The following is a 72,089-nucleotide window of genomic DNA, read 5'->3' on the forward strand; positions in this document are numbered from 1 at the left end:
TAATTTTCTGTTGTCAGGGGTCCTGTACTTATACCCCTAAAGTCTTTGTTCTCTTGGTGCATGTGGGCCCTGAGCCTGGTCTGAACCAGTTCTGGGTGGATCCTGAGCACTTTGTTTTGCTGGCTGCATCTTTCCTTTCAGAGTGAGGGGCAGGGTCCTCAGCCGCCAAGCAGGGGGGTGGAGCCAGCATTGTGGAAGGCAGGCACAGCTCTATTCAGCCCAGGTGCTAACTCCTCCCACCACTCCAGTTGCAAATGCAGCCATTCAGCCTAGTGCTGACTCATCCAGGGGAATTCCCTCCTGGGGAATTCCCCAGCCCCTGTCACTCTCAAACCAGACAGTCAATACACAAACAGGCCTAGGCACACAGAAGGGTTAGACAAGAGAACAGCAACTTTCTAAAAGTGCTGTTGTCAAATACAGGATTTAAAAACAACCTTTCCCAAAAGATGTGTTATTAAATTCTGAGTTCAGGGATACTAGATACTTATGTCCTATCTTGTACCTATGGGAAGAAATGCTGTTAACCACTGTAGCCAGCATCCCCCATGTTAACCTATGGAGCAAGATAGCCTTACAGTAGTGAAAAACGAAAATGGCTGCCATTCACTACCAGAGCATGTCACCTGCACTAGTACATGCTCTACCTTTTACATACACTGCACCCTGCCCAGGGGGGTACCTTGGGCCTTCCATAGGGGTGACTGATGTACACAAAAAGGGAAGGGTTAGGCCTGGTCAGTGGGGACACTGACCAGGAGGACATGGCCGTTCTAAACTGCCCATAGGCACTGCAGTGGCAGGCCTGAGACAACATTTTAGAGCTACTCCTGTGGGTGGCACAATCAGTGCTGCAGGCCCACCAGTAGCATTTGTCATCACCAGCCCTGGCACACCCAGTGCACTTTACTAGGGACTTCATGGTGATACAAATATGCCAAACAGGTATATCCAATCAGAATAACAATTTACACAGAGAGCATATGCACTTTAGCACTGATCAGCAGTGGTAAAGTGCGCAGAGTCCTATTGCCAACAGCCACGGGTCAGGAAAAATAAGGGAGGAAGAAGCAAAAAGTTTGGGGATGACCCTTCAAGAAGGGCCAGTTCCAACAGGAACTACTACAAAGCCAAACCTACGGGTGAAGTTAAGATGATGGAGTATACACAGAATTGCAATACACCACAACATGGGGTTTGGGGCCAAGCACAATTGCACCTATCCCTAGTGATTCCTTTATCTCTAATTTAGGTGCAGCGGACCAGAGATTCAAAACCCCTAAATCTCCTTAGACACTCGTGTCTTATTTTCAGAAGCAACATACATTGGTGCCGCACTCTTGAATATAATTATAGCTCAAATAACAACAATCATTTCATGTATTAACACAACTTGTTCAATAGATATGATAGGGATTCAGGGGAGTTGTTTGTAGTATATTCTTTATTTATTCCATGAATTTTTCTTCCAATAAAAAACAGATCGTAGCCAGCGTGTTTCGTCCTTCACAGACTTCTTCAGGGCGAAATATATCCCAATACACTGTCCTTATTCTTCAATGCGTTTAGAAAGGTCTCTGCCGGCTCCGAGGCGTGGCGTCCATCGCGATGCACGCCACGCCTTGGAGCCGGCAGAGACCTTTCTAAACGCATTGAAGAATAAGGACAGTTTATTGGGACTGCTTTACCAGTGCACGAGTTTCCTTGTGATTGATACACAAGAAATACAGGGAAAAAAATTATAAGATAGCCTGGTGTCATATTGGAGCTAACTAGGAGGACCCTAAATAAATCCATGAAGAACACGGAAAATGATATAATTTGCCCTGAAGAAGTCCGTGAAGGATGAAACGCGTTGGCCACGGCTACGATCTGTTTTTTATTGGAAGAAATTCACATAGAAGAGGTTCTTAAGGCCATAGCGGGCCTCACTTCAGGGAAAGCACCAGGGGAGGTGGAATTCCCAACCAATTTTTATAAATCCTTTGCCCAGGATCTGGCCCCTGTACTGGTTCACTTATTTAATTCCTTTAGTGACACTGGCAGAGTGACTCCAACTATGACTATGGCTGAAGTTGTTGTTATTCCTAAACCTGGTAAAGCTCCAGCGAACTGTGCCTCTTACCGTCCCATCTTGTTATTAAATCTCAACCTCAAGATTTTCACGAGCATCCTGGCTACCCAGTTGGCACCTCATATGCAAGGGTTGATTGATCCCAATCAGTCAGGATTTATCCCAGAGTGCAACTGCAGTGACGGGACCTGTCGGATGTACCCTTTACTGGATAAAACCCAACGCACTCAGACACCCATGGTGCTTCTCTCGATCGATGCCGAGAAGGCATTCGACCGGGTTCATTGGCTGTACTTGCAACAGACATTATGCAAATTTGGAGCGGGAAATCGCTTTTTGAAGAGGGTGGACTGCATTTATACGGACCCACAGGCACAGATTATGGAAAATGGTGTAAAATCCTGAGCATTCAGCTTTCGGAGAGGTACGCACAAGGGGTGCCCACTGTTGCCCCCGCTTTTTGCGTTATATATGGAGCCATTTGCTGAGAGTGTTTGCCAACACCCGAGGATATTGGGGGTCAGAATGGGGGATAGGGAGCATAAGATTTCATAATACTTACATGTTTTGGTCCTATTTTTTACCCAGCCAGCAATCTCATTAACCCACTTAATGGAGGAACTGGAGCTATTCAGTCTAGCATCAGGCTTCAAAGTCAACATCCATAAAACTCAGGCTCTGAGCCTTACCCTCCCTCAAGCAGAACAACAGGCCCTAACGTCACAGTTTCCATTCAAGTGGGCATCGGAGGGCGTCCAGTGCTTGGGTTTGCAGATGTTCCCCACCCTAGTCAAAATGGCAAAAGTGAACTATTCTAGCCTTCTGGCCAGGGTTCGGAGTGAACTCTTGAACTGGAAGAGGTACACCTTGTCCTGACTGGGCAGATTAGCTGCCATTAAAATGACCACTCTTCCGTGGATACTGTACGTGATGCAGACACTGCCGCTTAGTCCGCCTCCCAGCATGATATCACAGATGTAACACCTCATTAGGAACTTTGTCTGGGGGGTTAAGAAAGCGAGAATGGCTCGACATTTGACATATTTGAAACAGTAAGACGGAGGGTTGGTGTCCCGTGTTTCGAACATTACTTTCAAGTGGCACAACTTAGATACATGCTTGAATGGTACAAACTCGAATCAGAGAAGCATTGGTGTTTTATAGACCGCTCGATAGTGGGCTTGCACATCTGGAAGGTCCCGTGGCTCCTCCGAAAGCATCGCCCCTGCGGAGTATATGTGCCACCGGTTTTGAGGGCCACCCTGAGTGTGTGGGACAGAGTACAGGTGTCATATGGCCTATCAACTCCATTGTCTCCTCTAACCTCATTTATAGGCAACCCGAATTTCCACTGACACACACAGGAAATAGCTGTCTCCATTGGCAAGAGGCCAACTGTAAACGTATTGGTGACCTCTTTGATGAGCATAAGGTAAGGAAGTTCACTAGCCTCACCAAAGGCTTCAGGATCCCCCAGAAGGTGTACTGGCAGTACCTGGCTCTTCGCCATTGGGTTACCCATTCACAGATATGCCCCCATGCGGGTCGCACAATAACAAAGTTCGAGAAATAGTACATTACTAGAGGGTCAGACAAATGGCTGCTGTCAGACATATACGCCTTTATAAACACTCCCAGGCAGTATAGTAAATCTCCCCTGCAGAGTAGGTGGGAATCTGAAATGGTGTACGAGTTCTCCTGCAAGAAATGGAGCTATATAATATATAGGGCCAGAGCATCTTCATGCAGTACAGTGGGCAAGGAGATGTTTTTAAAAATTGCACATTATTGGTATTACACGCCAGCAAGGATGCTCAAATGGACACTGGGAGGGAATGGGTAATGTTGGTGTCATTGTGGTCTGCCGGGCACGCTCACCCATATTCTTTAGTCATGTCCAAAGATACAGGAATTTTGGGAGGTAATTCTTCAAGACATAGACGACATATATTACACGGATTTACCCAAACTCCCCTCATACATACTCCTAGGGCTTCCCAACGCCCTGATGTATCCTCTCAGATACTGCCGAGGCAAAGCGATCGCTCTGGCGCTGGGAGCGGCTTAACAGGTACTATTGGCTAGATGGGGCACGGCGGAGATACCTTCCCGCTTAGACTGGCTATGTAAGCTATGGGAACTACTGGGAATGGGAAAGATTGCAGCAGGCCTTTCACACTCACTCCCACTGTTCCCTCTAGAGTGCGCACCGGGGCGGCCTCGCACATTGTCATTTATCGCTGCGCAGGGGGCCCTACAGAGCGCGCATTATAAAGGGCCCTATTACTGATCAGCAGGAGAGATCTTTATTGGCATCTGAAAACTAAGAAAGATACAGGCGCCCGCTATAAAAAGAACAACTCAGGCAGGGAAAACTGGCTGGCTTCAAATAAAGCACAGCAGAGTGGACCCTATTTAACCCCTTTGGAGGCCAATTACTGTGGGCTGCCTCCAAATGTTGTGGCTTTTTTCTGTTGTGCTACAAAAAAGACTAGAATTGAATAAAAGAAAACACGGTAAATCAAAGATATTAACATATTACAAAGAGTTACTTATTTCGGCAGAGACTATACTCAGTTTCTACCTTTCTGCATACAGTTTACAGACAGCTCTAACCCAGCGTTTCTTGAAACTTTATTTATGGTGATACGTCCAAGCTTTATATAAAGATGCCTTTGAATTCTGTGTTTATTTTATCAAGTTTGCAGCACGCATAAAACAGGTAGATCAAAAAGTCAGGTTATGTTGTTTGCTGCTTATGCTTTTTTTTACACAGAATCCGTGTTATTAAACTTCTCTCACTATGCAGTGAAGAGAAAGAATAGCAAAGTGAATTATGTGCCAATATTACTGGGGTATATGAAGTGTGAAAAATAGAAAGGCTGTAGGATGTCGTTTTTTGGTAGCACAAAACAAGCATTGAATACCGTAAATAAGCTGTATACATTCAGCAGCTATGAAAGCAAAAATAAAGCACATTTCTGCATAATTCTGAAGTGTGATTGAAACTGATTTTAATAGGATCAGAAGAAATCAAGGCTCTCAAATAATAAATATTTACTGAACCTCGATTTCCATACATTATCATGTATGTGCAAAACAGTTTAAAACTGTATGTCTGTGTAAATTTAGGGACCATTTCAATGGAAATGTGCTACCTGTAGATGAAAATGCGCTAACACACCATCCTTTAGTTACATTAAAAAATAGCTCACCTCATATTGATTAAAGCTAGGTGGGCTTCGAAAGTTTGTCGTACTAAAAAGTGGGCTGAGGTTCTTAAAGGTTTGGGAAGCGCTGCACTAAGCACAAGTGATGGCAGTTAATTTACTCCCAAAAAGTACTTTTACTAAATATCTTGATTCACATATATGAAGCACTGGTCACAAATTGCTGGTCACATTTTGCAACCCGTATTTTTTAACCATTGTGACATTTTGCCAGACGACCTATGTGTTAATAGGTTGGTTCGCAAAATGCCAAATTGCAGTGGGTCACAATTCTTCTTGCCTCATGAATACTAATAAGGTAGGTCAAAATTAGTCCAACTATGATTCACAGCCATCACAGGGAGAGTGGCCTGCTTGGCTCAGCAGATCACCATGACTGCATTGAAATAAAGCAATAACATATATTTATTTTAAATGCAGCCCCTTGTCCTAAAAGGAAAACGGTATGCATTTAGAAAAAATCTAATAAAAGAAAACTTCAAAGATTTTTTCTTTCAAGAGTAGGGAGGGGACAACCACATACTCTAAGAAATGTTTTGTTAACATTAACGAAGGGTTACCGTGACATTTGTGTAGTAAGTAAAATATGAATGTTTTGAACCTGATTTTGGCTGCAAAAATATTTCATCCAATTCAAAATTGGTATCTAAAAGGGACACCCTAAATATATCATTTACAAATAAAGATTTGGTATTTAGTGGCAAACCCAAATTTCAATTTGGTATGGTGTTACTGTATTGAAATTTGTATTTTCTACATACCAAAATGTATTTTTGAAGGTCCAAACAGTTCGATATTGCAAATCAGGCCTTTTGTGAACACGAAATGCCTTTGCATAACTGGCCCTTGTTCTTGTTTGCCCTTTTTTCAATGTCCACCATTTTCAATTCCATTAATATGCTGAACATTAGATTATTATTTAACAACCATGTGCAGTCTAGGAGGTGTGCTCTCAGTTTATATGGGCTGATCCATTTTAGCTAACACACCAGGAAACAATTTCCTTCCTACAATTTTATATTGTGCAACCCAGGTCCAAGAACCTTGGACAGCTTTATATGTGCACCAGAAAATGTTACCCTTTATTTAGGTTCTGCCTAGGACAGCGCATGAAAGTTCTCTTGTTTTATATACACTGGGCTTGGAGGCCACCTATTACTTACCATTAGTTGACTTCGTTGTCACTCAACTTTGCTTGCATCTTATTGGTTGGCTGCCATAAGTTTCCTTCCTCTTCGTTTGTTTGTCTTTCCCCTGGAGTACTGATGCAATACTTGCATCCTAACACTGCTCATTTTTTAGGTGCTATTTTTTTTTATAGGCTAAAGCACTCTACCAGAGTGGGCCATTTACATCTGGCTCCTTCCTGTACTTCTCCCATTCCTGCTGTCTGTCTAATTGCTTTCTCCACCCACTGTTATCCATTGTGTAGCTTGTCCCCTCCCACTTTCCTCCAGCTCTCTGTGTTGTTGCTTGCTACCTCCCACTCTGAGTGCTGTTACGTCCTTGTCCCCAAATGCTGTCCGTGTTCTTGCCAGTCCCTTACCACTCTCTGTATTCTTGCTTGCTCCCTCCCTCTCTCCTCTTGCTGTCCATGTTGTCCCTGTACCTGCCTTAACAACAAAAAAGACAGATAGGGTGCTGCCAATGTGGCTGCATCATAGCACTTATTTAAAAAGAAAACTTAAGGCCCTGCACCCCGCCTCACATTTTATTCAAAAATGGAAGAGAGGTGTTGCCTTTCACCTCTTTTAGAGGTAGCATGCTCAGTTGCGCACACAGCTCAGAAAAGTGTGCACATAGACACTCCATTGCCGCACAGCAAAAACAATAATTAGAGGGAACATTACTCCCTCCATAAATTGGACAAAACATGGGGCACCACCATAGAATGTTTGTCCAACGAATTCACGGATCTCACCTTCCCGAAGTATCTCAAAGTGCTCAGTCTCACTAGTACCCCCCCATAGGAATGAGAACAACACCATGCTTTACCCACCCAGATCACTTATCGGAAGCTTACCTGGCCCACCGCACACACATATAGGGAATAGACCTCCTTACCCTGACTTTTTCTCTCTTTTTTCTATGCTTTTATCTCTAGTTAATATGAATGATCCCCGCCGGCCGGTGGATGTAGGAGGCATCTATTGTATTGCTTGTGTTTTCAAAATACAATAAAAAAGATTTAAACCATAAAAAAGGTTTGTCTCATATGAGCACATAATAAAGCAAGGACATTGCGATCTCACATATGTGTTTTACGGAAACTAATAGTGCGGACTATAGACCAACAATGTCTACCAAAAATAATTGTGTGCGTGACACTGTCCTGTGTTACTGAAAAACATATTCAAACCACCATCTTAAAAAGATGCTTAGTTAGAAGGGAAAAGCTAAAATGAAGACTAATTTTAATTCCTATACCACCCTCCCTTTCAAGAAGAACTCAAAAAGTTATACATATGCCCTTTTCTGAAGAAAACAAACAGAGGCCTGAATAGCAAGATATAAAGAAAAAAGATAGTCATCAGCAGTCCATTCAGCAGATGCCAAAGGCAACAGTGTCAGGAGAGCAGCATCAGAAGAGAGTTCAGATACTAGGAAACCTGAAGACAAAGGAGCAGCTGGTATTGGTGAAGGCGGCTCTTAATAGGCAACTTGCAGGAAATGAAGCAGCATTATTTGACAACACAGCTGATTGGACTGCAAAGGACACACAAGCAGATTTATAGGTGGAGACTGCAACAATTGCACAGCAAGGCATAAATATAGTGCACACTTGAATGAGGACCATCGACAGTAAAACACAGGCTGTACTCTCTGAAAACATATGGGCTGGAAGGACAGAGACTTATAATAGTGACTTTCCAAAACACTGTATCATTCGTTCATGACACAAAATTATGTGTGGTAGTTCCATTTCCATTTGGCCCCGTTGTGGGACATCCATTTTGGAGCAGTAAAAGCAGAATCAATACAGCAAGAAGAATGAATAATGCTATCAGAATGCCTCCATAAACACTTGAGAATAAGAAATGCAAAGAGGACGGAACAACTTAAAGTACAATCTGAAATTTAGAATAAAGTCAGGACCCAATTACTTTAAAAAAGTGTACTACTACAGCTGTGTCAGAAGCATTATAAATACTGTGCAAAAGGTCACTGAAATGCTGTGGTAATTGAGTGGGTAAAAGTGATTACACCTCCAGCTAGGAACGTGCTATTTGGAGATCAACATTTTCTTGGGGAGATGTAAGAGTCACATCTCTTTGAAACAATAAGGCTTTCAGTTTGCTCAACTTATCAAAGATTATTTTATCTATGGTGACCTTGGGCCACACAGTTACTTCACTAGCAGTACGTGTGGTAGAATATAAAATATACATACAGCAAGTTACAGTCTTGGAAATAGTGACCACATAAGGGACACTTGGCTTTATACCACAACAACTTTGATCATTCAAAATAAATAGCTTCCTTTAAAAAGCAACTTCATTCAGTTTTAATCAATCATACAGGAATGGCTTTCAATTAACATACTAAATTGGTAATTCCCTCATTACAAACTCCATGAAGTGTAATTTCATCCAATCCATGGTGTGACCCAAACTAGTTACACATTCACTTAAACTAACAAAGGTTTCTTTTTTCTTCTGTATGCGTTTGTATTGAAATGGGTGAAACCAAGATTCATGTAAAAAATGTGCCCTAATATCTGCTTACTTGAAAATTCCTGAGACAAGATGCAAAATGAAACATGAAAGATGGGAGAGAAATAAAACCGTGAATAAGCCAAACAGCAGATGGTGTTACAGCCACTAAAAAAGGAACATCTTCTAAACGTCGATTTTAAGTATAGTACAGATGACTTATTTTTAATCCATTACTTTTGGTATGGTTATCAAATTATGAGGCAAAAACAATTCGGCTGCATTCAAATAATTCCATGGCACTCAATCCAATTTTAAAACTTGCTAAATCCAACTCATGACCTCATTTGGATGTCGGTCGGAAAGCCTTCGACCACTGGTCAGAGGCTTTCCGACCGATACCCATTGTTTAAAGTACGACTGCCTTGTTACAAAGAAAGCGGTCAGAGTTCAAACCAGCCAGTCAATCTGACTTGCTTCTGACGAGCCGTCGGCCCGTCGGAAACCGATCATAATTTCTAACCGTTAGAATTACAATGCCAGTTTCGAACAGGCTTTCTGTGTTGGGCTTTATGACATGGAGAACCTGTCGGAAAGTGACTTTGGGGGTCCCTAGTAGGGCCCCCCTCCTTCTGTGGCCAACAGTTGTGGGTGAGGATATCCCTGCACTGCGTGCCTGCCACAAGGTTCAGGGATTTACAGTAACTCCAATTTCTCTATGGGAGCTTGTGCTGCAGCCGGTTTCCGACCCCCGCATAAGCTCCATTAGGGGAAATGGAAGTGCCCAGTTGCATTGTAATTGTGGTTTCAGAACGACGACCCGAGGTTGGTTGTTTAAGAAACCACAGAGATGGCGGTCGGAGGTAACTCGGCTATCTAAACATCCGTAACATCACTAATCTATACGCAGATCGCAAGGCTGTTTTCTTTTATAAAAGATTGGCATACCGATATATTAGTAGAGGAGGCACTTCCGCTGATACCGAGGTACTTGCATGCTGAGAAATCACCACACAGCGGTTTGACATCTCGTGAGGGGTGTCCAGTTTATGACCAAGATGGGGTCCTTCACTCTTTCCCATCAGGTAATAGAGTTGGATCGTCCCTTGGGGGATTCTTGGCTTGACACCTACACACACTCTAGGTACACCTAGAGTAGTTGTTGCATCATAGAAGTATGCTTGTTTGCTGCCTTGTTTTATATGCCTGCATATATACACTGTTTTAGCACCATGGTAGGACTATATTTACTATTTACACTTTTTGTACTTGTAATCACATTTATCTGCTTCTGTCCACTAATCATTGCAGCACATGTATTTTATGCAAGAATAACGGTTCAATATATATTATTGAAAATGTCCCACTGTGTATTATTCTCTGTACATTTGTCTGAGAATAAGTGAGCACGAGTGACTGAGGGAAATGTACTGTACTGTTTCCATGATCCCTGAGGGGACAGGGTCGTCATGTTCAGTGGTAGCCAAATACCATTTGCTTCCTGGTAGGTTAGGGGAGCTTACGGTGGCACTGTGAGCTAACTGGTCTACAGGTCAACATATCCTGCAAAGGTGTCAGGAATCAGTCTTGACACAAAGCCCCTAGTTTATGTTGTTAAAACAATGAAAACTTGGTCTTCGTCAGGCAGAACGGCGCTGGCGCCGGGGGTACTCCCCCGAGACCAAAGAGATAATCTCCTCCCTGCTTAGAGAGTATAAATCAGCCATAGCCTTGGCTAAATCCCTCTATTTTTCCAACAGAATTTTGGACTCCTCAAACAAATCCAAGGATATATTTTCAATTGTTGAGGAACTGTCTAATCCGGTGAGAGTCACTATTGCGCCCCTCCCCTCCCAATCCCTATGTGATTCCCTGAACCAATTTTTTGTGGAAAAAATTGTTAAGATTAAAACCAGTATCTCTGTCCAAGCCCTGCCAGTCCCCTCTCCGCCTATTGTTTCCTGCCATCATCTCAATACCCATATTTTAACTCAGATTCCCCTCATCTCGAAAGTTAACTTTCTTTCACTTTTGCACAAAGTTTCTTCTGGTTCTCCTCGCGACTGTTGCCCCCCCTCGGCCCTTCGGGAAGCCTTTACTTCCTGCTCTGAACCCCCCTTGGCCCTTTTAAACAACTCTTTGGCCACTGGGAGGTTCCTTGCTCCTTTAAACAGGCCGAGGTGGTTGCCATCCTGAAAAAACCCTCGGCAGACCCCTCCATCATGAGCAACTATCGCCCTATATCCCTCCTCCCCTTCCTTAGTAAAGTCCTGGAGTCGCATGTAACCCATACCCTTAGCACTTTTGTTGAGGACTTGTGCGTCTTGGACCCCCAGCAGGCCGGGTTTAGACCTGCGCATTCCACAGAGGCAGTTATCCTCTCCGTGATGGAGGAATTGCGCAGAGGGGCCGACGCCAACATCTGTCAGGCCCTGGTCCTCTTGGATCTGTCGGCCGCCTTTGACACGGTCGACCACGGTATTTTGGTCGACCGTGTCAGAGAGGCTGGCATCCAGGGTACCGCCCTGGACTGGGTTCAGTCTTTCCTGACTAAACGCCAACAAGCCGCCAGGCTGTCCCAGTTCTCTGCTACTCAGGTCGAGCTGACCTGCGGTGTCCCGCAGGGCTCCTCTTTGTCCCCCCTCCTTTTCAACTTGTACCTGGCTCCTTTAATCCGTTCCCTTCGTGGGTTGAGTGTCACCGCGTTTAATTACGCGGATGACATTCAACTGGTCTTTACCATTGATTCCTCTGATGAATCAATCACTACTTTTCAAAACACGCTCTGCTTTATTAGCAATTGGATGAGCTCAAACCACCTGAAGCTCAACCCCGACAAGACCCAGCTGGTTCTTGTCCGGGGACTTTCCAATCCTTGGCAACCTTCTTTTTGGCCGGCAAGTCTGGGCAGCCCTCCTTGCCCAGTTAATTCAGCCAAAAGCCTGGGAGTCGTCATTAGTAACGATCTCTCTATGACGCCCCAGATCAGCGCAGTAGTGTCCTCCAGCCACTTCCAACTCAGGAAAATCCGCAAAATCTCTTGTCTACTCACTACCGAAGCTCTTACTTTGGCCTTGCTTGCGTTAGTCATTTCTAGGCTTGACTACGCAAACGCACTGTATGTAGGCATTCCTGACTACCAACTTAAGAGACTTCAGTTGATCCAAAATCAGGCTGCTCGCCTGATTTACCACCAACCTAGAGATCAACACGTTCGTCCTCTCCTAAAAAGTCTCCACTGGCTTCCGGTATCTGCTCGCTGTAAGTTTAAGTTAGGCTGCATTATTTCAAAATCTCTTGCAGGCCAAGGTCCCCTTTTTATTTCCTCCCTTCTCCACCCGTATGCTCCTCCTCGCAATCTCCGGTCATCCCAGATGGCCCTGCTATCAGTTCCCAGATTTAAGAGGAAAAAACACGGTGGTCTTAGGTTTTCATTTCTAGCTCCTTCTTTTTGGAATTCCCTTCCCCTTCCTCTTAGGCTGCCTGCTCCATACTCCAGGTTCAGATCCCTCCTTAAAACCTTCCTCTTCACTGAGTCCTATATTTAGTTTCTGCTCTCACGCTCTCTTCACTGCTCGCCCAGCATAAGCGCCAAGAAACCTAATGGTGTTAGCCGCGCTCAATATTTTTTTAACATAACATAACAATGCGCAGGTCCTACGGATTAGTAGAAACTACACGACAGAGTGTATTAACCGAATATACTGGGGGTCTGTTCTGTTTGCTTTAATCCGCGGAAAGAGTTAAGAAAAAGAGCATTACTGCCATTGGTATCAATTGGCCAAAATAACCATTCATCTGAACCAGAAATTGAAGAATAGTACGTCCCATTCTGCACCATTTTATTAAGCTATTCTATTGTGAATTTTACAGACTGTTGCCAGTTATCAAATCTTGCAAGATAGGGAATGCAAGGTGTACTTAAATTCTTTGCATTACCAAACCCTGGACATACCATCTGTTGTACTGTTTTCTTTAAAAAGATCATTGCCAGGGAATCAGACATGCCCTAAATAAAGTATTGTTGGCCTGGATCTTACAAACATGTGTTCCCCAAACATATTTTAGCTCTATAGTATTTTTCCAATACTCATAACTCTGTAGGGAAAGCAGTGCAATAAAAAAAAAGAATAAATCAATTTGGTTTGCGGCAGCATATTTGTGTTCGGTGGAAAAGATGTAAAGTTAGAAAAATCTGAAATCAGGTCTGCAGGAACATGACCAGAAAAATAAGGGAACTTTTAAAATATGTATTGAAGCTACCCAGAGATGGTGTCAAACAGTGTTCCCACTGCGTATAATTAAAAACAGTAAGTGGAGTACTAGCTCTATGAAAAAATGATGGGAGTAATGATGGTAACAAAACATTTCACCATAATATGCAGAATTCAAATACAAATCTTCATTTGCAAATACTGTGTATGATTCAAATTTAGATAGCATATTTGTAATCGTCACATCATCCCATTCATCAGAAACTGTACCCAGGGTCATGCTGTCATCCATTGCAACTTTAAATACATAAAGGGAATTTTCAAAATATCATAGGGAACCTTATACTACACAATACCATCATGGATAGAGAATGCAGTAATGTTCACAAGGGACAAGTCTATTCAGACCTTATGTGAAGTAGAACCTCATCTTCCAGTTCTGGAGCAATACAATTAGGGGGATAGCGTCCATTGAGTAGTGGAAAGAAGACTGTCACAAATCTAATCCAAAGGAGGAAAAAAAAGAATCGAAGAAAAATCCTACAATAGGTCCAAGGAGGAATCAGGTAAGCCGGTTTACAGGGTCCTAAGCATGAACTACCCCAAATAGCTGAATAAGAACCCAACCCAAATTTGTACTTATCATCCTTGACGCCCTGAAATCATTGCTGTTTCTTTACAATTAAGTCATTAGCCTGATGCCAGCTACTGATCTTTTCCTACAGAGAAAATTCAGATGTCGTTGGCAAATTACAAATACCAAGAATATTATGATCATCCCTTTATAAATGCTGTGAAGGTAGTTCTCAGGCTTGCAAAAACATATGCAAAAATATATGCAGAACCTGCAAGCCATGTATTTCATTCACAGCTGGACTGACTGAGACACTGACTTTTCTGATCGGATGACATGAATACTGAAGGGTTGGGCAATGATGTAACTTCAAAGAGAGTGGTGCCAGAGCAGGGTCATGCTGCCTTTCCACTTTGCTAATTTAAATGGCAACCACCCCTTAACTGTAGTTTGATTATTTAAATAAACTGTAATTTTGTTTGCAAAAACCAGATACGCCTTTTTGATACATTAACAGATTTATCTACATCTGACAGGTTGTCATTGTATGAAAATACAATGTTTTCAACAGCATGTTATACTGCCTCATTTTATGTTCGCTTGGAGCTTTACTGCCTATGTACTATTCTTCTGACTCCCATATTCTTCGTCATGACATACAAGTGGTCTTATAGGCCATACATCAGAGTAAAATACCCCTGTGTTATCATCTTATACCACGAAAAATGCCCTGTGGCCATGCTTAGACTCAATTGGGCTATTCCCAAAGGTAGCGTACACTTGTGAGTAACTTACACCTCTAATTTACTTTTCAGTAACTGTTCTGCTTTTGGCTATTCATAATATCTGAGTGTAAAGTTACTCAAAAGTGTAGATGTATTGTCTCCACCCCATGAAACAGGGTAGGGGGCCAAATTTACTAGTGTAAGTTATTGGTACCATTGTAAATGCAGTACCAAACATGTCCAACTACTGATACTGGAAAATCCACCCATAGAAAATAATGGAGAGAGCACCCAATACCCCAAATCATATTAAGTTAAAATAAATATATAAAATATGTTTATTCTTTAATTGAAAAAGTATGTTAAATTCTTGTTTGGGTTTATAAATAATGTAACATTAATGTTTGGTTAAATATAATTAACCTACTTTTTATTAATACTGTACCTCACTTTTAATAATTACTAGCTTACCCGTCACGCGTTGCTGCGATCTACGAAGAAAGGAAATTCAAGGAAAATCGTTATGATAACATTCAATTTACATTGTGTAATTTTTATTGAAATTTATTCATTTTAATATGGAAAACATTTTAAAGTGCCGTTTTAAATCTAATTATTTATTTGAGTGCTTGTGGATACACGATTTTTTGTTTTTCCGTCTGGTGCGTACATCAGTATTCAGAAGATTATGAGGGCCCTGGGGGGCCGATATTTAAGAAAAATGTATGCCAGAACCCTTTGCGGGAGTGTACTCAACAACTTCCCAAAGTTTCCTGGTGATCGTATGAATGCTGTTTTAATTCTATTTATTTATTCGAGTGCTTGTGTATACACAATTTTTTGTTTTTCCGTCTTGTGCGTACATCAGTATTCGAAATATTATGAGGGCCCTGGGGGGCCGATATTTAAAAATAATTTATGCCAGAAACCTTCGCGGGAGTGTACTCAACAAATTCCCAAAGTTTTCTGGCGATCGGATGAATGCTGTTTTAATTCTATTTATTTAGTCGAGTGCTTGTGGATACACGATTTGTTGTTTTTCTGTCTTGTGCGTACATCAATATTCGAAAGATTATGAGGGCCCGGGGGGCCGATATTTAAAAATAATTTATGCCTTAAACGTTCGAGGGAGTGTACTCAACAACTTCCTAAAGTTTCATAGCGATCGGATGAATGGTGTAGTAATGCATAAAGGACAAACAGACAGACATACATACATTCGTTTTTATATATATAGATTGCATTTAGTTGTACTTCATTAAGGAGTATATTTTTTAATTTAAACTTTTGAAAAATAATTTCTCACTAACTCCTATTGATTGACATTTTTAAGCCCACATAGTATACATAGTATACCTAAGGTATCCTTTAGCTTTCTTCAAGAGCTATGCATAAGCTTCACTGACTTATTTCTCATCTCAACCTAAGTGTAAGAAATAAAGAGGTAATTCACCACGCTTATGAGCAGGTTCTGACAAATTGAGTCAGTAGGCTGGAAAGGAAAGGGTAACATTACAATCCTTGCCTTTAATGTTGTAGCATGGTCACTGTTCCCCAAACACCAGCCCAAACTAAGCTGGATCATAGTCAAATGTGACATCACTCCACTGCACCCTTGGTTTTCTGTGTCCACTATTATCACCCAGCTACATCATCTACAAAGCTTTTGTGGTCCTGATGATATCATATCTGGACCCAGCCCGTGACATATGGTGCAGGTACTGTAAACATAATCATAACTAAGAAACATATATGCTTTAGCCAGCATACACTTTGCAACAGTGTACCAAATGGTGGTAAATGGAGAGCTTATTTTGAGCTGGTTGTTGCAGGTGGGGGGGCACAGCACTTATTTTGGGGTACCAGCACTTATTTATCAGCATCAGACATTTAGTGATAGCAAGAGAAGAAGAAACACAGAAAACAACAGATAGAGAAAGACAAAAACTGTTACAGAGGGAAAAAGCTGGAACATGCAAGAGTAAACTAAAGGGGGAGAGAGTGTCTGGTAGTGGATTAAAGAGACCAGAGGTGAACTGAAGGCTGCACAGCTTTGTTATTGTGGTGCTGACAGTTAATAGCACTGGCACATCCTTCTGAGCAGAGCTTTGGGCACCGACACTCTTGCAATGACAAAATAAGTTCTAGGTAAAGGTGTGTTAATGTCACATGGAGGGTATTGAGCTCTATCTGTGTCTTCTCAGAAGAAAGTCTGATGTTTATCCTATAAGAAATGCATTTTTAAATTGTTACTGCATTGTCAAGGACATGTTTTTAGTGGCAGCAAAGAAACACAGAGAATAGAGCTTTTATTAGCATCAGGTGGCGGTATGTCCTTCATTCATTTAATATTATCCCCCATACTGAGTCTGTCGTCATAGCAAAGCTGGGGTTTAACATTAGATCATGTCATACTCAGATTCTTCGCAAGTACTACAAGAGTACGCAATGCTCACAAATAATATGTGTGTTAATAAGATGATGTGAATGTGCAATTTGACATCAGGCCATTTTTAGATCTTGTCTAAGACAACGCATATCCTGTCGCTTGTGCAATCTTTCTTTTACTTTATAGTGGACTTAAAGTCCCCCCATTACTTGCATTGGTTGGCTAAGTGTCACTCGTATTTCCTTGCTTCTTATTGCTCAATGGCTCCAGGCTTCCTTTCTTTTCATGTGTTTGTCCCTCCCTTGGAGCATAGAGGCATTACTTGTGTCCTTCCATTGCTCGCTTTTTTAGGTGATACTTACTTTCTTCTTTGTGTTTGTATATTCTACCAGAGTGAGTCTTTCTTCAGCTGGCTCCCTTGTGTTCTTCTCCCCACTCTGTGTCGCCACCTCTCTGTGTTGGCTTGCTCACACCAGTCCTCCCTCCTCCTGTCATTCATGTTTAATTTGCCCCGCTCCTCCCACTGCCCATGCTGCGTTTGACCCCCTACCTCCTTCCTTTCGACTGTCCATGCTGCCTTTGCCTCCTCCCTCCCACTCTTTGTGCTGCCTTGGCCCCCTTCCTTCCTACCCCTGTCCATGCTCCCATTGCTTCCTGCCTCCATCTGTCCGTGTTGCTTTCTTCCTCCCTCCCAATGTGTGTGTTGCCACCCACCATAAAAATGTGCTATGACGCGAACATCACTGGCGACGTCATAATGCTCCCCCCTCCATGTTGCCTTTTGCCTCACTCCGTGTTGCCTCCACCTGCCCTCCCACCTGCAATAAAGAAAAAATGCAATTCGATAGAGACATCAATGAGCTATTGAAAAATCCACATCTGGTGTTCCAGAGACAATCTGATAGCCATTATGTATTTTGTTTACCTTAATAAACATCATATATATTGTAACAACAAATACCAATGTATACCTTATCAGTTAATTGGTGCTACATGTGCACCCCTTTTGCCCTCTCCCTTCTTCCTGCAGTCTGTGTTCCTCTCACCCCCATCCTTCCTACTGTCTGTGTTGCCTTTGATCTTCCTCCCCTCCCTCCTACCTTACGTGTTGCTTTGCCCCCTACCTCCATCCAGCTATCCATGTTTCCTTGCCCCATCCTTTCTCTCTCCCACACATTTGTATTGCTCCCCACCCGCCTTTAATAAGTGCTATGGCGTAGACGCTGCTGGCTTTTTCCCCATTTCTCGCAGTCCATGTTGCCTCCAGCCCCACCCTCCCTCATTAAGAAAAAAAATACACTATGACGTGGCCAGCGGTGCCTATGTCATAGCGCTTTTTATTTTTCTAGCCGTCAGCTATTCTTCACAGCAGCAGTGCTGTTGTACAACATGGGTGCAAAGAAAACATTGACAAAGCCAATACTTCACAATCTTTTTGAGACTGGAGTCAGATGACTGTGATCGCCAGGTGGTAGGATAAGACTCAGGGCCTGATTCACAAAGGGCCTACACACTCGTGGTGGAGCCCCCTCAACCTCCTTTTGGCACGGGCCCGCCCTTGTGACAGGACCTCCACAACCAGTAACTGCAGTGCAGCGGTCCGCCAGGAGTGGGTCCCCCTGCAGCGACTGGACTGCTAACAGCAAACAGCCCTGGCAGGTTGCTGCTTGACCGCACTTTGAGCAGGAAGAGGGATGGGGGTGGGGTGGTGATAGCAAGAAGGACTGCTCCTGCTTTTCTTACAGGGAGCCTATATTGCAGCCCTGAAAGAAAAGCGGCCCAGCAGCCACAGAACCAGCCCCACCCCACCAGCCCAACCGGGGAAATGCCCAGTGCCAGCTAAGGCCAGTCCGGCCCTGGGCCTCCTGCCACGAGTGCAGAGGCCCTTTGTGAACCGGGCCCTCAATTTACTCCTCACCTGCTTAAATTATTGCTGAGAACTTTGATCCCATGCTAAATGTTGAGTCAGGCAACTTTCACAGAAGTAGATGCCGGTTGTGGCCTCTGGCACAGGAGTCTTCCTCCCGGCTGCCATCAAGCAGGCGATTGGTCGCTGCTCGCCTGTTTGCCCCGTCAATCACAAGGCCTGTTCTCATGTAGGAAAAGGAGGACATGTTAATCCTTGGCCATAATTTATGGACTTGTCATAATATCCCACTGAATCAGCAGTTCGCAAACACTGGGACTGATAAGCCGAATCAATACCGCAACTTGACATGTACTGACAATATTTATGGCCATTTCGTCATTAAAGGTCGATTATAATCTAACTTTATTAAAAAAGTGCTAAGTTCTTTGTAAACGACTTTCCGAGACATTCTGTGTGCGTAGCAGCCGGTTCTCAGAGCAGTCCTTCCGTCGGCGTAGTGTTCGTCCCTGAATCTAAAATGACGGCCCCTGTAAGTATACCTTCATGTATTAATGTATCAATGTAATGTGAATTTAACCTGGGATTAAGTATCAGCAGTGAATACTGTTATACTTTAACGCCTCTAGCTCCATAGTTTGTGGTTTGCAGCAGTGTTTTTTGTTGCATTGAGGGTGCTGCATGGTTTGTTCACTGTCCCCGGGAGCGTCCGTCCTCACATTGCGTGTCAGTCTGAGCTCAGTGTTACCCCTAAACGCACCTCAATGGATGCGCAGACCTGGCTGACACCACAGGGGTGTTCTCTGTTTCTTTTCCATACTGTTGACTTGTTGTCCTCCTCCTGTCGTTATTGTATGCTATATTCTGTCATTGCATTTCCTCTAAAGTCATAAGGTTCCATTTCAGGATACTTAGGGCATCAGCAAAAATCCGATTAAGCTCTTGGGGTGGGGGAGCATTAACCTAGTGTCTTACCTACTGATCCTGTGTGTCATCCGATGCTCCAATAAATATCTTTATAAATATATTAAGTCTATCTGCCCAATTTCAGTCATCTTAACTGTGACAGGGGCCACTTTGTCACATTGTTGTTCTCAGCAGAATTAGAAGAGAGTAGGTGGTTTGCTGTTCCTAATTAATGGTGATGTTAGAACTGTCCACAGTCTCGTCACACACAGTGCTGGCCATGTGTGTGTTGCTAGATAAAGAGAAGTGCAAACTTGGATATGGAAGCACCAAAGTTAATATACCCTTCGTGGGTAGTGAGAGGGAGTGTTGAAGGATTCTGGTATTCTTGATAGAACATCAAGGTGACTGTTTTGGCCCTTCATTTTTAATTGATGTAATTATTTTTAACACCATCTAACCAAGAGATAACATGAATTTGTTTACGCTGGAAGAGGGGCTGGGCACCTTACATCAAGGGATTTACTTTCAAGTGACTCATTGAACATATTGGAAGAACAGATAGCAAAGGAAGAAGTAAGAGAAGAAAGAAGTATTTATGCATTGAACATTGATGCTTTCAAGACTTGCTTCGCTATATTTAGAACATAATTGGGTATTTTAGTTATGTGTAGTCACAATAAAAATATTCAGTTGGGGGTGTAGTTAGGTAACACAGTTGTTGACACAGTTGTTGAATTTATATAATGGAAACCCCAACTCTAATGTCCAATCCCGGCTTCCCATTACTCCACTTTATGTGATCCTGAGTAAATCTCTGAACCACCCATGCTTCAATTGTCTTGTCAGCCAAAATTATCAGCACTTACAAATGGTTGGAAATCTGTTGTTAGATAGTACATGAAAAAGAACTCCACTTTGAAGTAACTTTATACAACCTAAAGAATTAGGGAACACGTTGCCATACCGAATTAATTAGGTAGTGAAAATTCCTAAAACAATAAATTAATATAAAACTAGAGGCAAGTACGTTTGTTTTAAAAATTTGAATTAAGCAAGTAACATAGATCGTACTCATTTGCTACCACGTTCTGCTTAGTCACTTTCCTCTTTGCTAATCGGGACGTCAATAAGTCGGCAGATCACCTTGTGTCGCCATATGTAACAGTGTTTCATGTTATCGCTTTCCGCTTAGATGTTGGTTGCAGCCCTGCTGGGTATCTGCCTGACCCAAGCCTTCGCTGTTCAGGTAAGGGGTACTTTAATTCAACATTTATATATGGCATCATCCACATTCATTAAATTGCTTTCCTAAAGTTGGTGCTAAATAATCCAGCACTGGAGTACCTGACATAGCGAATAAGCTTTGGTAAATGAATTAGGTTTCGCCTATTTGATTGATAGTAAGCTGGTTTTTGTTGTACGTTGTAGCTTTCTGATTAGTTGTACAATATAAGTTACAGAACGTCTGCTAAAGTGTTATGTACAATAAGGCAATATATTGTGTTACTAGTGGTATAGTGCGGGTAAGTAATTGCAACATTAAAAAAAAATAGGATTTATTTATGTGATAGCAATATTATCAGCTTAAAGGAGTTCTAACAACTTTTGGGTCTGGTGCCAGTGCACCTGCTGGACCATTCCAATCATGTCCCTATTGCCTGTAAGGTAACTGCACTTGTTACTGCCTGCTTAGTAGTAAAATATTGCGATATTTTGTGTTTAGAGGGGTTCCCAGAGCTTTTGGCCCAGTGCCACTGCACCTACTGCACCTTTCAAATCATGCCTCTTTTAACTGCAAGACAACTACCTGTTTAGTAGTAAAATATTGCAGTATTTGGTATTTAGAGGAGTTCCAAGGGCTTTTGGCCCTGGTGTCATTGCACCTGCTCCACCATTGGATTCATGACCCTGGTACCTAAAAGGTAATTACACTTGAGACTGCATATTTAGTAGTTAAATATAGCAATATTTGTTGCTTAGAGGAGTTCTGACAACCTTTGACCCCGGTGTCACTGCACCTGCATCACCACTAAAATCATTGCTCTAGTGCCTGCCTGCTAGATAACCGCACTTGTGACTGTCTGTTTGGTAGTAAAGCTTAGGAATATTCTGCGTTTAGTGGGGTCCCTAGAGCTTTTGGCCCCGGTTCCACTGCACCTGCTGCACCATTTAAATCATGCCCCTGTTGTCTGCAAGGTAAATGCACTTGTGACTGTCTGTTTTGTAGTAAAATGTAGCAATATTAGCTGTTTCGTGGGGTGCCTAGAGCTTTTGGTCTTGGTGCACCATTTAAATAATGACCCTATTGCCTGCTAGATAAACGCACTTGTGAATGTCTTGTTTAGTAATAAAATATAGTAATAATCTGGGTTTAGTGGGGTACTGAGATTTTGTGGCCCCAGGGTCACTGCACCTGCTGCACCATTCAAATCGAGTCCCTTTTAACTGCAGGGTAACTGCCATTATGACTGCCTGTATAGTAGTAAAATATAGCAATATTATTTGTTTAGAGAAGTTCTGAAAACGTTTGGGCCCGGAGCTACTGCACCTGCTGCAACTGCTGCACCATTCAAATAATGACCCTGTTGACTGCAGCGTAGCTGCACTTGTGATTGCCTGTTTAGGAATAAAATATAACAATATTAGGTGTTTAGTGGAGGGCCTGGGGCTTTTGGTCCTCGTGCAACTGCACCTGCCGCACTATTAAATCATGACTCCAGTGCTCGCTAGATAACTGCACTTATGACTGCCTGTTTAGTAGTAAAATCTGGCAATATTAGGTGTACAGAGGAGTTCTGACAGCTTTGGGCCCTGGTCCCATCACACCTGCTGCACCATTTAAATCAAGCCCCTTTCAACAGCAAGGTATCTGCAATTGTGACAGCCTGTATTGTAGTAAAATATAGCAATATTAGGTGTTTAGAGTCAGCCTGGGTGGTGAACTCCGCTCCGCTCGTGGAGTTTACAGAGTTTTCTGCACTTCACGTCACGCAAAGATTGCTGAGTTCTGAAAAACTCTGCTTTGCATTATAGAGCAGAGTTTTTTTCCTCACTCGCTTTTGTCAATGCCAAGTAGGCAAGCGCGAGCGAGTAAAATCCCCTGCTGGCGAGATTGTTCCTCTTTCGCGATTGTCACCATCAAGTTGACGAGCGTGAGTGTGGAAAATCTGCCTCCCCACGAGATTTCTCAACGCTGGTGGTCAGATTTCTCATTATGAGTGGTTTGGTATTCTTGTGATTGCTTGCGTTGAGAAACCATCCATTCGCATTGAGAAAGCTGCCGCTCGAGTAAAAATCTACTCAAGTGGCAGAAAGGAAGCTGCGCCCGCTTGCGCTATGCATGGTGCTGTTCGCGATGATTGCACAGTGCGGACAGGGACAGAAAATCACAGTGAATGGTATTTATCTAATGCACTCCGCTGTTACCGGAGCTCCGCGTGGTGCTGCAGAGTTTTTTTTGCACTTCGGAACTCCGCCTAGGCTTAGTTTACAGGAGTTCTCAGAACTTTTTGGCCCAGTGCCACTATACTTCTGAACCATTCAAATCATTACCCTGTTGTCTGCAAGGTAACTGCATTTGTGACTGCCTGTTTAGTAGTAAAATATAGCAACATTAAGGGGCCGATTCCGATCTCGTTCGGAAGGGCTCTGAACTCGATCCGGCCGGAAAGGTACAAGCCGACCGGAGAGTGATCGACTGTATGAGTGAGCAAGTATGATGAGAGAAACGCAAAATCACCGACCGAATAGTTTTCGGGTCCAAACCGCTCCATACGTCTCGCCCGTAAGCAAACCGTGCTGTGCAATGGAGGCGATTTCCGACCGAGCCAGTATGATGCACGATTCGCACAGCCGGATCAAGTCGGAGCCTCCGACATGTAAACGCTCTGGGAAGCGGACTTCGGTGGTCCATACCGGACCCCCCTTTGTCCGTAGTTGTACGATTTGATCACTAGGGGGAGCCAAGGGTCCCCCCTACACATGCATGTATGGTGCGGGTGGCATAGATGCGTCCCCCCTTGTGCACAACACACCTTTTTCATCAATGGGAGCCTATGTACGCGTACAACAAGATCCCATTGACCTCAGTGAGGCTCCGAGCTACCCGTGTCCGTCAGCGATTGTTCAATCGTACTCAGGCGCTTAGAACCCTGGAGCACGAGTTGGTCGGAAAGCCCTCCAGATCCGAGTCAGACGGAGCCTTCTGTCAGCTAGATCGTAATCGGACCCTAAGTGTTTATTAGGGTGCCTGAAGCTTTTGGTCCCAGTGCTACTGCAACTGCTGCACTATTGAAATCATGACCCTGGTCCTTAGAAGAGTTCTAACAACTTTTTGACCCGGTGCCACTGCATTCGCTGCACTATTCAAATCATGACCCTGTTGTCTGCAAGGTAACTGCACTTGTGACTGCCTGTTTGGTAGTAAAATATAGCAATAATTTGGGTTTAGTGGGGTCCCTGGAGTTTTTTTCCCCAGTACCACTGCACCTGCTGCACCATTTAAATCAAGTCAGTTTACTGCAAGGTAACTGCAATTGTGACTGCCTGTTTAGTAGTCAAATATAGCAATATTATGTGTTTAGAGGAGTTCTGACAACTTTTGGGCAAGGTGCACTGCACCTGCTGCACCATTCACATCATGACCCTGCACTTGTGGCTGCCTGTTTAGTTGTAAAATATATCATAGTTCTTGTATATAACTTTATTTTTATCGTGCAATACTGTTTACAACATTTAGAATTTGATCACACTGACCAAATAGATTAAGTTGAAAAAAAGCAATCAGATAATGCCTACAAAGTTCAAAGAAGGGTACAGAGGCATGTATAGGACATGCCACAAACGTTCTAAGGCTAAAGCATTTGCTTTACACAACTAAGTAATAAAAAGCCAGCATACTCTTTGAAACTGTCTGCCTTTTCCATGGGAAGAGATCTTATCCTGACAGAAGAGATCTTATCATGACAGTGAATGGGGCTTAAACTGTGTGAATAGCTTTAGTAGAAGTATAGTAAATGTGCGCAGCCTGGGGAAGTTAAAAAAAAGTTCCACACAAAAGGGACCAAACACAGTCATTCTGAATTCATTAACTGATAAACACCCCCTTTTAGGATATATTAAATACAAGAGGTTTCACAAGCACATCACAAGCGCTGTGCAGGCTAAGCTAACAACTGAGATTGCCCCAGCAAATCCGGGACCCTTGGTCTCACTATCACAAGGGGGTCTATGAGCACTTGTACAGAGGGAGTTAACTTATGGATACATTCCTTGTCACTTCCTGCAGACTGCTTTAATGGAAAGGCTAATAAGACTGGGGCAAAGTCAGTCATAGGTCAAGCTAATGCCTGACCTGCGAGTGACTCTTCTCAGAATGCACGCTTTTCATGTCAGTGCCTAAGAAACATAACCAAGAAGCTGTAGAGAAGAGGCTGAGGTGTGCTTACACCTGGAATGTGCGGAAGCACCAGATTCACAGGTCCTAATGCAAGTTCTTTTCAGGTACTGTGAGGAGACCAGGGAAAACTCAACAGCAGGAGATGTCCAAAGTAGGTTGAGAAGCTGTGCATTCAAGGTGAATTGTGAGGTCAGCAGCTGGCTATTCTAAAGAGTTCACTTTAATTAATGTAATTGTTTGTAGATGCTTATTATGTGCACATTGTCACTCACCCTGCCCATGGGTCACACCTTTTCTGATATGTGTTGCTCCCCCCTACTCCACTCTACAATACTTTGATCCTAGTGTTTGACTGTTCAACTTGCTGTTTTAAGGTAGTGACTTTTTATGAAAGTCAATAGTCATATGTGTGTTCAGGCTACCTCTATCTCAGTTTCCTAGGTCTTCAGTATTCAAACAAATGGAAAAAAATCTATGGCCATTAAATTATAATTGCTGTGGTTCCATTCTAAATAATAAAAGAAGGACTACCATTTGGATGCATGGGCTGGGCATGGGGTGCATACTTATCCTACACAAATACAGGATAACGAGGTCAATGAGGTTGATGATTTCGGGATATGTCTTGAGAAACCTGATTTGCATTTCAACCCAAAAGTTAGCATGACCATTGAAAGGCACCATTTTTGCATTCCCTTTATTTCAAATTCAAAGTTTGGCAAAAGAGAAAGTTACTTCAGGGAGCAAACCACCTTGACCAGAGGTGGGAACTGGGCATTAGTTGAAAGGGACCATCAACGCATATAATTGTGCATTGCTTTTATAGAGGTAAATCATGAATGGTGGGTATTTTGGGACCCTTAGGGTCTCCTTACAAAGACCACTTTATTTTTCTCAGCATCTCCACTTCTTAGAGTACCCAGTAATAGAGGCACTGGTAACTTTCCTCGGGGGGGGGGGGTTGCTGGGCAGTACAAGAGGTACCCTGGTTGTTTCCTTAGAAAATATGAATGAATGCAAGAATCAGTAACATCACTTGTATTACTCCCGGTAATTAATCATGATTCACTGGTGTTTAAGCTGAAGACTCCCAGAAGAACACCACAGATCCGGTGAGCTGCTCATCCACCCTCTCCATTAAACCAGACTCAGTAGTCTTAAATTAGGATTTATCGTATGGCTAACTGTGATATCTGTTAAGGATGCTACCTGCTTAGGAAGTAAAGTTCTCACACTTTAAAGATGTCCATGTCATTTTTGTTTGGTACCAGGAGTTTTTGGCCTAAATATTGTATAATAAACACAATGGGAAAAATTTGCAAAGAACTCATGCAACTCAGCACAGCACATCAGCAAGAGTTGATCCATTGCATGTAAGAGAGAGAGCAGGACAGCACAAGCATATCTTGTGGGCATGGTGCTGTAATCCCCCTGCACTGGCACATTTTAGGCTTCCCTGCGCCACACACGTACCCATGCATCATAGTGAAAAGGTGTGAGCATGATGTCTAGAATATAGGTTTTGTACTGGATGGGGATCCTTCCATCACAAAATACTATGCTTATAAATAGTATTTACACGCAATTATTATTATATTATATCACATTTGTAATTATTTTTAATTAATTTTTAATTGGTATTAATATTTTTTTTAATTAATATATAAAGTATTTACTTTCCCTACTGTTGCACTCACTGGAGAGGGAAAAGTAATTTTAACCCCTACGCTATCCAACGCTTTCCCTACTTTTGCACTCACTGGAGTGGGAATAGTAATTTTTACCCCCCCACTATCCAACGCCTTCCCTACTGTTGCACTCTCTGGAGTGGGAATAGTCATTTTGACCCCTACGCTTTCCAACGCTTTCCCTACTGTTGCACTCACTGGAGTGGGAATAGTAATTTTTACCCTCCCACTATCTAACGCCTTCCCTACTGTTGCACTCTCTGGAGTGGGAATAGTAATTTTGACCCCTAGGCTTTCCAACGCTTTTTTACCCCTACGCTATCCAACGGTTTCCCTACTGATGCACTCTCTGGAGTGGGAATAGTAATTTTGTCCTCTACGCTATCCAACGCTTTCTCTACTGTTGTCCTCTCTGGAGTGGGAATAGTAATTTTTACCCCTACACTATCCAACGCTTTCTCTACTGTTGCACTCTCTGTAGTGGGAATAGTAATTTTTACCCCTACGCTATCCAACGTTTTACCTACTGTTGCACTCACTGGAGTGGGAATAGTAATTTTTTACCCTCCCGCTATCCAATGCTTTCCCTACTGTTGCACTCTCTGGAGTGGGAATACTAATTTTTACCCCTACGCTATCCAACGCTTTTCCTACTGTTGCACTCTCTGGAGTGGGAATGGTCATTTTTACCCCTACGCTATCCAACGCTTTCCCTACTGTTGCACTCTCTGGAGTGGGAATAGTGATTTTTACCCCTACGCTATCCAACGCTTTTCCTACTGTTGCACTCTCTGGAGTGGGAATAGTCATTTTTACCCCTACGCTATCCAACGCTTTCCCTACTGTTGCACTTTTTGGAGTGGGAATAGTGATTTTTACCCCTACGCTATCCAACGCTTTCCCTACTGTTGCACTCACTGGAGTGGGAATAGTAATTTTTACCCCTACGCTATCCAACGCTTTCCCTACTGTTGGACTCTCTGGAGTGGGAATAGTAATTTTTACCCCTATGCTAAACACGCTTTCCCTACTGTTGCACTCTCTGGAGTGGTAAAAGTAATTTTTACCCCTACGCTATCCAATGCTTTCCCTACTGTTTCACTCACTGGAGTGGGAATAGTAACTTTTTACCCTCCCTCTATTCAAAGTTTTCCCTACTGTTACACTCTCTGGAGTGGGAATAGTAATTTTTACCCCTACGCTATCCAACGTTTTCCCTACTGTTGCTCTCTTTGGAGTGGGAATAGTAATTTTTACCCTCCCGCTATCAAACGCTTTCCCTATTGTTGCATTCTCTGGAGTGGGAATAGTCATTTTGACCCCTACGCTATCCTACCCTTTCCCTACTGTTGCACTCTCTGGAGTGGGAATAGTCATTTTACCCCTACGCTATCCAACGCTTTCCCTACAGTTGCACTCACTGGAGTGGGAATAGTAATTTTTACCCCTACTTTATCCAACTCTTTCCCTACTGTTGCACACTCTGGAGTGGGAATCGTAATTTTTACCCCTACGCTATCCAACTCTTTCCCTACTGTTGCACTCTCTGGAGTGGGAATAGTAATTTTTACCCCTACGCTATCCAACGCTTTCCCTACTGTTGCCCTCAATGGAGTGGGAATAGTAACTTTTTACCCTCCCGCTATCCAACGTTTTCCCTACTGTTGCACTCTCTGGAGCGGGAATAGTAATTTTTACCCCTAAGCTATCCAACGCTTTCTCTACTGTTGCACTCTTTGGAGTGGGAATAGTAATTTTTACCCTCCCGCTAAGCAACGCTTTCCCTACTGTTGCACTCTCTGGAGTGGGAATAGTAATTTTTACCCCTACGCTATCCAACGCTTTCCCTACTGTTGCCCTCTCTGGAGTGGGAATAGTCATTTTTACCCCTACGCTATCCAACGCTTTCCCTACTGTTGCACTCTCTGGAGTGGGAATAGTGATTTTTACCCCTACGCTATCCAACGCTTTTCCTACTGTTGCACTCTCTGGAGTTGGAATAGTCATTTTTACCCCTACGCTATCCAACGCTTTCCCTACTGTTGCACTCTCTGGAGTGGGAATAGTGATTTTTACCCCTACGCTATCCAACGCTTTCCCTACTGTTGCACTCACTGGAGTGGGAATAGTAATTTTTACCCCTACGCTATCCAACGCTTTCCCTACTGTTGCACTCTCCGGAGTGGGAATAGTAATTTTTACCCCTATGCTAAACACGCTTTCCCTACTGTTGCACTCTCTGGAGTGGTAAAAGTATTTTTTACCCCTACGCTATCCAATGCTTTCCCTACTGTTTCACTCACTGGAGTGGGCAATAGTAACTTTTTACCCTCCCTCTATTCAAAGCTTTCCCTACTGTTACACTCTCTGGAGTGGGAATAGTAATTTTTACCCCTACGCTATCCAACGTTTTCCCTACTGTTGCTCTCTTTAGAGTGGGAATAGTAATTTTTACCCTCCCGCTATCAAACGCTTTCCCTATTGTTGCATTCTCTGGAGTGGGAATAGTCATTTTGACCCCTACGCTATCCTACCCTTTCCCTACTGTTGCACTCTCTGGAGTGGGAATAGTCATTTTACCCCTACGCTATCCAACGCTTTCCCTACAGTTGCACTCACTGGAGTGGGAATAGTAATTTTTACCCCTACTTTATCCAACTCTTTCCCTACTGTTGCACTCTCTGGAGTGGGAATCGTAATTTTTACCCCTACGCTATCCAACTCTTTCCCTACTGTTGCACTCTCTGGAGTGGGAATAGTAATTTTTACCCCTACGCTATCCAACGCTTTCCCTACTGTTGCCCTCAATGGAGTGGGAATAGTAACTTTTTACCCTCCCGCTATCCAACGTTTCCCTACTGTTGCACTCTCTGGAGCGGGAATAGTAATTTTTACCCCTAAGCTATCCAACGCTTTCTCTACTGTTGCACTCTTTGGAGTGGGAATAGTAATTTTTACCCTCCCGCTATGCAACGCTTTCCCTACTGTTGCATTCTCTGGAGTGGGAATAGTAATTTTGACCCCTACGCTATCCAACGCTTTCCCTACTGTTGCCCTCTCTGGAGTGGGAATAGTCATTTTTACCCATACGCTATCCAACGCTTTCTCTACTGTTGCACTCACTGGAGTGGTAATAGTAAATGTTACTCTTTCCGCTATCCTATGGTAAAAATATTTTATATTTTTGATTAATATTATGTTCATATATATATATGTATTAATAAATCAATTTGTATGTTTATTTTTTTTACTTACATTAATTATTTATTAATTTTAAGATCATTTAAGTATTTTAAGTATGTTTAAGTTAATTATATTTATTATTTCATTAATTTCTAATTATTTTAAAGCATTTAAAAAAATTAGATATTTTAACTATCAATATTTTTTACAATGATATTTTTGATTCAATATTTTTGTACTTACCTGTTTGGAGATAGGAAGTCGATATTTTTGTATTCTATAGTTTTTTACTCGATATTTAGGTAGTTCTGTATTTGTGTCATCGATATTGTTTCAGTGATCCATCACATACGTCTATCAAAATAAGGAATTTTACGGTTACATCTAAAGAACAGATGCATTTTCCATATGAATGTCAACAGATTATGTGTTCCTTGTCCTAGGACCATAGATTGTAAATCAGCTGCGGCTTTTCGAACTCCACTATTCAGTGAGGATGTATAATAGCTTTTGGGGCTTTAAGTGTGAGTTTGCTTCTTTGGTATTTAGGGGATCTTTCTTTAATGGTATGATTGGGGAGTTTTTGGCATTGAAGTGTAGTTTGTGGCCTAACACTCTTGTTTGGGAGTTGGAGCCCCAGTACTTTGCTTCCCAACTACTAGCTTTGATTTGGGCTATTTAGGTAATTCATAGGTGAGGAGGATGTATTGGATGGCTAAACAGAGGGAGCTGACATAGTCAAGATGGGTTTTGTTGAACATAGAGACGAATACTCGTTGTTCTGTTAAGGGAGGGAGAAGGTGTTGAAAGGAGGCATAAAATGCAGAGGGGATGTCGTTATGGGCTGTGGTGATTACTGATCCAATTTTGGCATTAGTGTACAGAGTGGAATCTCTTGACCTTTGCCTTACTTTCTTGAAGTGGATTTATGTTCTTGTTGGAGTAGTAGAGTTACCACCATGAGGAGGTTAATGGAGGAGATACAGTTGAGCTACATTTAATCTCTTTATAAAGGGTTCATAGCAGCATGTGCCCTTATGAATAGGTATGCTCTTAACAGTCATTGTCTCCAGCACTTTGTTTAACTTACGTTTCAGTTCTTCCTCTCTTGTCAAAACCAATTTTCTACATTGAATTGTCTTAATGCATGTGGCATTTCTGCAGACAGTGGACATTGATGCATTGCAGAAAGTAGCCTACTTGAGGACCGAAGATGGCCTGAACTCTAGGGTTACCGTTTTGGACTACAACTTGGTAAGCAGTTTTCTGTAAACTATTTGTGTGTGCAATTTTTATCTTTGGTTCTACTGTTTCCGTGGGCAAAAGTTGACTTCATACTGATTCTCAGGTGATTAGAATGACGGAATTTGATTAAAGACTAGAATTGCCAATATTTTGTACTCATTTTCATTGAATCAGATTAACTACATGTCTTTGAAGGATGTTTGGAACTTACAAAGTTAACATAGATAGGGTGCAGTTTTCCTTCTCCTCCCTAGCCCCAGCCCTAATTCTTTTAAAGACTCACTTCCATTTGTTTTAAACCCCACATCTCTGGACCATTCATTGTGACATTCTGTTTTTGTGTGTGTTAAATTGTAAACACATATGGTATTTACATTCCCAAGAAAAGCAAAACAATAATGTGATTCCAGTCAGATGCAAGCAACAGTCAAAAAGAACGAATCCCACAAAAATTACTATTTGAGAAAATACTACAATACACTAGAGATCTTTGGAGGGTATACTACTTGATTCTTATGAATTCTTGAATATTTCTAAACAAGATGTAGAAGATAACTGTATCAAAATATCCAACTTTACATTCTTTATAAAGCCTCCTTACATAAACACCAAATGCATGGTTCAGTGAGGTTGGCCTTTAAGTAGAAAGTGCATGGAAGACCAGAAATTTAGTCCATCTATGCTTGGCCATAAAGAAAATGAAGACAGCTCTGCACCTGCCTATCTCAGTTAGCCAACTGGAACTGAGGAGACACATGCATTTTAAGCAACCAAGGGTTTGAATGAACACTTTGTGCAACAGGACCATATATACATATTTTTTTTAAAATATGGAAATATTTTTTGCACTTCACAAGCAGATTTTCAGAATATCCCTCATTCACTAAATTTAATATACAGATATTTATGTCAATTGATGAAGGCATAACGCCGCACCACACTGATCGAATCAGTGCTTTACATGAGCCCATATTGACTAGCTTGTTCCTTTGTGGATTTATTGTATGCGCCTCCAGTAGCCTATTTGCCAAAACAATAGTGTGTCGTATGGTGGATATGCTACTGATTAAGGTCTACCAGCTCTGCCATTCAGTCTTTAAAAGTGAAGAAGTAATTTGATCAGGAACGGTGGCAGATCAACCGCACTATCTAGGGCAACTGATTCAGTCCCATGTCTGGCTAAGATTTGCCGCCGAGGAGGAAACCCCTCTTCATTGCTGAAGGGAAAATTCACCGTCAGATCTCTGAAACTGACCCTAAAATGTTGCTGATGGCTCAGCAAAGAGCTCAATGAGAAGCATTCCAACTGTTAAAGTTGCTCTCTTTTTTCTGTCTTGATGCAATTTTCGTAAATAATATTGGACAGCGGAATGGGGGAACAAGATACATACCTTCAACCATCCTAGTTCCAACTTCCAACTCGAGAAACCATGGTTTCTGTGACCATTTACTCAAGCTCGGAAAGATGGAAGTCTAGGTTACTTATCTAGGTGTTAAGATCTGGGATCTGGCAGTGATGGACAGATCTATGCAGCACGCTAAACCTCCGTGCTTAGTTACTGAGACTGACGCTAGTTACAGACAGGTTACAAGTGTATTTGTCCAGCAGGCACATTAATTCCTTTGAAGTCCTACAGTGCCAGGAACTAAACCTGTAATTTATATGTGTGAATTCTTCTGAAGCCTCTTTCTGAGGTAGACGTGATCTGGTTACAGAAAACATGTCCACAGTGGACACCGCCATCCCCTTAATTACCTTGCTGCCATTGAAAAGTGCTACCCGCAGTTAGTCCATCAACTTGCTCATCCATTTATCCATCCTTGCACTTACCAACTTATTCTTCTATATATGCCCCGTCCGCCAACTTCCCTTCATCCACTCACTTATCCATTCACTCATCTGTTCTTCCAGGCACTCAGGCAATCAGCCAATAACTATTCATGCACTCTTTAATTCATCCAGGTATCCAGGTACTGACACATTTTCTGTTTTATTTAACCTTCAACATAACCACACATATACACACACACACATTCGTCAATCAATGAAGAAACACTTGCACTTTGTCAGAGTTTGCTACATTCATTAAACGTATCTCTTTCCTACAGCTATTGTAGAATACAAATTGAAATCACGCTGTCAAATTAACGAACCAAAAGCAGATTGCAATTTCTCACGTGAACATTAAGCATTTAAGCATTTGTAAGTAGCTGCCAAAGCTAGTGTAGAGCTTTGGAATATGCGATTACATCATAGTGATGATTCAAAAATTCTTATTACAAGTGAAGTAGTGATATCCCACTTGGAAAAACATGGAAAATAAACACAAAGGTTACAGAGGGATTTCAGTCTTATATGTATTACACATTTTATGATAACACATTTTTGGTCCTACCTGTATGGCCCTGAATGTGCTTTGTAATTAAAGAGTTCAAATATGCAAGATCACTTTATATATAATTGTTTGAAATGTATAAAGTATCCGAGAATGTATCATCTGTTGATTTTGCAACACCAGAGCAATGCCATGTTGTGTAGGAAACTTTCCACTAACTTATTGAACCCAGTGCAGAAACACATTCACAATTCACAAACAAATGGTGGAAAATGTATATTCCAGACCTGCAAAGCAGGCAAGGGTGAAATCAGGGGAGAGGTGAAACTATCAAAGTATTTTTTTATATTTACATTTCTGGACGACGAGATCTTTCAATGCACAGAAAGTCAATCGGTGATCTGCATTTATTTGATTTCATAGGGAGTGGTTGCAACCCGGCTGCTGTCCAATCAGAACTGCGTTGTGATGATGATGAATAGGGAAGTAATTCCCACCTTGGAGCAGCTCACAGAGGAGACCCAGGTAAGGCCCTTGGGGGATCAGCTACTTTTCATTTGGATCAGGAGCTGACAAGGACCCAAAAGAAGCTCTTGCAAAAAAATATAAAATAGCCCCTACTGCAATGAGCAAGTGAACATGGCGGGCCAGTAAGACCCTCTCAATGGTGCCTTGGGTGGTTCTCCACCCTAAGAAATTAGTGGAAATATTAAGGCCACATGAAAATGAAAGACGTGTTCCCATGATTCTCTTCTAAACTCTATAAGGATGAGCATTATATAATGATGGAAGAATTGGAACCTATTGAACCTTTAGCTCATTTAAGGAATAAATAGAATAACGAGGAAGCAGCACGGGTCAGTCTTTTTAAACCAGTAACACTAGAAGGGCTAACTGAAGTCATGTGATCAAGCCTCCTCAAAAAACCTGAAGGAGATTATGCTAGTCCAACTAAGCTCTATTATGTGTTCTAGCATTTGTTAGATGTGGTTTACTATGAATTACCCTAAACGTATTTAAATATTCAGTTATTGCTGAATTTTAGTTTTGGACAAATATAGAGATAACAAAGGATAAGAACCATATGTCACTCATCTTACAGACATATTTCTCTTCTCAATAGCATTTAGCTAACATTATTACAATATTAGTATTAGATATGGTGTATGATGAGAAGCATGGCACTGTGGCAGGAAGATCTACTTTTGATCATACTAATCTAATGATGACTCCATTTGACGCAGCTGCTACATATGACTCCATTAAAGGCCATCTTCCTTGATGCTGAAAAGAAGTTAGATAGAAGAGCATATTTATAAGGGCATTTCGCCACAGGAACGGCACTTTTAACGAAAGCCTGGTGGCACAATGCCCTGCTCCATATTTACAAAGTGGCGTTTTTTGGCTTAATGCTTCTTTGTACATATGATACCCTTTTACGCAGGTATCTGCATGAACAGGGCGTGCAATGGAGGTTGCTGTGGGAGGTCCACCTCAACACTCATTGCTTTTTTGACCCTGCCCCATATTTACAGGATCTGTAAATACAAGGCAGTGGCAAGAATAATGCCATGCAAGAGCAGGCATTAGGATGGCGAAATGAGGAGAAATGCTTTTATTTCTCCTCATTTTTGCTTTTTCTACATGTGCTGCATTCTGCAGCACAAATAGAAAGAGCAAAACACCTTGAAATATTGCCTATGTGCAGGAAGGTGTCCCTTCCTGCACATAAACAATCATTAAATAATGGCGATTTGCTTCTTCTATATGAGCTGCAGTCTGCAGCACACATAGCAGTAATAAATTGCCATTACTCATTGTTTATGTGCAGAAAAGGACACCTTCCTGCACATAAACAATCATTACCTGCAACACAGGCACCCTTGCACTATAGTGCAAGGGTGCTTGCAGGTAATGATTGTTCATGTGCAGGAAGGTGTCCACTAGGCAACTAGCTTCAGTGCCAGCACTAGGTAAATCTCAGTGGTGCACCTAATTTTTGTAAATATGGCGTATCCCTGCGTTATGGAAATTTCGGAGGGCCTTGCTTCCAAATTTGGCGCAGCTCCATGCTCCGATATTTCATTATACATATGCCCCAGAGTCTTTTGACGTTTCGTGTAGCAAATCTTTAAAAAGTATGAATTTCTGACCAATTGTAAATGCACCAATAAATTGTTTCAATCCAGGTCAAATGCAGTGCTGTGCTTGAATTAGTCTCTATCCAAGGCTTGTATGTAGAATGGGGACAATACAGAAATGACCTTTATCTTCATCCCTCTTAACTCTACATATAGAACTTTTCTCTGTATTAAGATTCTAAGGCCCCTTTGTCTATTAGAAAGCAGCTGAAATGTGTGTTTATGAGGATAACATAGTGGTGGTCACAAGCACTCCATATTCTACAATCACTGCATTTGATGCACCCACAGAAGATCTTTGCGCTTCTTCAGACTATAAGGATAACTTCTACAAGAGTCAGATTATACTCTGATATGATTAAACTAGTATCCCGGCACTCAGTTTGTCTTGTTTGAAATTTGTCATTAATTCAGACAAATAAGAAATTAATTGCAGAATTCCAAATAATACTGGCCACAAAGATAGGTTGTTCAAAAACACAAAATGTATTTGTTTCCAAACAAACATGTACAAAAATTAAAAAATCTACTGTTCTACTAATTTTTTATTTGTACACAAAATAAGGTTAGATGAGGACAAATCCTATGGTGTATATCCAATCTTTATTTAAGTAATAAAGATTGGATATACACCATAGGATGGTCCTAGGAACATTACTAGTCTTGTTGGGACCCAGTGATCCGTACAAACTAAAACCACTATGGATTTCTCTGAACCATTTTAAACTTTATAAACATATCTCTCTCAGTGCGAGGAACTCTGGGACCAACATACTACTTTACGAACATCTGCAGAACTTGTATACGTGCAAACTACTTTTTTGATAAAAGCCTTGAGGAAGTCACTAGTCGTGATGAAACACGTGTCGGCTGTCGAGTGTGCGGGTCAAGACAATGAGGACACTACAATCAATCTAATGATCATGTTTATTCTGTAACCATGAACTATTTTGTCCTCATCTAACCTTATTTTGTGTACATATAAAAAATTGTAGAACAGTAGATTTTTGAATTTTTGTACATGTTTGTTTGGAAACAAATACATATTGTGTTTTTGAACAACCTATCTTTGTGGCCAGTATTATTTGGAATTCTGCAATTTATTTCTTATTTGTCTGGATTAATGACAAATTTCAAACAAGATAAACTGAGTGCCGGGATACTCGTTTAATCATATTGTTTCGCATGGTTAATGCATTGCAGAAACCTGAGTATTGCAACATCCAGGTGGTGGGGTGTTTTGTATTCCTAGTGGCACCATATCGATACAAGATGCAAACTGCTATGACAAAGTTAACAGTATAATGTGACCTGATCTAATTATAAATTTTGGTGATGTGCGCCCTGTCTATCGCATTACCACCAGAGATCCTTATACTCCGATAGTTCACTTAGGAATCATTCTGTCAAGTCAACTGTTCAGTATTTAGGGATTAAGATTTTTGCAGACCATGATCGCCTCGGTACTTCTAATTTGGAGACTCTACTAAAGACACTCGGTTGATTTCAAAGAAACATCAAAATCTACCTCTGCACCCAAAAAGTAGACTTAACGTAGTGCAAATGTCCATTTAGATTGGATTCCTATGTTCTTTTCGACCATAGACCAGTTTTGTCCTCTGGCGATTTTTCCGAAACTGAAGAGATGTATTACATTGAAAGGGCCCTATTTATGAGGCCTTGCGACAGTTTTGCGCTTCTGTTGCGTCACTTTTTGTGACGCATCAGCGGCGTAAAAAATGCCTTCTGTTGTGCCCTATTTACAAAGTGACACATCTAAGCAGACGTGTCACTTTGTAAACCCATGCGCTACATTATACCTGCGTCAGGTATAATGTATGCAGGGTGGGCGTTCCCACGTAAGTAAGCCTCGTAGAAGGGACGCAGTGAAATCTACAAGATTTTACTGCGCCACTTCTAGGGTGCAAATGCGTCAAAATCTTACGCCTGCCTCACAGCAGGCGTAAGACTGAAGCAGGCTCTTTCACATGGGGCTTGCCCCATGTGAAAGGACACATTGCTGGATTTGCATCACTTTTGTGACACACTCCAGCAATGCGTCACTTTTGCACCTACAGATACGTCAGAAATACTGACGTATCTGTAACTCCTTGCGACACGATGCGTCATACAGTAAATATAACCCATCCATCAAGTCGCAAGGAGGGCACACTGAGAAGTGATGCAACGCTGCTTTGACGCAGCGATGCGTCAATTCTCATAAATGAGGCCCAACGTTTTTAAAAACCTCAGACATCCCTGTCTTCTCTACTGAATGCTAAATAAACTTTCCATGAGGCCACCACAGTGCTTCTTGGACAATGAATACTTGAAAATCAGTTTTGGAGAGTAGAAAGGAGGCTGTGTTCCTACTCATTTCATGTTCAGAAATATCATGGAAGCTGCTGGGAAATTTTAAATACAAAATATTGAGGAATACAACAGTCACTCCTGCCTCACTCCTAATCATCGAGCATTAAATGAAACACCACCCCAACAGCCCATGATCTTCCTTTAGGATGGCGAGTGGACTAGCGGTGCTGGAACCGGCCACCAGGGGTGCGGCGGTCCCGCACCACAGATGAGGATGCCACCACCACTTTGGTGGTCGCATCCCGCATATTCCACATTGTGGCGGGCAGTGCTGTAAGCAGCACCCACCACAATGTTGAAAATGCATGTTGTGCATTGGCAGGCACAAAGTGACAGGCACCTCGTGGTGCCTGCCACCTTGTGGATGCCAATGTTGGCGGGTACCATAGGTACCCCCCAAGTGCAGTCCCCTACCCCCCTGGAGGGCCCACAACGAGCCCCTGAAGCAAAATCTGCATGCCTTTCCATGGCGGAGTCTCCACCATGGAAAGGCATTGAAAATGCCACATTTTAATATGGATGGCGGAGCCTGCAAGGCACCGCCACCATATTATGGGCCTTTTCTGCTCGGTAGGCAATCGTGACGATTGCCTACCGGCGAAAAAGCAGCTGACGGTCTTTCCATTCGCAGCGGTACACCCCGCCATGCTAATGTGGCTGGGGGGTAAATGACCGTCCGGCGGGGTGTTTTGGTGGGCGGATCGCCACCAATTGTCGGGCAGTGGCGATCCGCCCGCCATGCTAATGGGCCCCTTAGTATGTTAAGCCTATGACTTGATCTATCCCAGAGGAGAATACAGTACTTAATTTGTGCAGGTGTATGCCAGCACTCATTTATTAACACCAGCATTTAGTTATGACAGCCCACCATATGATGGGACAGCCTGGGTTTTTTGAAGACCACCAAAGTGCTTCACAGTTCCATACACTAAAAAACCATATTGAACTAGTGGGTCTAGTCCATCCTTAGTGCTAGAGAGGCGTGTATTAGTCTAAAATGTCATACATGTATCAGTGTGATGCTTAGTAGGTAGCGCCCTTATTAGCATTTGTCAAGCCTAGCAGCGGCAGTGGGTAGCATGAGCTCCAGTGGCCTCCTGACCAATAATCTAAGTCATGGTACTTCCTTCCTTTTTTGTTTTGTTTATAAGTTAACAGCTTGGATAGGGTATGGGCAGGAGAGTGGTATTGTAGATAAACAGACAAACACCAAGAAGAATATTCTTTATGGCTCGTGAGACAGTTATTTTAAGACAAGAGAATTTTGAGTTATTTTCTGAAAGTGAAAGATAATGGGATATGATAGGCAAGGCCCAACATGGGTCGCAGACCATCGCTGGTATCTGCATATTGTGAGGCAATTCTGCCGAGATCCCTTAGAAGGACTGATGAGTGGCCTGATCCGTTCAATCATTGCATTCAGTCTTTTGCAGGTCACATGGTGCCTAATGCATCCAACCATGATATGTTTTATCCAAATCTATTTACATTTCTGCACACTTTCATAACGTGATTGCTACCTAGGGCCTGTGGCTTCATAGCTCATAAATAGCTGGGGAAGTATTACCATTATCAGTGGGACTCATTTTGTCAACCTATTAGCTGATCTCTACTGCAGATGCATTTACTGACCAGACTTGATTGCAGTGCCCTCAAAATGATTAGAATGGCACTTGCCTGATTTAGTGAATGTGGAAAATTGGGGAGGGAGGTTCTTGCTTTATTAACATGGATTAAATGCTATAATTGTTCAAATGTCAAACAATGCTTTCATGATACAAGCTATCGAAATAAAGCTATTGATTGATTGATTGCTATAATTGTTCATTTATTTGCAGAATCCTCCCAGGCCACAGTTGTCCTACTCCCTTATGAATACACCAATAAAAAATGCTGCATTGTTTGGGAGACAAGTAGAGCAGTTATGTGCCGGTGTCCCTAGCTACTATGCAGAAGAAACAGAAAGTGAGTGGATTTAACTATTAAATGCTGTAGAAGGAAAGAAGCAGGCTCAATGTGCACACATTTAGCCCTTTGTCAGGGGTTTTTACTGATGATCACAGCAGAAGAATTAGTAAAGGAATGTACAATTGTTTATTGGGACCTTTGTGCTCAGCCCACATTTGATTAGAAATTCTTATTTGAAATTACTTATATCTTTTTTACATTAATATATGGAACATTATCATGCCAGCATATTTCCTAGCAATAGTATGCATGAGTAGATCAGAATATATCGGCCCTGTTCTAGTAAAAAAACAAAGGTATGAAAATAACATTTCACTTTTCTTTAAAAATATATATGATTCACTAAAATAACACTAATTTTAAAGTGATATAGTTATAGTTAGTCACTATGGTTATAGTGAAAATGTTATAGTTATGTAAGGTAATAAGACTTTTTACTTCTTTTAGAAAAAAAAACTAGAAATTCAATGAAAAAAAAACATTGAAGTTATAGTTAAGTGTTGTAATAATATAAAAACTTACATTTAAAAACAAACAAATTAAAACATTGAAATTCTCTTGTTATTGTTTACTGAGCAAATTATAATGTGTGCCCCATCTTGCACTCCTTATGACCTCACATATTACATCACTCCTGACATGTTACATGACATCATTGATAACTTCACAGATCTTTCTGAGCAGACCCTGTGCTCAACACCTGATGAGCAGCCGATCCTTCCATGGGAGGCCAACTGCCTTTGTACCTCCGTCTAACTTGTTCTTTTGTGTTTTTTTAATTTTTTGGGCTGTTCCGTTGCTCTTCACTGCACCAGAGCTGAAGAGCCGACAGTGATACTTTGAGACCACACAAGCTTTACTTGTGGAAATGTGCATGGTCTTGTGGTGTCACAGCTTCTGTGGGTGTCCCACAGTAATACACGGGGTGGGGGAGCACAATGTGTCCCGCTCGACCGGCGGCATGAAAGTTTATTCTTTTTCTTTTGCCCCTTGTGGGATCCATCTGGGATCCCCTACAATGGCCAGGGGGTCCTTACTTTGCTGTTTGTATGTCAATTTGTTTGCAAACACAGGACATAGTGTCACAGTGCCAGACTCCTGAATTGGTGGCTTCAATATTTCTCTTCATGTTGCAGCAAGCTAATCATATAGCTCAGTCCTGAGAACCGGTACTGATCATATGGGACAGAACGGTCTGACAGGAAGAACCAAAGCAATCTCAACAAATCAGAATACTGTTTTTAAAGTTTGTGCGACTAAAAAATGGTTGAATGGATTTACACCAAATAACAATCAGCACACTTTTCACTCTCTGCCAAATTTGGTGTAATTCAGTTGAGCAGTTTTTTTTTAATTGCTACCCAAAAGTTCCTACGAGAATTAAAATAGGGAATATTCCAAAGTTCATGGTATTATCAGCACCGAGTATACAAGAAAAGCCAGTTGATAGGGAAGGTTCCTGCTCATACAACTAGAACTAAACAGGAAACCACAACAATTAGGGAATTTGTGGAACCACAGACAGGTTCTGTGGTCTTGGAGAAGGATAGGATAGCTAAAATCTTCTCACAGCATTATAACGATTCATATGTGGCACAACATACAGTCTCAAAGGAGTCTATATCCCCTTATTTTCATCCGTTAAATCTCCCACAACTAACAACTACATACAGATATAACAGAAGCAGAAATTAAACTTGCCCTCTCTACAATGGCAAGTGCCAAGGCTTCCGGCAATGATGGTTATCCAATAGAATTTTATAAAATCTTTATTATGGAGTTAACACCCTTTCTGGTTGAGCTTTCTAACGCAATAAAAAAAGGGGGAGACATTCCATCTGATTTTAAAGAGTAAACCATAGTTTGCTTTGTCAAGAAAGGAAAGAACCCGAGAGATGTCAATGCATACAGACTGATAAGTTTATTTAACGTGGACTATAAAATCTTAATGAAAATTTGAGCTGGTCGTGTGTAGTCCACAGCTCAGTATTTAATCCATATGGACCAGACAGGATTTATTGTCAATAGAATTATGTCATTGAATAAAACCTTTTTAATACAAGCACTTACTTATTTCAATATTAATCAGACTCTGCAGTCATAATGATGCTAGACGCTGAAAAGGCATTTGCCCTAGTCAATTGGGATGCCCTTTTTTGCCCTTAAGAAGTTTGGTTTCCCCTCACACAGGCATATGTCCTTGTAAACTCAAACTTAGCAGGCTTTGTTAAAATAAAAAGAGGGAAAAGACGGGAATGCCCCCTTTCACCAGTGTTGTTTACCTTTTTTATTGAACTGTTAAATATTAGTATTAGGGCTAACAGGTGTGGAACCACCAATTTTGGGAATGTCTAAATTAAAGTTCTTTGCGGACAATATAGTGCTTTATCTCAAGCCAGAGAGACATCATATTGAAGAATTAATGGCAAAATTCAATCGTTTTCAAGCAATAGGGATATAAAATCAACCATAACAAAACAGAAATGCTTGCATTTAATGCCTTGCCTAGTATATTCCCTATAAATCTTCAGGAACAGGCATCTAACAACCAACCAATTTGTTATCTAGAGGTTAGAGTAACTAACCTATACAAAGAACTTTATAGTATGAATTATTAACCAAAAATGAAGGAATTATTGGATGGAAGGACATTTCTCCCCCTTACATTGATAGGATGCGTAGCGTTAATTAAGATGTTTATCCTACCTTTGTTGATTATTCTTTTTTCAAATATCCCAATCAAAATCAATGGGCATATTTTAAGGAATTGGACAAACTTTGTAGGTGCTTTATTTGGAATAAAAAAGCTCCTAGATTCAAATTCCCAATACTTCATTTGTATATAAGTAAGGGTGGATTGTCTTTACCCAACATGTATTCTTATTATGAAGCTGTCATTTTGGAAAGAACAGTGCAGATTTTGGATGCTGTAGAAACACAGGATAATTTCTATTCGGAAAAGATGGTGAAGGAGGAGGTTTCTCAGCTGCCTGATTCCTTAAAGACTGCAAAGCTCCCAAAAAACCAAGATACAAGATTCTTCAGGAATACTCTACCCAACTGCAAATATTTTATGCCGCAATGGGATAATTTTCAGGCTATAGGTATCTGCATTTAGATGAATGCCAGGTCTTGGGGTTGCAAATCCCTAAAAGTCATTTAAGGATATTGGTATATAAACGGATTTAAAGAATTAGGACATTTTCTGATAGGAAGCGGTATTACCTCCTGGCAGAATATCCAAGGAAGAAGTGGCAATCGTTTAAAGTTATTTTATTTTGGATATCAGCAGGTCGTGCACTTTATGAAAAAATTAAATGTACTAACAAGCTCCATCTCTTTACCAACAACGATGGCTCTTTTTAAAACAAGAATGAAGGGGATTTGAAATTGGTATAGGCTATCAAGGAGCCAAACGGAATGTCTTTTCATAAATAACTTTTTAGAGAAGATTTCTTTGACAACTCAGTGTACTTTTCAGAAGCGAAATGGCAGATGATCTCAAAACTAGGGAAACTCAGCTTTAAGAGCTGCAAACTACAAAATAATGACTTTTTTAGCTCCGTGGATGGCATACTATAGCCCTTGAGCCCTCTCAAAGATGTATCCAGAGGTTTCCGATGTAAGCCGTTTAGGAGCGGAGATGGGCTTCATATCTTTTTCACCTACCCTGGGATATTGTTATTTTGGGAACAAGTATTCGATGCCTTAAGAAGGGGGCTACATTTAGAGATAGATCCTGATGTATGTGTGGCATTGTTTGAGTTAAGTACTAAAAGGCAATGTCGACCTCTGAGTAAAGACGCTGATGTATTTATAACTATTACGTCTTAGTTGCGCGTTCTTTGATCCTCCAGAACCAGAGACCTAATAAAGTGCTTACTTATCGTGAATGGTATAATAAAATAATCCTAACTAAAATGTTTGAGAATGCATAAACTAGCTGGGTCGGGTTTTGAAAAGATTTACAGCTCTTGGCATTTTATGACAGAGATTGAGAACTAAATGTTAGCTGCTAAATTCCTGATCTTTGCACTTTATCTTTAACATAGCCAATATTTGCACTTACGCACATCCGCAATTTCTAGAGATATATTTAGGATCAGATGCACTGTTGAAAATGTACTGATGAAAAGAATTGTATTTATTTTTATAATTTAAGCATATTTTATGTAGGCGTTATTAAGATATTATGTTTAATGAAAGACTGTTCGATAAATTGAATACTTTATCTTACTTCTTTGTAATTCCAACTTGCTTATTTTCATATATGTATTCTGCTATTTTATAGAAATATCCGGACAAGCTCTTCGTTTAAGCTGAAACATAAAATTAAAAAAAATAGAGAATTAACATGGTGAAACATGTTGTGGGAGCCCCCCTTTTCTCAACCCCTGGTGATGTTTCACTCTTATCAGTGTAAATATTTGGCAAATGATGCCAAAGTTATTAGTAAACAAAAATGATCTTCCTATCTAAACTCTGATATGTAATTGGCTACTATTTTCTAAAGCCTAGTAAACCCCTGAAAGTTCCTGCTAAATTTTTCCCAAAAACAAAAGTCTCTTTCCTCTATAAAACCTTCAGACTCATCCCTTGCTTCAATATCAAGATGTCCTGTTTTAAAACACCTATTTTCACAAAATAAAGAATGATACTGTGCTGGAGATCGAATTTCTCTTCATCTGCATTCTATCTATGAGCAAACAGTAAAATATTAAAGTAACCTCTGCATCCATTGACATGCGTCCTCAATTCCAAAAATAAAAACTCATTTACTTATCTCTATTCTCCTACCTAGGAGACATTCCAATGCTTTGATCACCTTGCACTAGAAGGTTCAAAGAGACTTACAAATCATCAACTTATGATTTAAATGGGCCCATGTGGTTTTACATCTGCAATAGCTTTTTGTGACACCCACAATCCTTGTTAGCCTGCATTGGGAAAAATATAGTTGAGGAAAAACGGGAAAACGGAAAAATTAAGTATTTTTATATTATTGGCATTAAGTCATTTATGCAATACAAAACCTGCAATATATACTCATCCTCTAAGGAGAGGACTTATTTTCCCAACCCTCCCTTCCCTCCCCCATGTATCCATATATTCCAAACCGCCTCATCAGCAGTATGGCGACTATACTGCAGGTCCCTGACAGAAATCTCCTTTTAACTCCAGCCTGTTTAGAGCTTCCTCCTACTCTTTTAATCATTTCCTTCCCACCCTATTTGGCCAGCAGTTTTTTCACCTTTTTTAATTGGAGCTATTTCAACCATTAGAGGTCACCCCTACCAGTTGCAGTTCTTCAATGCTTTTATTAGTCTGACTAACCACTGCATCAGAAAATCAATAGGTGAAACCAGTTGGAAGAAATAGCATAGTTATTACTCTGTTGGAAGCTTATGGGAAATTCTGTACTTACTCAGCTGCAAATAAAAATCACATCTTCTTCAGCAGTGCTGGCCAATATTATAGTTTTATGTCGAACAGAGCTCATCCACCATTCAGCAAAGTTCTGGGAGATTTTTCAAGGCTCATTGTTAAGGATTGAAGGCACAAATAAGATGTGAAACGTCAAACTGAGCTTTACTGAAAAAACTGGGATTGAGATAGATAGGGTGGTCCTTTAAAAAGCTGAATTTCAGCAGAATTGCATCGTTTATTGGATTTAGGCAGTCAATCAGAGTCAAGTGAAGTCTATGTCACCTTAGCATCTTGTAAAACCCTATCAAGTTAGCATTCGCTGTCAATAGCAATACGAAGTATTTCACAGTCTAAGCAATTCAGTTACAAGTGAGTTATTCAAATGCATTAAATCACAATTAGATTTATTGACATGGTACACAGATAAAGACCCAAGCTCTACTAATAGGTATGAGGCCTCTTGTGTGTGGTTTTATTTTATTGCACAAAGTTAGCCTCTTTTGTCATGGTATTGGATAAGCACCTTTCAATGAGCTCAATTCAATTATCTTTATTCAAATCATAAAAGAGTGCGCAGCAGAAAAAACATCAATAGACAGTCATTGTATCATAGCAAATAAAGCTTAAAACAGGTACATAAGAAAATGCATAAAGTGACATGTACAATAAACAGTTTGTTTACCAGCAACAGAATTATGCTCTACTACAAGAATTGGATTCAAAAAGTGATTTGTGTATAAAAGAGCAGGGGGAATAATATGAACACTAGGCAGAAAATGGGCCAGACCCATGTTCCATGCTCAGTAACACACCGGAACGGCTAAAAAAATGTAATAATAGATCACTATTAAAACGTTACAGCCCCACCATAATCAAAACCAAAGGGGATGATTGACGGAGTGTTGAACAATGCAAGTACTCACCCCCAATCAACTGATCTGGGTTTAATCCATCATCATTTTTTAGCTCACTCCACCACCCCAGTTCAGACATGGCCATATGCAAATCAGTCTGACCCTGTGCCTCATGGGAACAGTCCAGACAGAACTGTCAAGCCATGTCTTTCCTGGACCGGAAACAAGCATTCTGGGACCGGTTTCTGGCTAATCAGCCGTCATCAGCCAGGTTAGCTTGAATCCAGTGGCAAAGTGAGCAAGGGACCAACGTCTGGACATACATTACCAACTTAGGGCAAACAAAGCAAAACCAAAGGGGATGATGGACGGAGGGTTGAACAACGCAAACACTCACCCCCAGTCCCTGGCATAATCCTCAGTATTACTGCAGCTGATATAAATTTATGTAAAGACATATTTCGTTTGAAACATTTTTAAACAAAGTAAGCTGATCTGCACCTTCCTGATGTGTAAAAACTTGAGCAATGGAATTAAAAACTGTTTTTTGGCATGGTATATAGTTTCCAAAAAATGAAACAATATAACATGGATTGATGTGAACGGAATCACAGAGACATAGCTCAATACCTGTTTCACTATAGGAGGCCCCTTGGATGAGAGACCAGAAGAAGAGCTATAATAAATCTAAAACATAGCAAGTAAATTATTTGATGATGATAGGATAAAGAATAGAGGTAGGGCCTCATACGGTCTGTGGTGAGAAACAAATGATAGGCAGCTGCTCTCTCCTTATTGAGCTCTTGAGATTCTCTTCTCCTTCCCCACATAGTGAGACATTCTTTTTTTAAACGCCTTTGGGCCATGTAGGCAATATCCCGTGAGTTATCAATACATTCAGGCCAATCAAGGTCAAGGGAAGCCTATCCCATCTTTAAATAGGGCCTTAGCATCTTGTAAAACCCTTTCAAGTTAACATTCACTTCCAATAGTAACCGCAAATATTTCACTGTCTAAGCAATTCAATCACAAGTGAGTTAATCCACTGCATTAAATTAGATGTATTGACATGATACCCAGATAAAGACTGGAAGTATCGTAATAGTCCAGAGGCCTCTTCTATTTTGTTTTAGTTGATTGTAGAAGTGTAGCCTCTTTTTTCAAAGTATTGGATAAGCACCTTTTTTTTAAAACAAATATGCATGAAAAATATTCTGTGGCATAAACCATATATGCAGGAGTATAATATTCTACTTATTACCTCTGTTAAAAGAGGGGAAAGGCATCATGACTCACACAAGCCTTCTCCTCACATGAGTCATAGCCCCTCTCCACACTTAACATTGGTAATAAATAGCATATTGCGCTTTGCACCTCTCCATATACATGTTGTAATGCTAGAAAACACCCATTGCTAGCCTATTAACTTTTTTGGGGTAAGTAGCTCAATCTTATGTTCTGATTAATTTTCCACGTGAGTTGTTGAAAGGTGCCGAAACATGTTGCCAGTACTTAATGAAAAGGCGGTATTACACAGACTTTTGTTATTATTGTAGTAGGAGTGTTGCTTTGAAAATGATAAATTAAAGGAATTGATTATGACTTCACACACCTTGGTTTGCTACTTCATAGTGAACTGTCTCCATGATAAGTTCAGAAGCATTTGATGACAAGAACAAAGATGGTGTGTAATTTTCAGTTAGAATTCCAGCTTAAACACAAGCAAGTAGAGACAGAGGGAGGTCTTGTTGTCAGGTGTGAAACATTTCATACTGTTTCAAATCTCACGATATTTAATGGCACAGATGATGAGGAATATGAAGTGATATAGAGATGCACTTGAAAATAATAAAAACAACAAAGAACTTTCGGTGAATTCAATACCCATGTCCAGACAGTGTCCTTGATGTTCTTGCAGTGTTTGAACAATGGTTTAAGAATATGTTCCAAGTCGCCGATTAATGTGTGTTATATTTGTTGTAAGTTATTCTCTCCCTTGACCTGCTGTCTTTAAAGGAAATGCAGCATTGTACAAAACAGTTGCACTGTTTGTATATAAATGAACTCTTATTCACCATATGCCCTGGGGTCCTGCTTCGCTCAGTCGCTGAGCGGACAGCAAAAGCTCCGCTCCAAAGCAGGAAGTTTCCTCATTGCACGTGAAGGTGGTCGGTGGTTGCACGTGCACAATTGACACATGTAAGTTAGGTGTGTTTGAAGCATTGACTTAGGTAGAAGATTTTACCTGAACTTGGACCTATCCCATCTTCATGAAATGGTCTATGCTATTCTCTTACAAATGTGCACATACGTTCTCCTTCTTCCCACTGTTTCAGTGTAATTTCTTTATGTATTTAATTGTTATATATAGTGTTACTACTCTAATATGCTTTAGTGAGCTTTTTATAGAGCATTAGGCAAGATCACAGCTTCCGGAATTATGCGATTTAGCAACTGCATGTTTTCCACCACGTAATTTGGAATTTACCATTTACCGTCTGCTGCAGAATTTGCACATTTCATCAATGGAAACTTGATTCTAGCACAAAGGGATCAAACATTACTTAAAGAAATACTGATCTCATGGTGCAGTAATTCTCTTCACACTTTGAAATAGTTAACTGTTCAACTTAAATGTATTAACTAACCACCTGCGGGTACTGCCATGTCTTTGCCGCTGCTTCTAGACAACAGCCAGTATATATTACACATATTGTATGGCTTCTGAAAGTGTTTCCATGTATGCGTTGACAGTGGGGGTGGGTAAATACATTTGAGTTTTGGCCAGGTCCGCCAGGCAATATCTAGCTAGAAGTCCAATGTCTCTATTGTACATTCATCTAGATTGTTTGAGGGGGAATAGAATTGTTCACTTGACCAGATTGTTAATGGTAATGGCAAGGGCAGCTCAATGCATGTATGATAGGTTCCAGGTAGGGCCTCAGAGTTGTGATGCAACTGCCGTAGTGTCCACAAAATGGGGCACAACCCCAAGAAATTATGGATTACTGTTGTAAACAGCAAAGGAGGGAGAAGGTTGACAATTGTACTTAAGTGCTGTATTTTTTCTCTTTTTCAGGAACCACATTTGCTGCCCCCTGTGAAACCATCATAACCATCTTGGGTCTCACCATTTGCACGACTATCACAGTTTGTTAGTTTCACAGGACCTCTGATTACAGATCCAGGAGCGCCGAGTGATGAATGAAAAATGCACCTTTTCTTCAGCTTCATCAATGTCACTCTAATAAACTTAAGAGCTAACCAGTTCAATTCACTTACAGCTACTTTATATGTTATGTTGTCATTTTCTTTTCACAAGAATGAATGCCTAGTGTTTATAAAAGTGAAATACAAATGTAATCAATCAAACATCTAGTACAAGAGGTAGCAACAGGAATAAGCACCATGGTCCTCGTGTCAATTCAGTTAGCTTTTAGGCTACTCTGGTACCCACACTTTTTCATATGCACTTATTTTTAACTATGTAACATTGTTTAATTCAGTATATGCACTTAAGTCTCAAAACATGGTTCAGATTCTTAGGATTTCAGCATGAAGCACTGAGTTGTGTCTATAAATGGTCAGGACTTGTCACTGTTTTTAAAACAATTTAGAGTCCTTTCCTAATCCCACCGGCAAGGATAAGCATTATCCTAATCATCCCCAATGTTTTCACAAACGAAGGATTAGGAATTGTCCCATTAACATTAGTGTAACTCTCCGGTGGCCATCTTTTGAATATGCAGTTGCTTCTGTCACAAAGCTCAATATTATATAGGAATGAGGATGTAAGGAGGTCATTGCTTCATTTGTGGCCATGGTTGCAGGTGGTGGTCACAAGCACTCATTTTTGGGGACTCAAACTTATTTTATATCATCAGATTTTAACACAGAGTAAGAGCGTAGAACAGAAAATATGAAGGAAGGAAGAAGATAAAGACAGTAAGATAACAGTAAAAAAAGAGGAAAGCACAGGTGAAAAATAACTTGCAAGACTTAGATAATAAGATAGTAAGTTTAGCATGATGCAAGAAAGAAGCATGAGATAGAATCAAGACCCGGCAACCTTGGTATTCGGTAATCTTGGGATTCAGAAGAGCTTATGGTGAGTTCCTGAGAAAAACTTTGGTACCCTCTACTTATTTTTTTACAAAATATTTACAGGAGGAGACAAAGAAATTCACAAGATTCCAGTCTGTAATGGCAGGACGGTAGTATATTTTGAATGGTAGGAACTGGCTAATTCCAAATGCTACATCCAAATGGAGCCTACAACTTTTAAATTCAAACAGAGCCCTTTGTAGTCCGTGCATGTGCAAATGAGCTCGTGTGTCAGTGCAAACCTTGAATAGTTCCTCATAAGAAGTGGTGATCTAGTTTATCGCGAGTCAACAGATTCCTTGACAGGTGATCTCTCTAAAAAGCTGGAGTGTCTATGGAAGTCAATCACAGGTCAGTCTGATCATCCATAAACTTCCATTGAATAGATTAATAAATCACGTTTATATAGACCAACAATACTAACCATACCCTTAGTATTTTAGAAATCTGCAAATTTGTAATTTTTGAATGGTTTATATATCCATATTTCGCTATATGTATGCATCTTTTCACACTCAAAATCTGACTCTTTCATGCACCTGCTTTACAAAAGCAAAGATATCCTGCTTGTACTCATCCTTATCCTTATCCTCCGGGTCAATGAGCCACGTTGTCAGGCCCACATGGAGAGAACAAGGATTTTTACCACACTATGTAATTCATGTGTTTGCTGGTTGAAGGAACAATCTCGCTCCCATAGCTAGTGGCAACCTAGGAAGTTCATTAGTCTTCCATGGAACTACATTTCCACCTCTGTCTATCACTTAGTTTGCAAGAATCCCAGGGCTCTGCTGCTGCAACCTTATCTCCTCTCACACTCTGAGGAGCCATATCAAAGTAGCATTCAAATAGTCTGATTATGAGTTTTACAGACAGGGTTACTACATCACAAACATAACAGATATACCGTCCATCAAATTACAATTCTATTATATCCTATGAAACTCATAATACAGCAGACGAGATATCCGTCATGTTTGTGAAATATCTCATCTGCTGAACTCATAATCGGGCCAACAGTACATATGAAAATGGGGATCCCTGGTTAACTGAAGATTGCAACCAAAAAATATTGCTAAAGACAGCAGAATAAGGGCCATAACCCTACAGGGACCCCTTCGACTATTTGTGTAATTGTAATTAAAGCACCCATAAAACGGTCATCATAGGACAGGGCTTCCTTCAGGTTGAGTACTGTTTTTGTACAGCACTGGGAGTTATAAAAGAGGAAGGAAATGTGCAACAAGCACCTCTGTGATGAAACACGCCACCTAGCATGGGTGAAAGGTTCTTGTCCTTTTTAAACTTTAATAAAAAAATTGGAAATACTTTTTTTCCAAAAGATCTTTCTAGTATTTTGCAAGAGGCAACTCTGGAAGTAAAGAAGCATTTTTTCTTTGCACAAAAATAGATTGTCAGCCTGTTTGATCTGCCTAATAAAACAAAGACAATGGAACAGGTCTCAATGAGCTCTAAATGTATATTAAGCAGCAACACAAGCATTCGAATTGCCAATTGGTCTGGTTTTCATATACTGGCACACCACTCACCCTGCACTCTTTTACCTCTGGTGCACTGGGAATAGGATCCAGAACCAATAAAGACTGTCTGCCTGCTCTGGTGCGATGGAGCATGGGCACAACCAAGAGTACACGAGAAGAGGAACCAAACATGTCAGAGGGCATGCAGTGCTGAAGCAGAGAGGAGAGATACTCAGGACGAATATGTGACGAAATCCCACATTAAAAAATCCCGCATACCATGACTCCGCATTAATTACAACGCGGAGCAATTACTCCGCAGTACAATCACTCCACAACATTTAACCCCGCATATAACTTTACAACGCATTCCTTTACAACGCAAAGGCATGTGTGGTGAAGTTATATGCGCGGTAAACGTAGAAAATTTACTTATATATACATATATATATATATGTTTACATATATATATATATCTATAAACATGTAAATATATATTACCTACTGGCGATAGCCAGTAGGTATATATAGTTAGGATTGTTTTCCATAGGGAAATCGCAACATTCTATTGGGAATAACTTTGGCGCCGGTTGAGGAATCTTCCTGAAATTTTCCTTACCTTTGCCACGCGGCGCTCCGCTCCTTCCCTGAAAGTTTGGGGGGGATTAGTCAAGCGGGGGCCGAGATAAAAGGGGGGTCCTAAAACGTGTTTTCCCCATGTTAATTTCCATAGGGCGGTTGGACTCACTTTTAGCCCGAACGGCTGAATGGTTTTCCACCAAACTTGGCAAAATTGTAGGGACTGGTAGCCCGAAGTGCCTTTGCTATGTCTCAAGATATGTGCTCTAGTGGTTTTTACGAAAATTAACTTTGAAAAAATATATATTGGGCTACATTGGGCTATATATATGTTAGAGCCCAAATGTAGCCCAATGTAGCCCAATGTAGCCCAAAGATGGCCACCAGAGACAAAAAAAACAAATGTAGCCCAAATATCAGCCAGATGTAGCCCAACTATAGCCCAATGACAGAATGTCCCAGAGTGTTCTAAAGAACAACTAGAGCGCTAACAGTCTTACTTATTACAAAAGTATGGCACACCTGAAGTCATCTTGATTGGAATAAAGTGTTAACACTTAAAACATTTAATTTGCAAAGGAACAAAATTAGGGGTTCATTTTGCCATAGAAATTATGATTAGTGCTGAAGAAAGAAAAATTAGGGCACATTTTGAGTGACTTCTCAAATCCTCTTATATTTCATTAAAAAAATTCTGATATGCAGTCTCCCAAGATGGCCACCAGAGACAAAAGAGCCCAAATGTAGCCCAAATATCAGCCAGATGTAGCCCAACTATAGCCCAATGACAGAATGTCCCAGAGTGTTCTAAAGAACAACTAGAACGCTAACAGTCTTACTTATGACAAAAGTATGGCACACTGATGACATCACTGTGCCATACAGTGATGACATCACTGATGACATCACTGATGACATCATCCACGTGACAATCACATACACCTTTTCATATACTATTACAATCTTTCATCACTGTTTGTAAAATACAGAGTATCATATTTAAATCCATTGTCACAGCAATACAAGTATCTAAAAATCCACTCAGTGATTCATAGATGTATACACACATCTAATCACTTACCTATGGATTCACTCATACATGCTGTCAATGAACAATAGAACACTATCAAAAATACTTATACATCAATATCGACATTAAACAACAGCATGCATCCTATTCACATATGAAGTCATCCTACTCACTTATGCAAACAATGGATCATACTTACATATTTACTTAGCAAAACACTTATACAAACACCACTTCTTCTATTCATTTAGATAGTAAGTCATACTTAGTGAATTATAAAATCATTATTACAAGTATACAGTTATCCATACAGTCACTCACACAATCATTGTGTCTTATGTATACTTATTTATATACAACAACTGACACATACACTGCATTTTATTTTTCTAGTTTGTTGGACCTGTACCTTTGAGAAATATATTTGCTCATCACCACACCCATAAAGAGATTCCCTCACCCAAACTGTTGGAACATGTAGTTTTAACTTCATATATCTACTGAATCAACTATTCACACATCTTTGGACAGTCACACACCCCCCACTGAACCACACACACTTTCACACTCCCATACAAATACTCAGTTAACTAATCAATAACTAATATAGACTTTCACATAGCTAGTAACCAACTGTAGAATCAGTTTACACAACAACTGACAAAGTGATACAGATATTCACACAGTTTAGTCACTATCCACTATATTTAGTGAGACATTATAAATTGGTCAAGTAAACAGTCAATTACACTGCTACTAAATCCTCCATCCAAATATTTATTTATATATATCCACTCATTCTTCAATGTAAATTGCTATATATTATATATATAATGCATATTTAAATAACGAAGCAAACCACATTCACTGGATGATGTCATCAGTGATGTCATCAGTGATGTCATTTGAGATGTCATCAGTGATGTCACTGACCATGTCATGAATGATCTAATATGTGGCATCTGAGTAAAATGTCCAGCTAACTATAACACCACTAAAACTTATAGTTTTTTGAGTGAATTTCAAAGGTTTTTTAAAAACGAATTCCTAACTATATAACTCCTGAAACCTATGGTTTTTTCAGTGAATATATATATATATATACCAATTAATGCATATGTATATATATATATATATATATATATATGTGTATATATATATATATATATGTATTTAACATTTATATCTTTTTTTAAATAATTAAAAAAAGAAATATATACATATATATAAAATTAAAAAAAATACTCTTTTCACCCTTAAAACTAATACCACCCTGCTCCCTTAAAATACCCCAGCACCCCAAAATCCTAGCCCACCCTTACTCTTAAAATACCCCAACACCCTTAAAAACTAACCAATCTTAACCTTATAAATATACCCTGTACCCCAAAACCCAAACCTATCCCTAAACCCTAAAAATACCCCTGTACCCCAAAACCAAAACTTACCACTAAACCCTAAAAATACCCAGGTACCCCAAAACCCAAAAATACCCCTGAACCCTAAAATACCCCTGTACCCCAATACCCAAACCTATCCCTTAACCCTTGAATACCCCTGTACCCCAAAACCCAAAAATACCCCAGAACCCTAGAAATACCCCTATACCACAATACCCAAACCTATCTCTTAACCCTTAAATACCCCTGTACCCCATAACCCAAACCCACCCTTAAAATACCCCTGAACCCCTAAAACATATACTCCAACACCCCCAAACTAAAACCATATACTTACCTTACACTTAAATATAAAAAACAAATGCTTTTACCATTCATGCTTTTACAACGAATTTCGTTGTAAAAGCATGCGTGGTAAAAGCATATAAGACATAATGGCATGCGCTGTAATATTTTGCGGAGTAACAGTACCTGCGTTATGATGGTATGCGGAGTAAAGGTATGCGGAGTAAAAAATGCGGAGTGAAGGTGTTTTACCACTCAGGACATGAGATAGCCTTTTGCACAGGGGACAGTGTCTAAAACAACTGGTCACTTGAGGAGGAAATTCACCTGGGATTTAGGAGAAGTATGCGGAGATAAATTAAGTAACATTCAATAGCTACCTATCACGCAAGCTGCAGGAGACGGATAAGATATTTAGATAAGCCAAGCAAGACTGAAATTCTATAATACAACGTGGATGAGACCCTTGCCTCAATTATCAATCTTCGCCCTTGACCTCAGAGGCAAGGAAGCATTTTCCTTAAGCCTTGGAAAGCAGAGTAATGCACAATCAATCTTGTTTACATTCTGGCAAAAGGTAAGATCAGAATTGACAGTAACACCAACCTTAATGGAGATATATGCAAGAGGTGGGGATGGACCAAGATTCACTGACTACCAAATGGATATTCAGGTCTAAGGATGGTTCTCTAACCCCATGACCTCAGCTATATTAACATTCAACTCGAAAAGTTTATTGCACATCAAACACCCACCAGAAGCAAGATATTCCTGAAGTTTAAGGGGACAGTCAGCATTAGTACTACCTCGTTGTATGAAGAATCGAATATCAACAACACAGTTCAAAAACAATTAAAGCCAAATTAACTAAATTCGCAACTAAAGAGGGTAAATACACATCATAGAACAAATACTAAGAGATTTTTACTTTTGAAAATAAAAAGTGCTTTAATTCACATACAACCAACTATTAAACATAAAAATTACAAATGTACGCAAAGAAAACAATACCTCTTTAGCACCACATTATCTAGGGATCTGTGTCTGGAGGTCTCTTGGTGTTAAATAATGTATAGCTCCTCCCTACAATGTTTAACAAATAGGTGCCATTTCTCAGAGAGCTGCCTGTGTAAAAAGGCCTTCCTGGTACATATATCAAAGAGTTCACAATGAAAACACTGAATCATGTGTAGAGTTGCAGAGCAGTCTAAGGCTGAGTGTCGGAGGTGCTGCGGGCTCGGAATTGAGCAGCACACAAAAATAAAACACACAAATCAATGTGCAACCAATGATTTTTCTTTAAAAACCTAAAGTATTTGATTGCAAACACAATTACTGTACTTGAAGATACATATATTCACAATATTTTAGGTGGAACTACAAATTGGAACTCTCCTTTTGCGGGTTCACAGATTAACCAAGTTACAAATCACAGACCCTAAAGAAATATCACAGAGGGACTAACCCTGCACTTGTAGTCTGTTCCTCTTAACTGTACGGTCCCATGATAAAGGCTTTAATCCTAAAAATAGGCAATTCTCCTATAAAGGCCTGTGGAAAATATTACGCTTTTCACAAACTAAAAAGGTAAAATCTACAGGCTTTGTCAGGCATTTTCAGAATGTAAAATGAGAGGCCCTTTGTATCCACATTTAATAAAGCAGTCGTGCTGACTTTTGATGTGAAAATAAATGCACATGACTGTGTAAATCCTGCCCAGGGAAGACATGTGAACATCTTAGGAAGACTCTAAGTGTGCATTGAAACGAACATAGAATCTCCCACTCGAGATATGAAGCATTTACCAGAACCAGACCAAGAAAAGGGTCGTATGCCTTAAAGCCCTTCTTACTGCATTTGACAGACAGTTTGTAATGTAAACACCCTTCCTAATGTATTTGCCAGACAGTTCACTTTATAAACTCGATTCTGTGGGCTGTTTGTTGGAGTTCACAATGTGATATCCATTCCTATTGTTTATGTTACAGGGTCCACAATGCAAACTTTCTTCCTATTGAAGTTGTCAGATAATTCACATTGTAAAACCCCTTCCTACTATAGGTTATCAGAGTAGTCACCGTGCAAAACCTCTATCTATTGCATATGTGAAATCTGGGATGAGGATGTCCCAGTGCAGTTGATAGTTACTGCGCCCCACTTGTGGGAGTCATTCTCTTTTAATACCCTGCAGCCTCTACACCTCATTTCCTCACAACGGGGACCAAGTTCCCTTTTTAGTCCTTAAATATCTGGGGACTTAGGCAAAGCAGTCCAGGGCTGATTCTGGGAGGTGATGTGGGCTGGAGATTCAAAATTCAGCATTTTACAAAAATAACAATAAATTAAATTAAGCCAAGGCTTCTTTAAAAATGAAAAATGAAATACACTGTAAACCCATACAGCTAAATATACCACACTAATTGCAAATATTTACTTTTCAAGTGGACTTGTCAGTTGAAACCCCTCCCAAATGGGTCTCACTGAACCTCAGGGTGGAGATCACATACTGCAAAAAACATCACAGGGACAAATAACCCAATACATTCACCCTATTCCTGTTATTGGTGTGGTACCAAGAAAACAATTTATGTACCCACTGACTCTAACCTTAAAACCACCCATGCTCCTAAAATGCAACACCAACATGTTTATGGTCTATTTGATTTGTCACAATGTAAAGTTAGAAGCCAATTGGTTTTATCACCACAGCTAGAAATCCATAAAGTAAGCCTGTTGGCTTTAGCATCAACATAAACATGCCTATTTGGTCTTTGCCTAATACGATCTGTCAGACATTTTAGGTAGACCTCTAATATATATTGACATGAGTATAAAGTCTTCCTCTATAGACACCATGCAGTTAGTGTGTCTGGAAAAAGGTACCTAAATACTAATTGCCTTACATTTGCCTTTGTCGGAGAGCTCTCAATGTAAACCTCCTTCCCATTAAGAGATTTGTCAGGCTCCGTACCCACAGCTGATATTACACACAACTTTAATCCTGTCAAGGGGATCCCTGATTAAAATATCTTCTGGTACCCCTTAGGTAATTCTAGGTCACTTTATTTCACCACTTCATCCTCCCCACACACCTGCACTCATCATCACAGCTATATATAAAAGATCTCCAAAAAAGAGCCCTCTTGTGAGGCCCGTCGGGCATTGCAGCATTGGCCCCATGAGGAGCTAAGCTTGATGATGTGTGAGGGTGCTACCTTCCAATAAGGAAGATTTCCTAACTCCCACTATGGTCCAACCAGACATCTCTTTCTCAGGAACAGTTACCTTCCTTGTGCACTAATATTCCTTCTTGGGAGCACAGGTACTGGACCTTTTAATAGCTCCCTGCCCCTTTCTCTTGTGTGATTGAGTTTTTTAGTGGTATTCATAATGACAAATCCCATCCTATTGTATTTGACACAGGGCTCTCAATGTAAAACCCATTGCTATTGCCTTCGTCGTAGAGTTCACAATGTAAAACCTCGCCTGTTGCACTTCATAGACACCATTTACATCACTCAAGACATAAAATGTGCCAATGCACTAAAGCTCTTTCTATTGCATTTGTGAGAGGGTTCCCAATGTAATCCTCCTTTTTAAGGGTGTGTCAAGTAGTTCAAAAAGGAAGGTCCGTCCTATTCTGTTTTTATCAGATAGGACTCAATGTGAAACCCCTTCCTATTGTATTTGAGAAATCCTGTTCAGGCGGTCTCAAGGCAGCCAGAAATTACCAGTCTCAATCGCACCACTGAAATCTATTGCCTCTGTTGCCTGGAACCTCATGCCCCAGACCCTGAATGCACAAATGCCCCATTTGACATTTGCCACTAAGAGTACCTAGGTAGAGCAGTAATGGGCTGACTCAATGAGGTGCGGTGGCTAGAACCTCAGAATACGACAAAACATAACATTAACAATCAATAAAATCAAAGTTCAGCCGTTCTAGACCTACTCTGGAACCCCTGGGCGATGTCTCTTTGCTGCCTGCTTGGAAGTGCGGAGAAGAGATAATTATTGTTAGCCAATTATAAATTCCAGCTCCAATAAACCATGACTCCGAAGAATCACTGACTCCTGATTCAAAGTTTAGTTAGTTTATTACAAGGCCAAGAACAACTGAACATACAGACAGAGGGAGTAGAAATACATTGGAACTAATACAAAGCCAAAGCGACCGGTGAAGTTAAGACGATACAGCATACATAGAATGACCAATTCCAGAATCATGACTCAGAATATAACTGCACAGATGAGTCCCCTTCATCGTAAGTTCGTAAGTAATGTAACCCTGGGTGGATAACACCGCTCCGCTAGCAGAATTTGCGCAGATTTGCCTACTCCATCTGAGGAAAATGAAATTTTGCCTGACCAAGATGCCCCCTGCGTATACCCTATGTTACATGTATGTGCATGTCATCCATGCATTTCCTTGTAGTGGCCTGAATCACTAGGCCTCTGCACTCATGTCCTGCATTAAAATGCCAGTCATCAAAGTCTCCCAAACGTTAAGCTAACATGAAGGCCCATGTATTTGCATTTTGCATTTTGCATTGTGCACTTTTAAATATATCGTACTGAACCCTTTTTTGTGGTTGAGCCTGAAACCACTTTCTGAATTAATGTTTTCATGACTCTTGGCATACTGAGCTGCAGTTACGTCAGCAAGAAGCCTGTCAAGACAGTATTATGAATAACAGTTATCTGTTGGCTGTACAGAGTGGCCTCCCTGCCCGGTGAGGAAAAGTAAACAGAACCCGTCCGCGACAGATAGGGCCTAGCTCTCTGTCTCAGCCCCCATGCAATGAACGGAGAAATATATGCTTTTTCTCTATTTCTAGTGATGAACAACCTTTGCTTCAGATAATACATCCCCTGACTCCAGATATCAGTTGTACCAGACGTGCTTTTCGCCCTGTCACAAGAGATTTCTCCGCTAGGCTGAAAGTCAGCTCTCCTCCCAGTTACACGTCAATTGCACGTCATGCTCAAATTGCACAATTAGGACATAGTTCCAGCTGGTCATGCAAACTCCTCCTCTGTCTACCACCCACCTATGACACCCACCTATCACCTACCTATGACTCATCAAAGTACACACCCTCGTGCACGCCTACATGCTCTTATCTCATTTTCTGTCTTGCTCTGCCTCAGCTCCCTATGTACAAGGAGTAAAAAGTATATAATATAATGTTTTGTTATTAAATGTTAGAAGACTCTTCCTGAACCTCAGTGGTGATGGAACATATTCTCCCATGACTCGAGTTATTGGAATAAAGCCCATTTTAACTCAGATACCACGGACTCTGCTTCTCACTTGATGCATGATAATTATTAATACCTAGAAATTATGCCAGGGTAATATTTTATTTACCACATTAATTTGGCGCCCGAATAGGAACAATCCCTTTCTCCACGCGCCGGAGGTGTAGGTCCAGCTTTGCCCCCTTCTACAGCCGTGACGGACTCAAAGTGCACACGTGATCGGGATTTCCCGCTACTCCCTCAGGCCCAGGAGGAGGACGGACTGCGACCAGGCATCCATGCGAGGCGGTGAGGAACGCGGATCGTCTCAACCAGAGCCCAACCCGTGAGAGAGCAAGGTCCGAGGTCTCCAGAGGTCCACCTGTTCCAAGGCGCATGCGTAGAAGTCCGAGGCCTTCAAGTTTCAAGATTCTGCTTCCCGGTGAGTACCACTATGGGGAATGCATCAAGTTTCAAGACGGGTCCACTGTAAAAGGTGGAAACGGTCAAGACGGGTTCACGTTAATCGTGAAAACGGTCAAGACGGGTCCACGTTAAAACGTGGGCACGGTCAAGACGTGTCTCATTTTTTGGGACCGGTATGGTTGCACTGTATTTTCAGTGCACAAAATTGTTTTTCAAGTACATGTTTAACTCTCTGTAATGGTATCTGTTTTAGTGTTTTAATGTTACAATGTTTCTTGTGTGAATGATTGTTGATCGTTTCAGTTTTTTCTCGTGTATTGTGTTTTCATTGAGGTGAAATCACCGCAATAAGTTTCAACATGCCACTGTTCTCAAAATTACGTCAGATAGGGACCAGGAAAGGTATACTAGAAGAGTCAGTTAACATCCCGCCTAGAGACACACCTGGTCATTACATGTATAATAAGCATGGGTTAGACGCCATTTTGTTTTTAGATTTATGGGTAGAGTACACAAAAAATCTGGAGGAAAAGTATAGATGGCCTGTCTCGGGAACATGGGATCCTGAATGCATTATGAGGGTGGAGGAAGCGCTATGGAAAAAGAAGTCAAGACCCTCTCAGAAAGACGCTATTGAGTTATGGCGCAAAGAGTCACACAGGAGAACAGAGAAAGAATTCGGTAAAGCAGAGAGAACTAAACAAGCAGAGGAAAAAGCCAGAGAAAAAGAATTACGGGAGGAGGGGGAACGGGTCAAAACAGAACAGACTGATAGGGAAAGAAATGCTGTCATTACTGGTATTTATCCCGTCCTGTCAGAAGAACTAGCTAAAGTGGACACTTCAGTAAGTCCCAGTAGGTGGCGAACGCCACCACCTGTACCATATAGAGTACGTAGATTAAAGCCGACAGCATCAGAAGCTTTCATTTCCTCGTATTTAGATGAGTCCGCACCGGACTACGTGAATGCAGGTTTCCCTCCGCCCCCACCGGCAGAGCAGCTCCAGCAACTTCATCAGCAGCTAGTAAAAGATGACGTAGGTCCCGGGGCAGTGGGAGGGGTGCCTACTGTAGATGTAGCCATTAAGCATGGGCGGATTTAGCGAATTGGCAATCCGCGAAATTGCGTATTTACGGATTCGCAATCTGCAAAATCCGCGAACTCTCGCGAATTTGCGGATTTTTACATTTTTTTGGTGTTCGCAAGGATTTCTGCCAGTTCGCGAGGTTTTTGTACCAGTTCGCAAACGCGAACTTACTTTTCGGGTAGCAACAGTCGCAAACATGTTGTTTCTACATCTGGTTCATCACAGCACCCTCTGTTTCACCACTGCCACCCTCTGTTTCACCACTGCCACCCTCTGGCTCACCCATGCCACCCTCTGGCTCACCCATGCCACCCTCTAGTTCATCACTGTAGATTATGGGTGGAAAAGCACACCTGCCCTGCCTCAACTGACATAAATGAATTAGGGGCTGAATAATGTGTTACTGAATTTGAACTTCCTGGCTGGAACCTGCTTCCTTATCTGTAATTGCTTTCTCTGAGCCTGCTGTCAGGGTCAGAGCAGGGTCATAGAATAGTTACAAGTCGGCAACTGAACTCTGAAGGGGCCCCTCAGGAAGCACAACAGGGAATGGTTACTAATGATAAGATTGAACTTTTGCACCTGCTGAGTGCTTTCAGTTTTGCAAAAATCCAAATATCCAGCAGCATCCACAAAAAGTAATCCTTCCAGGCACTACAGGGAATGGTTACTAATGATAAGATTGAACTTTTGCACCTGCTGAGTGCTTCCAGGTCAAGATCCAAATCAAAGTGACCAGCACATGAAGAAAGCACTGAGAGGAGCCTGCTGGACAGGAACAGGAAGTTGGAGACTGTGGGGCACTTCCTTCCTCCCACCCCCCTCCCCCCCCAAAATGGACTCCTTGCAAAAAAAAGTGCAGGCAAATGTCAACCTGAGGAGTTATTCTGATAAAAATCATAATTTTCAAGGTTTATGCTGCCTGCTGGTGGATTTCTTGTGCGAAATTGCAAATTTTGCAATCTCGCAATTGCGAGATTGTCGCTGCCAGCCGCATCTACGTTTTCGCAAGTGTTTACTCCCGCGAAATGGTATAGTATGCAAGTTGGCAAGTGCGACCAAGCAAAAAAATCCGCTTCTCACGGATTTACGAATTTTCGGTAAGTTCGCGAGAGTTCGCGGATTGCGAATTTACCGAAAATCCGCAAAATCCGCGAGCGGAACGGATTTTACGCCCATGCTTAGTAGCCATTCCATTTTGTGTATATGATCCAGAACCAGGAAAGGGTTCAATGGTCGTGATTTCTTGTAGGCTAAGACAAGCCGTTGCATATCTAGAGACATTACCAGACATGAAAGAACACCTAGATAAAATGTACCGATTCATTAGAACGGGGGAGGGACCAGATAGTATAGCACAAGCCATGGCACAAAGAAAGGTAGGGGTTAAGAACCATATCCTACGTTTTATTATTAACTGCCTGATCAGGGAACAAGACGAAGGAGACGGAGATGTAGAACAAGGTTTGATAGAATGGAGCGAGCACATAGATGCCGGTAGACATGATAAACAGGGACAGATAGATGCCATGTACAAGAAAATACGAAAGGAAATAATAGAAAGACACAGAAAAGAGTCTGACGAGAAGGGCGAGTCATCATCTGAAGAGGTAGAGGATCGTCAGGATCCGAAAGGCAAGATTAATTATGTAGGAAAAGCGCGACAGTTTGACAGACCCAAGTGCCTTGATTACCGTAAACAAGGGCCAGCTATAAAAGAAAGGTATTCCCTTGAAGCTCTATTCCAGGCTACTGAAAAAGCACTGAAACAATGGATAGGGAGTGAGCGACCTCCCACACAACACGAAATAGAGTTGGCCCGGTCAGCCACCCAGTGGGTGTCCAATTCCAATATATATAGCAGTGATATAGTGGCTCAGACTTTCTTAAGCCTGCCACCGAACGAACAGCGTTTGGCTGGTATTTACATGGTCCAACACTTGATAACGTTGTATAAAAGTCAGCATTCTGATCCTGGTCACTTGCATAAAATACTTGACGACATTTTACTAGATAGATGGACAGGTTTAGGTACTGAATTAATTAATGTAATCCTGGATCAACGACATAAGTATCTGGATTCTCTGACTACATGCATGCCTCCAGTCTTACACCATGACAGACATAACGTACACATAGACAGACAGAACCCCCTACGAGAGGTTCATCCCGTCAAGAATGAGGCCAATGAGTTACAACGAGTGTATTAGAGACTCTTGAAATGAAAAAGATGTTGCCTTGCCATGATAAAGACCCGGGGGGGTTCCACCGTGAATTAAAAGACATCCTCCGCATAGGAGATTATACGTACGCTGACATTCTGAAGCTATTGAAAGTACTGTTACCTGCAGGGATTTATGAAAAGCTCAAGGAAAAAGACTGGGAAGTGGGTGAGAAAAAGTTAAGTTGGGATGCATTGGAAACAGAAGAGAAGGGCAGGCTCCCAGGAGTTGGTCTTGGAGAAAGAGCCAGAGAACTGCCTGAATTTCTGATACAAGTTTTGCCAAGATTATTGATTACTAAAAAGGAAGACTGGGATGCTATTTCAGCCTGTAAACAAAAGCAAGACGAGGACACAAGTGATTTTTATTCTAGATTTGAGAAATGTTTTACTATTAATAGTGGCCTTAAGCCTGGTAGCGAATCATATCCACATCTTTTTGTGAGCAAATTAGTTGAGAGTTCCTTGCCCCAGATCAAGAATAGAGTACTGAAGGTTGAGAGTACTTGGCAAGCAAACAGCCCTGCACAAATGTTACAGATGCTACAGTATCACCAGAACAGGATTAGAGAAGAGCAGGATCATGAAAAGAGACGCATGAAAGAGACAAAAATGAAGGTGCTGGTTGCCCAGACGGTACCGGCAAACACAAACAAACATAACACGACACCTGTCAAAGGGAACTGTAATTACTGCAAACAACCAGGTAACTTTGTAAAGGACTGCACTATTCTGAAACACAACATAGCTACAGGCAAGACAAAAGAGCGACAGTACACTCCTAGACAGAATAGCACGCCACAGAACACGCAACAAACAGTAGCGAATTTTCCTCCACCACCGCCTGTTAATGCCACACCACAAATGTATCAGTACACACAGTCAGACTATCCAGAATATCAACAGTTCTCATGAAACAGCCTCGAGAGGGAAGTTGGCTTGCCCCTTATTGAGGTACCTGTAGATCAAGAGGGTCCATATGTACATAGTCGTGTTCTAGGTCAGGATCGAAAGTTCCTGATTGACACAGGGGCGAGCAGAACTACCATCAGTCATGACGAGGTTCCAGGGGCACCTCTCTCGGACTCACAGAATGTATCCCTGGGATTTTCAGGAAAGCCTATTGTTAATGAAGTATCTAAACCAGTTTCCCTAGGGGTTGGTCCACTGTCACGTACCACTGACTTACTACTACTTACTAAGTCATGTCCAGAAAACTTACTTGGTATGAAGACATTAAAAGATCTAGGAGCAGTTATCTGCTGCTCTCCAGAAGGAGTACGCCTGTTCTTACGTGATTTTAAGGGATATTATGTACTGACTGATTTTGACCACAGACTCAAGAATGTGCCACAGATCCTATGGGCACAAGGACCGACTGACGTAGGTTACATGGACATAACGCCACACCATGTCACACTCAAGGCAGGAGTAGTACTTCCACGTATCAGACAATACAAGTTACCACCTGACGCCGAAACAGCCTTACTGAAAATAGTTGACGAATTTATTGCACGAGGAGTAGTGGTAGAGACTGACTCTAATGTATGTAACTCGCCTGTCATTCCTATCCTTAAAAGATCTGATCCTAGTGTACTGCCAGTGTACCGATTGATTATTGACCTGCGAGAATTAAACAAATGTGTGGTACCACAATATCCAGTGGTGCCAGACATTTCTTCATTACTGACTGCTATTGATTCTGAGGCTACATTCTTTTCTGTCATCGACTTGAAGAACGCTTTCTTTAGTGTTCCCATCCATCCCGACAGCCAGTACCTGTTCGGATTTTCATTAAGAGGTCGTAGCTTTGTATTTACAAGAGCTCCTCAAGGCTATACAGAAAGCCCTAGTATTTACAGTCAGGCACTGAAAAGACAGCTAGACAGTATTCACATGCCTACCAACACTGCGTTACTCCAGTACGTAGACGACATCTTAATTACAGCACGATCAGAAAAGAAATGCAAAAATGCGTCACTAACGGTGTTACACTTTCTGGCTGACAAGGGGCACAAAGTGTCGCCTTCAAAGCTGCAATTCTGTGAAAAGCAAGTGGTGTACCTAGGACACTTGCTTTCCAAAGAGGGGAGACAGCTAACACAAGACCGTATACAGCTCATTGCTAACCTTTCACAGCCCAAGACACAAAAGGAAGTACGTGCCTTTATTGGCCTCACTTCATACTGTAGGCAATGGATTCCCCAGTATGCCTTTCTAGCCAAACCACTCATACAGTTAACTACACAGGAGGCAGGGGGGACTGTCCTCCCTTGGACACAAGAACACACCTTGGCATTTGAGGAATTAAAAAGAGCATTATGTCAAGCGCCAGTTTTAGCGACTCCATGTTACAGCAAACCTTTTATGCTTTTTGTAACTGAAAGAGAAGGAACAGCGTTATCTGTCCTCACACAAGATCAAGCAGGAAAACACAAGCCTTGCGCTTATTTTTCCAGTACACTGGATCCAGTGGCCCAGGCTCTGCCTGCGTGCCTGAAATCAGTTACAGCAACAGCCCTAGCCATAAGACAAAGTGACTCTATAGTGCTGGGACACCCTCTGACAGTACAAGTACCCCATGCAGTGGAGGTTCTCTTAAACAGGACACAAACACAACATTTGACTGTAGCGAGACTGACAGGATATGAACTGACATTGTTTCAACCACACATAGAGATCAGACGTTGTAACATTCTGAATCCTGCAACACTTTTGCCCTCAAGTACAGTAAATGCACCACCACATGACTGTGTGGAAGTTATGAATATAGTGACGAAACCAAGACAAGACCTGACAGATATTGCACTTCCAGACCCAGACCTAACGCTCTATGTAGATGGTTCATGCATGAGAACGAGTGCAGGAGAATTAGTAGCAGCCTATGCTGTGACCACTGCTACAGAAGTCATAGAGACACAGAAAATAGACACACTATCAGCACAAGCAGCAGAGCTCATCGCTCTGACACAAGCCTGCATAAGAGCCAAGCACTTGAAAGTAAATATTTATACTGACTCACAATACGCTTTTGGCGTTGTTCATGATTTCGGGGTACTATGGAGGGAGAGAGGTTTCTTGACCTCCCATGGGACCAAGATTCAGCACGGCCAGCTTATCCAAGCCCTGTTAGAAGCCATACATTTACCTACAGCCATTTCTATCCTGAAATGTAAAGCTCACACCAAAGTTACAGACACCATTTCCCAGGGTAATGACCTGGCAGACCGAACAGCTAAACTTACAGCCCAGACACCAACAGACAAGACAAGGACAGAGGTACCATTACTGACAAAAAGTATGACAGTCAGGGATCCCACTCAAGATGTACTCGACATACAGACACATGCCACTGCAGATGAGATAAAGAAATGGACTGAACAAGGAGGGGTCCAGACTGACCAGGGTTGGCTGACTAAGGAAAAAAGCACATGGTTTCTCCCAGATTCTATGGTACAAGTAATCATAAACACAGCTCATAGTCCAGCACACTTAGGAGAGAAGGCAATGATAGACAGCTTACAGAATATTTGGTTTAACAAGCACATGCGTGCAGCAGCGAAGCAGAAAGTACGAACATGTATGATCTGTTGTCAGTTCAATCCAGGTAAAGGCATTCCGGTGGAACAAGGCGGATTTCATCCTCCTGAACACCCTTTTGAGGTTCTCCAGATGGATTATATCCAAATGGACAGATGTAGAGGTTACAAGTATGTCTTGGTCGTTGTGTGTGCACTATCTAGATGGACAGAAGCATATCCAGTTCCAGATTATACTGCTGTGACAACAGCCAGGCAATTAGTGTGCGAGTACTTCCCCAGGTATGGATTACCTCGGGTGGTCTATTCTGATAACGGTCAGCCATTCTCCTCTGAATTAATGAAACAAGTGTCACTTCTGTTAGGTTATACATGGAAGTTCCATTGTGTCCGACACCCAGAAGCAGCAGGCCTTGTAGAAAGACATAATCAGACACTTAAGACAAAAATTGCCAAAATATGTGCAGAAAAAGGCGTGGATTGGATGGTGGCCTTGCCGGTTGCCCTCTTTTTCATGCGAATGGTAGCTCATTCCAGAACAGGCCTATCTCCTTATGAAGTAGTCTTCGGTAGACCGCCAAATATGTGGGGTACGCCTATGCCCAGGAAGATAACTGATGTTGACAGTAACATGCTGACAGATTACCTGGCTTCCTTGATGTCTGCACTACTCTCTTGTCGTTCACAGGTTGCTGCCACCTTCCCTGACAACACCCAGGTCAAGGAACACGCCATAGTCCCAGGGGATTTTGTATGCATCCGGAATTTTGATCGTTCCAGCCCCCTCGAGCCTCGCTGGAAGACGCCGAAATTGGTACTTCTGACCACGAGGACAGCGTTGAAAGTGGAAGGACGTAAGGGGTGGATTCACCTCCACCATTGTAAACGGTTCTTCGGACAGTCTGGTACCTTTGCAAAGACTATTGACACTAAAGAAACTAAGAACAATACAGACTCTGCGCCGCCCTTGCTAGAAAAGACTCCCCAGCAGGAGTATAAAGCCAAATTAAGATCTAGTAAGTCAGACGTAGTTTAATTGTTTAAGTCCACTAGGTGGTGAATCGGTTCAGACTAGATTTCTGACATGTATAAGATCACATATGAGAATAGCAAGAAGAGAGATAAGAAGGAAAAATACTGCAAGATATTACGCAGTAGATGTATAGTTACCTTGATCATTGTTTTTGTTCTGTGCATTGTTATAATCTGTGTCAGTTTATTGCTACATGTTTTTTTCCCTATTTCCTCACATATACACTCTTCCAGTAATAGCACCGCAGAGCATACACCATTCTCACCAGACCAGCAATGCGACTGATTGCTGGATATGTGGCCAACTGCCTCCTTATCAAGAAACAAAGGGAGTTCTGCCATTCTATTCTCTGCCGTTTTCACACAATGGTTCATGTGGAGCATGGTTTTCTTTAATGACCTCAATAGATAGAAAGTACATAGCTTATCCAGATGGCTGGATATATGGAAACCTGAATAAAGTAATGAATGAAGCATGTTTTCCAGACAAAGACGGATTTCCCCAAAGAAAGGGTACCGATTTAGAGAATGAAGAGTACGAGCAGGGAAATGCATCTGTTAATTTTATAATGTTAAATGTTCAGCCCAAGCAAAGTACAGGTCCACCGTTTATATCAGTTCTGCCAGCAAAAGGTGATTTATGGGTTAAAAAGAAAGGCTCAGTACATATGGGACACAGCGAGTGTAACACTGTAGTAGAGTTTAATGATGAAGGACTTTCTTCTTTCAAAACATCACGCCATACCTTTTTCATTTGCGGTCAACAGCCTATGTACATCTGCCCTTAGACTGGGGTGGGACTTGTTATATAGCATTCTTATTGGCACCTGTTTTTCTGGCCACATCCCATTATCATAGAGATTCACGACTAGAACATGTTAGACGAAAGAGAGAGACAGATTCCGCAGGGATTGATCAGACTGAAACAACTTGGGAACAATATACAGATTTCAACAAAGGTTTCTTTTTCTTTGTTGGCCCGTCCAAAACAGTAAACTGATACGCAAATTAACAAGAACCCTGGAAGCAGTAGTGAATGTGACTGCTTATGATATTTGGTTGCTGTCTCTGTCTGCAGTGTGGCCCGGCCATTTGCGGCCTGTGTGCAACTGCCTGTATTCCACATCCAAGTATACAAAGGGTTAAGGACGAACAAATGATGCTGTATGATCAACTATACGGTCTCATGAATATAGATGTATCCTAACGGGTTACGTAGGGGACAAGGAGGGAATGAGGAAAATGAAATTTTGCCTGACCAAGATGCCCCCTGCGTATACCCTATGTTACATGTATGTGCATGTCATCCATGCATTTCCTTGTAGTGGCCTGAATCACTAGGCCTCTGCACTCATGTCCTGCATTAAAATGCCAGTCATCAAAGTCTCCCAAACGTTAAGCTAACATGAAGGCCCATGTATTTGCATTTTGCATTTTGCATTGTGCACTTTTAAATAAATATCGTACTGAACCCTTTTTTGTGGTTGAGCCTGAAACCACTTTCTGAATTAATGTTTTCATGACTCTTGGCATACTGAGCTGCAGTTACGTCAGCAAGAAGCCTGTCAAGACAGTATTATGAATAACAGTTATCTGTTGGCTGTACAGAGTGGCCTCCCTGCCCGGTGAGGAAAAGTAAACAGAACCCGTCCGCGACAGATAGGGCCTAGCTCTCTGTCTCAGCCCCCATGCAATGAACGGAGAAATATATGCTTTTTCTCTATTTCTAGTGATGAACAACCTTTGCTTCAGATAATACATCCCCTGACTCCAGATATCAGTTGCACCAGACGTGCTTTTCGCCCTGTCACAAGAGATTTCTCCGCTAGGCTGAAAGTCAGCTTTCCTCCCAGTTACACGTCAATTGCACGTCATGCTCAAATTGCACAATTAGGACATAGTTCCAGCTGGTCATGCAAACTCCTCCTCTGTCTACCACCCACCTATGACACCTACCTATCACCTACCTATGACTCATCAAAGTACACACCCTCATGCACGCCTACATGCTCTTATCTCATTTTCTGTCTTGCTCTGCCTCAGCTCCCTATGTACAAGGAGTAAAAAGTATATAATATAATGTTTTGTTATTAAATGTTAGAAGACTCTTCCTGAACCTCAGTGGTGATGGAACATATTCTCCCATGACTCGAGTTATTGGAATAAAGCCCATTTTAACTCAGATACCACGGACTCTGCTTCTCACTTGATGCATGATAATTATTAATACCTAGAAATTATGCCAGGGTAATATTTTATTTACCACACATCCACTGTGGCGAACACCGAGTAGGCAAAAAGTCAGTCTCCATGGGGGAGCGGATTTAGCCTCTCCCTCCCCCCTCCCAAAGTCTTTAAAAATGTAAAAGAAGCAACTTGCCTGTTGTCTGCCGCTCCCCGTGCTGCTCCTTGTGTCCTTCTGTAATTAAAAAAACAATACGTGTACGTCTGACCCGCGTACTATCAATGGTTTGGAGTCACGCATTAGATCCCATGCCAACAATTCAAGTTAGCATTTTTAGCCTCAATGTCAGAGGCCTCAATTCCCCGGTGAAGTGACGAATGCTGTTAGCACTCCTGCGGGAGACTGGTAGTGATATCTGCCTGTTACAAGAGACTGACTTATTGCGAGCAGACTGGAAGCGTCTCCACTCCAGCTGGTTTGACAGGCAATACTTTTCCTCCTCAGGGGATAAGAAGGCTGGGATAGCAGTCCTGTTCGCTACACATTTCCAGAGCAGAGTAGTAGGCATACAGGCCGAGGTGCCGGGCAGAGCGTTAGCCGTGGGAGTAGTAGTAGGGAACCACACGTACACCATTGCATCCATATACAGCCCAAATGAGTGCCAGGAGATGTTCCTCAGCGACACCTTGAATCCTGTCCTGGAGTCCCAAGATGAAGATCTGGTCATAGGGGGGGATTTGAACATAGCACACGATGTGCAGTGGGACCGATCCATACAAAGACAGAAACACACTGGGGCGCTTTCCGATTCCATGAGGCAGAGATTAAATGACTTTGGTCTGACGAATGTGTGGAGGATGTTGAACCCAACAACCAGGGAATACACATGTTTTTCAGCTGCTCATCAAACGAATGCCCGTATTGACTGGTTTTTAACATCCCCTAGAGCAACTAGGGCACCAGCGATGCTTCGATAGGGACTCCAGCCCTATCTGACCATTCTCCAATCAGACTGGAATTATGCATTCAAAGGGGTCCCCGGGCCACAAACAGTGGAGACTTAATCATAACTGCTCAAATATGATGCCAACATCTAAGATATACGGGAGACAATTAAGGTGTACCTTGAGACTAACAAGGAGGGGGTATCCTCCACCACCATTCTATGGGACGCACTAAAAGCCGTCATCTGAGGGTGATTTATAACAATAGCAGAAGGAGTTAAGAAAG

General features: G+C 41.5%; 1 protein-coding gene across 1 annotated transcript; it reads left to right on the forward strand.

The window, feature by feature from the left end:
• The first annotated feature begins 18,826 nt into the window (after positions 1-18,826).
• Positions 18,827-49,535, forward strand: LOC144791877 (gastrokine-3-like). The gene is made up of 6 exons (XM_078666662.1): positions 18,827-19,258; positions 20,828-20,881; positions 31,069-31,158; positions 33,909-34,010; positions 39,838-39,964; positions 49,328-49,535. The coding sequence occupies exons 1-6, from the start codon at positions 19,247-19,249 to the stop codon at positions 49,405-49,407; spliced, it is 465 nt and encodes a 154-aa protein (XP_078522788.1). The 5' UTR covers positions 18,827-19,246; the 3' UTR covers positions 49,408-49,535.
• Positions 49,536-72,089: the final 22,554 nt, after the last annotated feature.

Source organism: Lissotriton helveticus, chromosome 11 (genome assembly GCF_964261635.1).
Source record: "Lissotriton helveticus chromosome 11, aLisHel1.1, whole genome shotgun sequence".
NCBI lineage: Eukaryota > Metazoa > Chordata > Amphibia > Caudata > Salamandridae > Lissotriton > Lissotriton helveticus.

Bases quoted from the DNA above. Each gene is read 5' to 3' on its own strand.
- LOC144791877 (XM_078666662.1), top strand. The intron at 34,011-39,837 runs GTAAGGCCCTTG...ATTTATTTGCAG, and splicing joins AGCTCACAGAGGAGACCCAG to AATCCTCCCAGGCCACAGTT. The intron at 39,965-49,327 runs GTGAGTGGATTT...TCTCTTTTTCAG, and splicing joins CTATGCAGAAGAAACAGAAA to GAACCACATTTGCTGCCCCC.